This window comes from Perognathus longimembris, chromosome 1 (genome assembly GCF_023159225.1).
Source record: "Perognathus longimembris pacificus isolate PPM17 chromosome 1, ASM2315922v1, whole genome shotgun sequence".
Lineage (NCBI taxonomy): Eukaryota > Metazoa > Chordata > Mammalia > Rodentia > Heteromyidae > Perognathus > Perognathus longimembris.
The window spans coordinates 159,991,537-160,058,803 of NC_063161.1; the positions used below are offsets into that span (position 1 = coordinate 159,991,537).

The following is a 67,267-nucleotide window of genomic DNA, read 5'->3' on the forward strand; positions in this document are numbered from 1 at the left end:
GACCCAGCCCCTCCCCCCCGCCGCTCTTCTGCATTTTTAATTCTCCGATGCTTTTCCAGTCGGGGAAACCTCGACTTCATTCACCCCAAAGGACCGCTGGGTGAGGCCAGCGCTCCCGTGGAAGGCAAGGGACTGAGGTAGAAGAGGGAGGGAGGGAGGGAGGCACTAGGGACTGGCAGGTGGAGCCGTGCACCTGAGGTTTCCGGCCTTCCTCCTCCCCCTCCTCCTCCTCCGCCCTCCCCCTCCCCCTCCCCCTCCTCCCCCTCCCCCTCCCCTCCTCCTCCTCCCCCTCCCCCTCCTCCTCTCCTTTCCCTCGGCCTCCCCCTCCCCCTGCCTCCTCCCCGTCCCCCTCCTCCTCCTCCTCCTCCCCCTCCTCCTCCTCCCCCTCCTCTTCCTCCCCCTCCTCCTCCTCCCCTCCCCCTCCTCCTCCTCCTCCTCTCTCCTCCCCCCTCCTCCTCCCTCCCCCTCCTCTTCCTCCCCCTCCTCTCCTCCTCCTCCTCTTCCTCCTCCTCCTACCCCCTCCTCCTCCTCCTCCTCCTCCCCCTCCTCCTCCTACCCCTCCCCCCTCCTCCTCCTCCCCCTCCTCCTCCCCCCCTCCTCCTCCTCCTCCCCCTCCTCCTCCCCCCCACCTCCTCCCCCTCCCCCTCCTCTTCCTCCCCCTCCTCCTCCTCCTCCCCCTCCTCCCTCTCCCCCTCCTCCTCCTTCTCCTCCTCCTCCTCCTCCTCCTGCCAGGTCCTCCCTGCCAAGACTCTGCAGCAGTCCTCCCGGCCAGCCGTGCCCAGCCCACGGCCCCTAAGTGCAATCCCAGCTCCCTCTATGAAGTCGGTGGGGAGCTGTAAAGCCTTTTTAAAGGGGCAATAAAAGTTTTGGGTTTCAGATCTCTTCCTGGAGAAGAGAATAACAGAGACAGGAAATCTCAGTAGCAGACCAGGCAGAGGCCTCAGACGAAAAACACATCCTCCGTGCTGGGGGGGGGGGGGGGGGCAGGGCAGCGCTCCCCGGCACCCCCGCCGTCCCGCCGTCCGAGGCCGCCGGGCTGTTTTGGTCTACGCCTATTGTAAATGTTTATAAAACCTCTCGAGAGATGCTTGCGGCACCCGACCCTGCCAGAGCCCTGAGGGAGTGTGCCAGGATGGTGTGTGTGTGTGTGTGTGTGTGTGTGCACGCGTGTGTGTGCGTGTGTGTGTGTGCGCGCGGTGTGTGTGGCATGGAGCACTACTATGGTTGGGCCAGGGGCGAGGCGAGCTCCGCTGGTCCCCGCCACTGGTCTGGTCTGCCGCTCACTGGGAGCCGTGGCCACGCTCAGGACTCGGTGTTAGAAATGGCCCAGCACGAGCCCGGTGCTGGCGGCTCACGCCGGCCAGCCTAACCACTCCGGAGGCTGAGACCTGAGGAGCCGGGCTCCCAGCCAGTCCCGACAGAAAACGTCTAGGAGGCGCTGGTCTCCAGTGAACCGCCTGAAAGCCAGGAATGGAGCTGTGGCCCAAGTGGTAGAGCCCTAGCCTTCAGCGCATAACATTCAGGAGCAACGCGTATAGCCCCGAGTTCAAGTCCCAGGACGGATACAAAAACAAGGAACAACCCAGCCGAGAAGAAGCTAGTACCCCCGCCTGCTGCCCGTGTCCTGGCAGCGCAGCCAAAGTCAGAGCCAGGGCTGCCGCCCCTCCGCTTCCGTCCTGCGTTCTCACCATGACGTCCCGAGCCCAGAGGTGCAGAGGACGCCCACCTCTCTCCTTCCTCACAGACGTGGTCCAGTAGGGCGCTGCCAGCCGGGGGCAAAGACAGGAGAGCAGGCAGACAGCGCTCACTTTGAGTCATTTCTGTTGCTTTCTCTGGCCATAGGGCTTGAAACTCAGGGCCCGGGCGCTGTCTGTGAGCTCTTCAGCTCAAGGCTTGTGCTCCATCACTTTGAGCCACAGCGCCGCTTCCTGTTTTCTGGTGCTCAATTGGAGATAAGAGTCTCAAGGACTTTCCGGCCCAGGCTGGTTTTGAACCTCGATCCTCAGATCTCAGCCTCCTGAGTAGCTGGGATGACCGGCGACCGGCTTAAGCGTGTCATTTCTTAGTGTAAGTTTGTCTCCCGAGAGTATGACACAGGGGCCTCCTTGGTTACAAGGGACACAGGCAGGCCTGGGTCTAGGACCTGAGCCACACACAGCCTAGGCATGCGTACCCCAGCAGAAGGAGGGCAGGAGCCCCTGAACCAGCCAACCCCCACTTCCCAAGGCCAGGACAGGTACACCAGAAAGAAAACGTCTTGTAAAGCCATGCCCGAGACCAGCAGCTCCCCCCCCCTCCACTGCACCCCCTTCCCCACATGAACAAGCCCAGATCCCGTCCCTCGCAGTGTCACGTCCGGCACAGAGGAAAGGGACTTCCAGGACCTGGTCATCGGACTTCCTAGTGTGACCTCAGAGCCGACAGCACCGCCATTCAGACCTGTTGGTGTCCGAAGGCCATGGCGGGCCTTTCTTGCTACATTGGGTGGCGGGGGAAGGGGCGGTGGTGGTACTGGGCCTTGAACTCAGGAACTGGGGTGCTGCTTTTGAGCTCTTTGGCTCAAGGCCGGTGCTCTAGCCCTTGAGCTCCACCTCCATTTTTTGGCTTCTTGGTGGTTAATTACAGGTAAAAAAAGTGTCATGGGCTTTCCTACCCAGGTCGGCTTTGAACTTGTGATCCTCAGATCCTGGCCGCCTGAGCGGCTGGGATGACAGACGTGAAGCCACCCATGCCCAGCGTGTGGCTGCTCCTCGAGTGACAGCAAGGGAACAGGACGGCCCTCCCCTTCCCTTCCTGCCAGCAGCCAGAGCCCACGAGGCCCCGGCTCCGTCTCCCTCCGGCAGCCACTCACCCAAGCTGCCAACGCCTCTGGCCCTCCGTGTCCGCGTGGGCACAGCGGGCCCTGGGGTCTGCGTGGGAGGACCAGGCAGCGTCTGAAGCCCTAGCAGCAGGCTCGGGCCGCATGGCCGGGGCCGGAGTGCGTCTCCTAACTGTCCGTGACTTACAGACTTGGCCCTGCGCCCAGACAGCCTCCGTACGCCAGCCGTGGCCCGGTGGAGAGCCCGCCCGCGAGGGCCCTCGCGTCTGGGCGGCGGCACCCCTTCCTGCGGGGAGGACCGGCTGCCTTCCACCTCCCACGAGCCACCGCCGAACGGCTGGGCCTGCTGCGGGGGGCGTGGGCGAGCTGGGCTGGGCACGGGCCATCCTACAGACCGGAGTTTTCCTTTTGTGTCTGCACGAGGGCTTGAACTCGGAGCTTGGGCAGCTGTCCCTTAGCTTTTTCACTCAGGGTCGGTACCCTCACCTCCATTTCTGGCTTTTGGTGGTTTACTGGGGACAAGAGTCTCATGGACTTTCCTGCCCGGGCTGGTTTTGAACCTCGATCCTCAGATCTCAGCCTCCTGAGTCGCTAGGATTGCAGCTACCTGCTTCTTGAGGCCCCCAGCCTCCTCGCCGGCCTGCCTCTCACCTCCTGCCCAGTGTGGGCTCAGCACGCTGCCTTCTGGAAGCTGGGAGGAGCCAGAGTGAACCCTGGCACCCAGGACACACGGAGTCCTGGTGGTGGGTGTGCGTATGGGTGAGGCGTGTACTCCTGACGCGTGCATGCGCAGTGTGTACCTGGGTTTCTGTGGATGCCACCCGAGGCCCCTCCCACCCCAGGGCCCAGGCCGGGGTACCGCGGGGCCCCGTGTCTCTGTCCCTGGCCCCACGACGGCCTTGCTTCTGCTCCCTTCTGGCTGGCCCGAGCACGCCATGCTGTGGCGCTCCGTGTTCTATCCTGATCGTGTCTGTTCGGGTGGGCCCGAGGGGGCCCAGGAATCCGCTGCTAATGCCCTGTCGTGGAAAGACCCGGGGGGCCCGAGAAGAGCTGATGCTTGTGGGGGAGTCTGCATCTGCCGCTAGGACCACGAGGGGTGGGGGGGGGCGGGGGGAGTTCCGGGAGGTCAGCGGCTGTAAGGTCAGCTGAGCAGCCAGCCAGGCGCAGGGGAGGGGTGGGCGGGTCCCTGGTCCCCAGCCCCAGGTGTGGAGCCGACCCCCACCCAGTCCCCGGGCCGCCCAGGAGGTGACGCTAGGACAAATCATGGCTGCCCGGTGGGTGTGGGCGAGCAGATCTTCAGCTGTGACACCCATCTGGAAACGCAAACAGGCCTCCAGACAGGTGTAGGTAACTTCCTGCCCACCGACGGGGCCTGGGCGGGAGGCGCAGGCTTGTGAGGTGACATCTGGGAGCCTCTGCTGTCCCCCCCCCACCCCGGGGTCCCAGTGGCAGACAGGACCTCCCCACTGCACGGCAAAGGCCCAGTGGACGGAGCCTCAGTCCAAGGCTCTGCACCCCCGCCACGTCAGGCCCACGCAGGGCTGCAAGCCAGCACAGAGTGCCAAAACTCGCCTCCCGCGACGGCCCCCGCCAGCAGCGGGCCCAGCTCTGTGCCCGCCCGAGCAGGCCGGGAATCAGCTGGTTATGCAGCTCAGACACTTTTCTTAAGACCAAAGCAATCACTGCTCACAGGTTTGTTTTTAACAATCAGTACATGTCTGACGTTGGGGCAGCTAGTAGGTTGATAAAGTGGGGTGCTTCTTCGGATGGACTCTTGTGACTGAAAAGGCTTGCTCCAGAGCCCAGCTGGGCGGTGGGGTGGAGGGAGGGGTCTGGCGGGCCCCGCTGGCTCCAGCATCCTGAGCCGGGACTCTCGGAGCTGGGCAGGGGACAGAAGCCACACTGCCATTTTTCCCAGGAGGGAACAGATGGAATGGGCCTGTTGTGGGGGGGATAGGGGGGTGCTCTGTGCCTAGTACCTGAAGGAGGGAAGAAAGTGGGAGGGCTGTGGGGAGGGGCAGACACGGCCTTAGGGTTGTGCCGGGCACACCTGACACTCCCGAGGCCCTGGAGGAGAAAGCCATTCCTGCCCGGCCCGGTGCTGGGCATCTGGTAACCCGAGCAACATGGGTTCCTGGGGCGCACACGGTGGAAGATGGCACCATCTCTCCAATCCTGGGGACCTCTGGGGACACAGAGGAGACCAATGTCTCCGGGGTAGCCAGTGGAGATGGACAGGAAGAGAACATGGGAAGGGTCTAAGGCTACCAGGTGGAGGGAGGGAGGGAGGGAGGGGCCTGCCGTCAGACACAAGCGCAGCAGAGGGTGGAGAAGTTCAGCTTGGCCGGGGCCCCTGCATTTCCAGCCTTCTTGTTGACCTTGGGCAGCAGCAGGACAAAGGACATGGCCAGAGCGCAGTGGTAGAAGCTGTGCACGTAGGTGTAGTCCCAGTCCTGTGGGGACAGGCAGTGGGTCTGCGCACCGCCTCCAGCCAGAGCCGCCCCCCGGGAGGCCCCGCCGCAGCCGGGGCCCTGCGGGGGTCACTGTGTCCTCCGGGGTCACTGCAGGCCTCCCAGGAGAGCCCCTGAGAATGCGGCCATCCTACCAGACCCCAGCCCCCTACCGCGCCCAAGGCCCACGCAGGCCACCCGGGAGTCCCTCCCTCCCTCCCTCCCTCCCTCCCTCCCTCCCTCCCTCCTTCAAGGGCTGGGCACCAGCCGGGGACCCTTCTAGGGGTGGACAGTACTGTGTGTTCTTTCACAGTGGGGCCCCTCCACCGTGGTCACAGCTCCCCAATCCCCCCAGCTCGGCAGGGCCATGCTCATGAGGGTTCATGTGTGCCCCCCTGCCCCCCCAACCCCGTACCTCAAAGAAGAAACGCAACATGAGGGCCAAGGCCCCAAAGCAGAGGCCGGGGCCTATCTGCTGGGTGTAGACGCTCTTGTCTGGATACAGACCCTTCTTCTCCTTCATCTTCTGTAGCTATGGAGAGGGATAGACATTTCTAGCACAGCACAGGCTGGCTGGCTGTGGCCCCCATGTAACTCCCCCCCCTCCCCCTCCCCCGTTGGCCATCATCTGGCCTCCTGAACCAGTGGGAGTCCTGACCTGGTGACAGGGCTTTGGGCAACCCCTGGGGTCACCCCCCCAAGGGGGCCTGTATTCCCCTCTTGGCTCTTTGTCCATCTCCCAGACAGTGGGGCGTTGTACCGGGAGCATTGCCTAGAGTCACCCCTAGCCACTCAGACTCAATGGGGCGGCCTGTGGGGCTTGGTGAGCACCCTGACCTACACTGTTCAGACTGCCAGTTAGGAAGCCCTCTCAAGGCTACTAGATCATTCCACCAGCATGTGTGCCCCGATTTCCCAGGTGTGGCTCTGGCAGGTGTTTGAGCTTAGAAAGATGGGGGAGAGGTGAACAGCCTCACCTGGGGACCACTTCATGGCTAGTCACCGGACAAATTCCTGGAACCAGGCCCTGATGGGAACGGGAGACCCACAGTGGTGGGGGTGGGGGGGGTGGGCAAGGCCACTGGGGCGGGTGACTGGGGCCTAGAAGGTCTCGCCCAGTCCAGACAGCCCTGCAGGGCGAGCACTGGCTCCCCCCGAGGGGTGGGGTCCATCCAGGTCACCGTGGGCCTGGCTTCGCCCCGGGAGCCCTTCTTGTCCTCTGGCTCCCCCAGGGCGGTCCCCGCATCCTTCCCCGCCAGCCGGGCAAGCAAGGGAGCAGCCGTCGCGTCTGGAGGTTGGAAGGTGAGCTGGGAGACGGACGGCAGCGACGGCTCCCGGCCTGACGTCTGAGGGAGGGTCTGGCACGGGTGGGCGTTCTAGGGAGCGGGTTCTGCCCTGGCTAATTAAAATCCAGCCAGAGCCGGATCCAGCCAAGAGTGGCCGGGGAAAGACCCCGAGCCCTCGGCCGGGCAGGAGGTGCGCTATCGGAGGGAGTCGGCGTGTTTATGCATTCCACTGGGTTAATGAACGCCTGGACCCAGACGCCCCTGCGGGACAGCGGCTCTGGCCTTGCAGGTCAGCCCGGGGCCAGCTCTCCTTCCCCAAGGCGGAGTGACAAAGAAGCTTCTGGCAAAAGCCAAGCCGGGCTGCTGCTGCCCGGGGGGGGGGGGGGGGCCACGGTGGGCTACCAGCCCTGCACCTCCTGGGTTGCAAAGCCAGCTCTGCCCTCTGTCCGTGGCTTAGCCCTGGATGCGAGTTCGAAACTTGCCATCAGGACTTTGCTTTCCCTCCCCGCCGCCGGGGATGCGCCCCAGCCCCTCTGCCCCTGGCGGCCGGGCTCCTGAGGGTTCGGGCCTGACCGCTTGCTTGCGCCCCCGTGGCCTTGTGGTCTGCCCGCAGTTCAGAGCTACCGTGGAAGTGAAGGGGCCTCTGGAGGGCGCTCTACCGAGGGCGGAGCACAGCACGGGACCATGGGCTCGAGCCCGGGGAGGTGGGGGGTGCCGGCCTTTGCTACCTGTGTTCTTATCTCCTGCCCCTGGGTGGGGGCCCGGGGCATCTCCCGGCCCCTCCCGAATCCGTGTCCCTCTCTCCCCCTGGGGCAGCTCCGTTGGGCTCCAGGCCTTGTCACCAGCAGGGGCAGCAGGCCTGGGGCTGGATGTGGAGGGCGGGGGGTAGGGGTGGGTGCCAGCTGCTCCCACAGGGATGTGGTATTGGAAGTTCTGGTTCGGGCTGCCTCACCCCCCACCCTCCTCCCTCCTTATAACCAAGCCCAGGACGCCCCTTCCGGGAAGTCCCCCCGGATTGCTCCCGGCTGCTTCCCAAGCGGGGCCTTTCTGTGTTCAGCCTGACTGCTTAGGAGGACGGGGTGAAGCACCCAGAGGCCCCCTGGGCGCGGGGGGGGGTCAGGGTCGGGGGAAGGTCCCGGGCTCTCGGGGGGCACACGGTACGCACCCACTTCACGGCGATGATGAGGACGGCCGTGCCGATGGGGCCCGAGTAGACGCCGTAGCCCTGGCGGTCGTGGTAGGTCCTGACCGCGATGGTGAGCACGCCAAACATGACCAGCGTGGACCTCTGGGGTTCGTCAAAGTCGGCCAGCGCTGGGGGCGGGGGAGAGGCTCGGGTGGGCGCCCTGGGCCAGCGGCCTCCTCCCTCCTGGCTGCAGCCCCGCCTGGGCTCCCTTAGGCGGGGCAGCTTGCTGGGGGGGGGGGGGGTCGCGGCCCTGCAGCCCTCGTCGGTGATGGACTAGGCCGGCCTGCGGGGCCCCAGGCGGCCCTCGGGCGGGGGAGACGAAGCCCACACCAACCAATACCCCCCTGAGCTGATGAACGCCCCCAGGACCTAAAACGCCTGGCCTGGCTGACGATTCCCGAAGCCTGAGCCCGGCTGGGGGGGGGGTGGGCGGAGAGGGAAAGGGGGGCTCTCGGGGCCGGGGGGGGCACGGCCGGTGTCACTCACCCATCAGGGAGACCCACATGCTCAGCGCCGTCCCATAGACGCTGAAGTACTCCAAGATGTCATGGCGGAGAAAGCAGAGTATGGAGAGGCCCGGCCCGCTGCAGGCGTGGTAGAACTGCGGGGAAACCCGCACGCGGTCAGTAGGCAGACGGGACAGGTGCTGCCCCGGGAGGACAAGGGCTGGGCCGGAGCCCGGCCGCTCATGACCCGGGAGCCTCCCTCCCATTGGAGGGTGAGGCTCCCGCCTCGGGCGAGGGAGCGCTGCCACCTCTGCCCCTCGGGGCCTGGCAAGGGCTGAGCTGCTCAAGGGCTTAGGCCCCGAGTGTGCAGGGACGCAGCGGACATCACTCGGGGGCAGATCTGATCTTCGCTGTCCTGACTGAGAGTCGAGGCTTGCTGGCTTCTGGCTTTTTGAAGAGGCCTTTTCCCCCAACCAGCGACTGGCAGTTGTCTCCTAGCTGCCTAAGGGAATAGCTGTGTGTGTGTGTGTGTGTGTGTGTGTGTGTGTACGTGACCATGCGCCTGGGGCTTGAACTCAGAGCCTGGGCACTGTCCCTTAGGTTTTCTTCTTCACTCAAGGCTGGTGCTCTACCACTTGTACCAGAGCATCATGTCCAGCTTTTTGGTGGTTACCTGGAGACAAGAGTCTCACAGACGTGGATTGCACTTCCACCGTGATTCTCAGATCTCAGCCTCCTGAGTAGAGACGAATACAGGCGTGAGCCACCAGCTCCCGGCTTGACTAGTGACTCTGAAAGCAAAATGCTTCTACCGACTGTATTCTGAGCAGCCTTGCAGAGAGCAGCTCTCTCCATTTGCATTCATGTTAAGTCCTATTTAATTACATGACATAATTATTTTTGACAAGCCTGGCTGGCATAAACAAGCTTGGGAACTGGCACAATGGGGTCCCGGTGAGACCAGCCCGGCAGGAGGCAGCCGGTGGACTGGAATGGGGCCTGTGTCCCCAGGCCAAAGGCCTGGTTGATTTAGAGCTACTGCCGATGGCGTTGTCCACGGGCTAACATTAAGGTCATCTTGGAAGCATTAATAGCAATGCAGTGGTCCTCTTCTCTGTCCCCGTCAGTCAGTCACCTAGAGATGGAGACTGCTGGGTTTTGAAATGACATCGGCAGGGGCTGGGAATGTGGCTTGCCTTGCCTGCATGAAGCCCTGGGTTCGATTCCTCAGCACCACATAGACAGAAAAGTCAGAAGTGGTGCGGCGGCTCAAGTGGCAGAGTGCTAGCCTTGAGCAAAAGAAGCCAGGGACAGTGCTCAGGCCCTGAGTTCAAGCGCCAGGACTGGCAAAAAAACAACAAAAAAACAGATATTTGAAATGACACTGGCAGAGAAGAGGGTAGAGGAGAGTAACGAGGTGCTATTTAGCACAAGGCAAGAAGAGCTTCAGGTGAGGCTTGATCAAGGTAATTAAATGGAGAAGGGAGGAGATGTTCGCGTCTGTCCTCTTGCCTTCCTGGCTCCTTCCAGAACCACACGGTGCCCCTTCCCCCATCATCTTTCTCTCCCTACCCTTTGCACACAGCTGCTTTGTGGGGTGAAGGCGGGCTCACAATGGCGCTCTGGGAAATGCCCGGGCCCTGACCCCCAGCGATGGTCCTCCCTGTCCAGGCCGTGAGGCCGGCTCTAGGTGCTGAGCGTTCCTGTGTGGGGCCCAGGGAGGGGAGCCAGACACCCCCCACCCTTGGGTCACCCTGATTTGGGAGTCTGTGCGATTGTGGCCGTCTGAGCAGTGCCTGCCTGGGGTCGGGGGGGGGGCAGGGCAGCGATCGGGGCCTCCAGGACCTCTCTCCCCCCACCCCCCCCCTTACTTCACGCCTGACCCGGCCTGGCCTCGCTGCACAGCCTGCTTGGGGCTCCCACGAGAGGCCGGCTCTGCGGGCCCCGTGGCCAGTAGGCAGAACAATGGCTCTGCGGGCCCTTTAAGGGGTCTGTGGTACAGTGCGTGGCATGGTGACCCACAGACGACGGCCACTGTCAGGGAGCTGGGGGGGGGGGGAGGAGACAGCGGCACGGTGCCCCCACAGACCAGGGAGGCCCCGGTTGGGAGACGAGAACGCTGGGGTGGGGTAGATACGGCCCGAGGACCTTGGTGGCAGCTGCCCCTGCCACTCTGAGGCCGGCCACAGGAACAGCTGCGGCCCAGCCCGGCTGGGGCAGGGCAGGGCAGGGAGATCCCGGCCTCGCTCTTGGCCCCGAGGCCTTGGCAGGGACGGAAGCCTGTGTCTCGTCCCCTCCATCCCACGGGAGGCCCGGTGCCGCAGGAGGCGCCTCAGGCTGAGAGGCTGAGCCCGCAGCCCCCCGCGTGCGGCTCACCCACGGTCATCGGGGGTCGCGGGTCACGGGGCCTGGGGGCATCTGGCTCCTCAAGGCCCCCAGGCCCGGGCGGCCCACGGCACCCCACAGCCCCCGAGAACATGTGGCTATGCATGCGTCGAGGTTGGATGGGAAGTTAGGGAAGACAGAGGGAGAGGGAGGGAGAGGGAGGGAGCCTTAGAGAGAGCCCAGTAGCAGGGGAGTCCCAGGGAGCCCGAGGCAGGAAGGAGGGCCCTAAGAGAGACGGGAGGTGGGTGGACGGGAGGGTAGACAGCAGACATGACTCGTTAGGTAGACGATATGTAGACGCATGATAGGCCGATGGCGGATGAGAGCTGCTGTTAAGGAGACGGTGGATGATTAGGTAGACGATAGGCAGACACAAGCTGGACGACTGGCTAGACAGAGAGACCCACAAGGGGCCGGGGGGGGGGGGGGGGGGAACCTGGAGAAGAAAGACCCAGGGACTGAGGGCCAGGGGGAACTCCGTGGGGATAGAGTTTCTGAAACGAGAGAGAGAGAGAGAGAGAGAGAGAGAGAGAGAACCCAACACAGAAAACCAGTGAGGGGATGTGAGGAGAGAGTGGGGGGGGGGAGGGGCGGAGGGGCGGAGGCCCCGAGCTGGGCGGCCAGCCCTCCACTGAAACACAGAGGAATCACCCGTGACAGTTACCTGGAAACAGCAGGGAGCAGGGGAGCAGGGGAGAAGGAGCCTGGAGCCCATCAGCCAGACAGAAATAGAAGGAGAAAGAAGGATCCAGAGAGAGAGAGAGCAGGCTGGGGGGGGGGTGGGGGGGGGAGAGGGAGCCGGCAGCAGGGAGGGAGCCAGCCCTTCTCTCTGGGGACAGCTGACAGCTCAGAATTCTGGAATCCGCCTCACCTGGGCCTTTCCCCTTGCCTGCCCGCCCCCATCCCCCTCCCCCCCCACCCCAGTGGGGCAGACTGGGGGAGCCGGGCCTAGCGAGGCGTTAGCTGGGCCAGCCACCCCCCCCCCATGGGGCTGCGTGGCTCCGGGGGGCCATCCCTGAACACATGCTGGCAGAGAAGGAAACTGAGGCAAAGACAGAAAGGGGGCACCCCCCCTGGGAAGCCCAGTCTCTAGATCCTCATGCTGTGGCTCTTTCTTATACTTCCAAATCACCTCTCCCCCGCTCCCCCCGCCCCGCCCCGCCCAGCACCCAGGACCCCCCCCCCCCCCCGGGAGGGGCTCCCTCCGCCCCCAGACTCACCGCCACGAAGAACATGGTGAAGGCGTAGACCATGCCCTCCATGTGGAAGCGCCTGCGGGCGGCGATGCTGGCGGCGGGCAGCAGGGCCAGGCTGCTGAGGGTGGGCAGGAGCAGCTTGGCCACGAGGATCCCCATGGGCAGGCGGAGGAGTGGGGCGCGGGGGGGGGGCCCCCGGGTCGCCAGGGCCAGGCGCACGGCTGGAAAGTGCCCACTGCGCGGCCCAGCGGGCTCCCCGGGGTGCAGCCGCGTGGCGTCCACGGGGAAGGCTTGAGTGCCGGGCGGGCGGGCGTGCGCGGGGCGACACTTGGAGGGCTCGACAGCTGGCGGGTCACGTGCTCAGCCCCGGCCCCCGGTGGCCCAAGGTGGTTGTGTTTTCTCCGTCTCTGGGGCAGCTGCCCGTGTGCAGATCCGCCCCCCCCCCCCCCCCCACCGCGTGTCCAGCCATCTCTCTCTCCGGCCTCTCCCTCGCGGAGCAGGCGGCGGGGGGGGGGGGGGCGCTGCGCGAGGGGCGACCCCACGGGTGGAAGGAAGGAGGGGAGAGAACGGGGAGTCGGTGCGATCGCGCGGAGGACCTTGGAGATGAGCTTCGGGCTCACGTGCCCGGCTCGCTGCCTGTTACTTATTTGTATTTATTTATTTGGTGATTCGGGGGGCCTTATACTCGCTAGGCAAGTGTTTTCCTCTTGGAGCCATGCCCCTGGCCTCCTGTCTGTCTGTCTGTCTGTCTGTCTCGTTGGCTTTTGCTCTAACTTGCTTACTTTAGAGCCCCAAGTGTTTGCCCCAGGCTGGCCCCACACTGTGATCTTACCCCTGCCGGCCTCCGGGTAGCTGGAATTACAGGCTTAGGCTTCCATTCCTGACTGTTTGTGTTTGACTTTGAAATAGAGTCTCACTCGCTTGTTCCCCAAGCTGGCCCTGGTTCCTGATCTTCTTCCCTCCATCTTCCTGGCAGCTGGGGTTATAGGCATCTGCCACCATGCCTGGCACTGCCAGCTAAGCTTATCCCGATGGCATAATTTGAGTAAAGCAGACAGCTTTGAGGGGGGGGTTCTGTCAGGTACATACACAGAGGCAGCCCCCAGAGCCATCTCACTCTTAGCATCCAGAACGTTCCCTGGCTTCTTGGCTGGGGAGCCCTCCAGAAGCAGCGGCCAAAGCGGCCACGGTGGTGACTCGGGCCCTAGGCAGGACTTTGTTCTGGAACTGGACGACGGACCATGTGGCGGGCGTGTGCTCGTCGGGTCTGGTTGCTCTTACCTCACCTACGCAATGCCTGTGAGCTCCGCCCGTGGCGTCCCGTGGCTGGTTCCACGGTGCTTTATGTTCCTGTGTGTCCATCTTCCTGAGAACTGAATCCGGAGCCGGGCAGCAGGCTCAGAGACCAGTGCTGAATCCCTTGCAGGAGAGGCGGCCAGGGCGGCTGGGCCTGGCCCGCTCCGCGAGGCCTGCCGGCCTCCGTCCTTCCGTCTGCTCCCAGATCCCTGCCTCGAAGCCCCTTTCTGGCTGGAGGTTGGCCTGAGCCCATCCTGCTGTTGGCCATGAGAGATGCCGCTGGCGACATCTGCTCCCCTCGTCCCTCCGCGTAGGACCTCGGGCGAAGCCTCGGTATCCCAGAGACCACAGGCCAGACGTGGCCCAGACCCGCGCCTGGTCCCCACGACAGGCTTCCCCCCGCCACACCCCCCCCTCCGCCGCTCCGTGAGCACCTTGCTCCCACGCGGTGCTGGAGGGGAAGGCCGTGTGATTGACAGCACCCCCCCCCCGCCCCCCGTCCACGTCCCATGGGCACAGGCCACCCTGGGGCACGAACACACTCCCGTGGGCTTGCTGGGGCTGTTATTCCCTGCACGGCTAGGGCTGGGGTGTGGGGGGGGGGGGTCTGGCTGACGCATTCTCGCCCCCCCCCCCAGCCGCTGGGTCCAAGCCTGGAACTTTCTGTGGCTCACGACCAACTACTGGCTGAATGAATGACTTTGTGAAAAGAATGAATGAAAACCCGAGGAAGCGGCTTTCAGCCTGGCCTCTCAGGAGCGCAGTTCCCTCTCCAAATGAGAAAACCAGCCCGCGCCGCGCCGCCCATGCCGGGGCCGACTGGGAGTTGCGCAAACCCCGCGGGCTCCTCCGGTGGAGGCCCTGACCGTCCTGGCTGGAGCCTCCCCGGCCTCTCAGCCCTGCCCCCCCCCCCCCAGCAGGGGTGGGGACGGACGGGTGGAGAAGAGATGTCAGGTGCGGGGACAGGCAGTGCGCTCTTCAGAGCCGCAAACCCCTCGCAGGGGCAGGAAAGCATCCCACAGTTGGTAGTGTGCGCACGTGCGTGTGTGCGTGCGCGTGTGTGTGTGTGTGTGCGTGGAGGGGGCGGGTGCGGCTGTGAACCACAGAGCGAGGCCGGGAGCCTGGAGAAGGCAGGGGGCAGGGCACGGCTGCACATGTGTTACAGTGATTAGGGAGGAAGGAGGCCGGGGCGGGGCCGTCCCCACGTGGGGAGGCCGGCGGCTGGGCCTGGGGTCACCGGGGAGCCCCTGCACCGGGGCTGTGCCGTGGGGGCGGCGGTGGCGGAGCGCAGCACGGGGTGGGGGCCACGGTGCGTGGCTCCCCTCCCAGTCTGGCCACCCGGACACAGACCAGCTGACCGGGGAGAAGGTGTCCAGCTCAGAACAGGACTGAAATGACCCGAGGCTCTCCCCGGGGAGCCATTGCCCGGGGCCTGCCCGGGAGCGGGGAGGAGGAGTGGGGAAGGCAAGCGTTGTCTCTGGGGGTGTCACTGCTCATGGAGGTGTGGGGATGGGGTTCAGAGCCGGGCCAGGCCAAGAGCCGACTCCACCTGGGCCGGCAGAGATGTGAGCTGGCTTCTTGGGTCCCTCTCGGTCCCCAACGTCCCTACCTGCCAGCCTTCCAACGCTCCAGCCTAACCAAGCCCACAGTGGGTGTCTCTCCCCCTCCCCCCCTTCCTCCTGTCCCGCCGCTCTGGCCTCTGTGGACCCTGCCCTTGGTAGCTTTGTTCTTCCAAGACTCCAGCAACATGGTGACACTTCTCCCAGCCCCCCCCCCCCCCGTCACAGTGTGTGTGTGTGTGTGTGTGTGTGTGTGTGTGTGTGTGTGTTGAAACCCCTTATGCACACGGATGTCTGTTAGGTACGTGGATGTGCTGACCATGTATCAAAGACTTCTGTGTCCCATTGGGCCCTCTCCGAGGTTGGTGGGGTACAAGTGTCTGCCCGCCCCCCGTTGTACAGAGGAAGAGATGGAGGCCCAGAGACGAGCAGGGACTCACTCAAGGTCATCTAAGTGTCCTTGGCTCTCTGGTCCCGTGAGCCCCTCCCTGGCTCCCAGCTCTTGGGAGGACTCCAAGGCTCCCAGGCAGTACCCTTCCCCTGCCAGCAGGTGGCGCTGCTCCGATGGGCCCTGGCGGGGGGGTGGGGTGGGGTGGATTCTGGGGCCACCGAGTGAGGAGGGGGCTGCCTCGCTTGCCCCCGCTCCTCACACACCCCTCAGTCACAGGAGTGGCAGTTTTATAGAGGTGCCGAAATGCCTGGAATGCCACTCGGCTCCCGCCCCTCCCCGCCCCCCCAGGACAGCTGTCTGTCTGCCCAGCCGGGATGGCCGGGCCAGCTGCCGTATTTATGTCCTCCAGATTGTGCACACTGGGTCATCTCGGAGCACGGAGGAGGCTCCCAGGCCCCGCCTCTCCCGTGGGCTCCACGAACAGCCCCCCTGCACCTGCGGACGCCCCCGACTCCTTCCTTGGCGGGGGGGGGGGGGGGGCCCATGCCTGGTGGGGCCACTTAGGCCGCCGCTTGAGTGCATATCTGCATCTGGGATTGTGCTCAGGAGCCGGGCGTTGCCTTCCGCCGCCGGCCGGAAATTGGCGGCTGGAGATCCCGCGTCGCCCCAGGTCTGAACACCTGCCAGGTGGGCCAGGCTGAGCTCTCCTACCTGGCACCAGGACCTCAGCATGCCCTTAGGTCCCCTGAGCCTCTGTTTCCTTATCTGACCCCTCCACCCCCCACAGTGGAGCCCTAGCACCACGCAGGGTGTTGGGCTCATGGTGCTGTGTCATCGGTCTGCCCACCAGAGGCTCCCCGCCCTCTGAGAGGTGACTGGACCGCCCCTGGGCCCGGATGCCAGAGCAGGGCTGGGACTTGAACTGGGCATTCCTTGTATTACACCATCCCCGTCACCTGTGCCGGCACCGGTGCCTGAGGCCCCCGGGGGACCGGGCAGCACTCATCGGCCGTGGGGGAGGGGCCTCCTTCCTGGGAGGGGACGTGGAATGTCTCCCTTTGGATCCCTTGGCCTCCCCATCGCTTTGGATCTGGGAGCTCTGAGAGGCCGGGAGCTGGGGGGGTGGGGGTGGAGGGGGAACGGAAGCCTGGCTGGCTCAGAGAACCCCGCGAGGGGTCACACACACCCGTGGAGGTCGTGACCCCACAGGCTGTGTCTTCCGGTGTCCAGCCCACAGCCGGTGCTGTCCCCCCAGGCCGAGAGGAGAGGCCGGGGGAGTCGCGGGGGGCGCGGTGGGGGGGGACCTGGTGCCCTCCCCGAGCCAAGCGCTCTGGCACTAGCAGATGTAGGAGCCAGAGGTGCAGGGTGTGCAAGGCCCGGTGGCTGGCCGGGGGTGGGGGGGGGATGGGGGGGGGAGCGTGGAGGGTCAGAGGCCCCCGGAGCAACTGCGTCTGTGAGGCGGACTGTGAGCAGGCAGGGGTGCTTCGGTGTGAGCCCGTGTGTGTGCGCGTACATGCACACACGGGTGTCCATGTCTGTACACACTCGTGTGTGTGTGTGTGCACGCGTGCGCAGGCCCAGCGCTGCTAGGCTGGCTGTGATGTGGCTGTACTTTGGCACGCTGACTCCAGGGGGCAGCGTGGGCCTGGGTTAGGATCAGGGTGAGGGACGCCCAGGTCTGAGGGGGAGAGGCCAGAGGGCTCCAAGGGGCACTGGCCATCTACACCTGTAGGACCTCAGCGGGGCCCTCCAAGTCTCCAGACCTCAGTTTCCCCATCTGTAAGACAGAGATGGCAAAGGGGCTGGGGTCTGGGCTGCTAAGCTGCGCCCCACACCAGGAGTTGACTTCATTGTTCTCAGGGCTTGCTCTCTCCTGACAGTAGTCAGATTTGCAACAAACAAGCTTGCAACAAACTTACAACCTCCCCTAGGTCCCATGGCCGCTCCTAGCTGTTGAAGAGGCGTGGAGGGAGTTTGCACCTAGGAGGGAGAGAGATGAGGACCGGGGAGGGGGGGCACCGCCTTCGGGCCCCCAGAGCAGGCCTGTGGCGTCTTCAGCATGAAGACCGGGCCTGGAGGAAGCGGCTCGATGGCCGCCCCAGCTTCAGCTCTCCGCTTTGGGGGTGCCTCTGTCCTCCAGGATCGGGGGCTCCCGTAGAGCCTGGTGTGCTAGACAGAGCAGGTAGCCGGGCCCGCCAAGTCTGCCAGGCTTTCCTCGTGGGGCTTAAAACCATCGCTGGTCCCTGCACCCCTCGGTGTGTTGGCTCAGCGGAAAGAGCCCCGGAGCCCGGGCCTGCTTGCCAAGGGCTGCCCAGCTGGCACGGGGCCCGGCCATTGCCGGGGCAGAACATCTGCCGCGTTCTCCGCGCCTCTCCTCACAACCCTGGCGGTTCCGGCCGTCTGGTGGGCAGGCCGCGGCACACCTGTCCCCTCCGGGAGCGGTTGGCAGTGGCCTTGCTGGTCTCACAACTGTTCAGGCCTCTGCTCGTGGGGGCAGCCACTCCACGCCCGGCTGGGTGGCCCGGGCTCCTGCGTCCCTCTGGGAACAGCCTGACGCCACTCGTGCCGCCCGGGACCCGTTCACAGGGGTAGCACGGAGGCCTGGGGGGCAGCGATGGGGCAGGCAGGCCAAGGGCCGGGCGGTGCTGTCCCCAGCCTCCCCCCCCCCCCCCCACCGGGCAAGCGCCTGCTCCATCTGTCCGCACATGGGACCCAGGCCGGCCCACCTCCCTCTGGCTGCGCTGCTTTCGGGCGGCGAGGCAGCAGCCAGCAGGCAGCTGGGCCGGCCTGGCGGGGCTCCAGAGGCGCAGAGCGGGTTAAAGTGTGCGCCAGGCCGGGCCCCGCGGCTGGCGGGCGGGGGGGGGGGGGGGAGCGGCCCGGTGGGAAGTGTGAGTTCCTCCCCGTCTGCCTGACAGCTATAAAAGCAGCTGTGGCCACAAAGCCACTGCTGGGCTGGGCTGCACACCCTCTGCCCGCCCTCCGGGAGCCCCCCCTCCCTCCTCCCCTCCCTCGGATGCTTTGAAGTAGGGGAGGAAGGGCGGCCAGGGAGGCGGGACAGCGGAGGCCTGAGCCCACACGCCCCTGCACCGCGCCGGCCCGCCGCCCGCGCCCCGCACACCTGGCGTCGGCCCGCAGCGGCCCTGCACGGAGCCCCTCTCTCTGGGAGGTCAACCTTCTGACCTCAGGACAGGTAGGCCCCGCCCCTGCGCCCCTTCTCCGCCCCCCCCCCGGGGGGCTGGATGTACACGCAGCCCCGAAGGGAGTCAGGGCAGGAAGTCTCCCAGCATCCCTGGGAAACTTGTTCACAGAGGAGCTGGCTGAGGGTGGGATGGTGGGGGGGCAGGTGGGGGGGGTGCTCCAGACCAGCAGGGCACCGTGCGTGGTGTGTTGGCCCCCCGGAGCCGCCTCGTGTACCGTAAGCCCCTTCTCCCGGCCGTGGGTGAGCTCTGGACCCCGGGGAGAGCTGGGTCCCCCGCGATCGGCCCTGGCTGGAAGCCAGCCGTGTCGGAAAGCCTCAGCTGGAGCCGAGGGCGAGTCCGCTCGCTCCGCACCTGTCTTCAGCCAGCGGGGCGGTGCCGGGCACCCTGGAAGCCGGTGGGCGTGCGGGGCTCCGGCGGGTGTGGGTCTGGGGGGCCGGCGGGGGCCTGCGGAGGGGCGGCCCGCCGGGCAGCTGTGGGATGAAGGTCTTCAAGGCCGGGTCCTGGCTCCAGGGCGCAGGGCAGGCGCGGCGGGGTGGTACTGAGACCTTAGTTCCCGGTTTCCTGCAAGTGTTTGACCAACACTGGGGGGGGGGGGTGTGTACAGACAGCGAGCGAGGCAGCTCTGCGGTCGGTCTTAGGGAGGGTACAGGAGGGCCCGGGAGCTGGGGTCTCTGGGCGTGCGCCCCGAGAAGTAGTGAGGGGTGGGGATGGGTTCCTGCGGCAGCGCTGGCATCGAGGGGTTGCTGGGCCGTCTTGCTGTGTGGCTGGGGACCAGTCGGCTCCCCTGTATGGGTTCTGGGCTGGATGGTTTCTGAGACACTGGGAAATGATGTTCACTTGCTAAGCCCTGGACTGACGATGTTAGCTTGGACTTTCCTTTCAGGACAGGCCAAGGGTCGGTGAGCTAGGACCTTGATTCGCTCTGCTTTGACCCTGGCAGGTTTGGGGCTAGAAATGACAAGTGGCCATGGCCCATTTACACACGGGCACAAGTGTGTCTCCTCCACCTTCCCCAGTTCCATCTTCCCTCAGGATGGAGGAGTTCAGTCACCTGGGTTAGGCCTCACTTCAATGCCAGATTGCTGGACGCTCCTTGTCTTTCTACGACGAGGCTTCGTTCCCCTTGCCCCTGCTGCCCCTGGTCTCCACAGCCATTCCCTAGACAGCTGGAGTATTCAGAGGCACCGCACAGCAGAAGCCCCCAGCGAAGGGTGGCCCAGATTTAACACACACCCCACCTCTCCGTGCCTAAGCCCGGGCAGGCATTGCTAATGGCTCACTGAACACTTACTCATCCCAGATGATGGATGGCTCCCTCTCCCTCCCAGCAGGGCCTGCCGGGCAGCTACCACCATAGGTCACGGACAACCTCACACCTAAGCACGCTGGGCGAACCTGGAGGGCGTCCCCCAAACGAAGGCCGGTGCTGACAGCTTCCTAGGATGGACAGCAGACAACGGCCTTCCCGCTGGGCCTGGTCCTTGCTGGCCGTGGCGGTGGTGGCTGGGGGTGCGGCCTCCGCTGAAGCCGTGGTGAGTGGAGTGAGAGCCCCCCCACCCCCTCCGTCAGGTGGGCTGACCTTGGAGGGGGTCGTGTGGCTCCGAACCGATCGGATGCCCGGGTCAGGCCACTCAGACCCCCGGCCAGCAGCAGGACGGTGGCCAAAGGGGCTGGGCGCCTTCCTTCCCCAGCAGAGGCCTGGCAGGTGGGACGCTCCTGCACAGGGGTGGGGCTGGCGGGGACCCAGGTTGCACAGGAGAAAGCGAGGTGGGGGTCTCAGAAGGTCGTCAAGACCCCTGGATGTGCAGATTTCAAATGCCGGGGGCCCCTGCCGCCTGGCACTCAAGAGAATCCCCTCAGATCACCCCAAAGCTGTGAACTCGGGCTCCCGAGCGGCCCAGCCGGCAGGTCCCCCCCCCCCGCCCCCCCGGGGCTACGCCTTCCTGTCCAGCTGCCCGAGAGCCCCTCCAGCCCGGGGACAGGTCGGTCCTCCAGGGTGCTCTGCTCCAGCCCTCTGCTAACCGTCGGTGGGGGGGGGGGGGCGGTGTTTCTCACTCAGGACAACAACCCCACGACCAACAGCCTGGAGGGGGGTGTGGACGCCACCGCCTCCTGGTGGGGGGAGTGGACCAAGTGGACGGCGTGCTCCCGTAGCTGCGGGAGTGGGGGTGACGTCACAGGAGAGGCACTGTCTGCAGCAGAGGTGCGTGGCGGGCGGGCGGGCGGGCGGGCGGGTGGCTTCCCGCATTGGGGGAGGGTCTCCCATTTGATGCCGCGTCTGGCCCCTGGCCTCTGTCAGAGGTGGGGCTGCTGGTGGAGCTCACGGCCGGCGGGATCTGCCTCTAGGGCATCCCTGACTCGCTCAGGTTGGAGTGAAACTGAGCGGTCGAGGTCAGACCCGGGCTCGGGGCATCTCCCGCCGGCAGGGTCTGGGTTACAGTCTTGTCGCTGCGACTTCCAGCCTTGGGCGCGGTGAGCATCGACGGGCCGCCGCACCCATGGCATTGGAGGGCTTGTGTCTGGGACCGGGGAGTTCTTTCCTGGGCCCAGGCTGGGTGTTTGACACTGCTGCATGCTCCCGTTAGGAGAACGTCGGTCCTGGGTGCGGGCAACAGGACCTGTACGGGCACGCCCAAGCGCTACCAGCTCTGCAGGGTGCAGGTGAGGCTTCGGACGGCATCCCGACCCGGCCTGCCACCCGCCCTGGACCCAACCCCAAGACCTTCAGTGTGGACTTCAGTCCTGGACCTGCCCCTTCAGGGAGAGCCGGGGTTTGCCAGGCTGGCCACTGCGGTCCCGTCCTCTTTGACTGGGCCAGGCGGGCAGGGTGGACTCACTTCTGCTCCTAGGAACAAGGGCGGCTTCGAGGACCGGGATCCCTGGCTGCAGCCCCTCCCCACCCCCCCAGCCGGGGCATTTGCACCCCGGACGCTCACGGGCAGAGGGTGCGGTGGCCAGGCCCCCCGAGGCGGCTGGGCCGCGTCCTGTGGCCAGGCGCTCTGCGGTGCCGGCCTGCTTTCCGTAGCGAGCGTCAGTGCTGTGCGCCAGGGAGGCGGCGTGGTGGGGGAGACGCTGACTCTCCGGGGCTGCCCTCGCCGAGGCCCAAATCAGGATGACCCCAAATGCCTGTCCAAGGGCGCGGGGTCGTCTCACGTCGGCTCACCTCGCCTGGGCCCGGAGGTGATCGTGCCAGGAGCCTGTCCTTGCACCTTTGTGGGGTGTGCACCCAGGCCAGCAGTCACAGTTTGTCCTAGCATCTTCTAGAACACTCCCCCCGTGGGACAGCGCCGCTAGGGTCCCGTGGAAGGCCCGTGGGCTCTTCCCTCCCCGATTCAGCCTCCCTCCCGGCAATCACCCGAGCTGGCCGCGTTGCGGGGACCAGAGAGGGCAGAGCCGCGGGGGCCCCGTCCCGTCCTCCCTCTGCCAGCGGGGGAGGGGGCAGCAGCGGTGGAGAGGGTGGCGGCACCGGCAGTGCTAAAGGGTGACCCGCGAGGGCACTAGCGGTCACTCAGGGCCTCCTCTCCCCTTCCTCCCGTCCCTCCGCAGGATTGTCCGCCAGATGGGAGGAGCTTTCGAGAGGAACAGTGCGCGTCCTTCAACTCCCGGGTGTATGACGGGCGGACGTACCAGTGGAAGCCCCTGTACCCTGGTACCCGGGGCCCCGGGGCCTGCCCCTGGGAGGGGCAGTGGGTGTGTGTGGGGCTTTCCAACCCCCAGGACCAAACCCTATGCTGGACAGACAGATGAGGACGCCGAGGCCCGGTGGCAGAGCTGGGGGTGGACCGGAGGTGTCCGGAGGAGGTCCTGGGGGCCGCCCCTCCCCCACGGCCCACGCCATCCCCGGGGGCCGGCCGGGGGGGGGTGGTGGGCTGCCCCCAGGCCCAGCCTCTGGGATCGAGACTGCCACTCAGGCTTGGACAGGAACCAGACTAGACAAGCCCACGTGGGGGCTGGTCCCGGTTCCGGTCCCGGGTGGGGGCGGGGGGAGGGGAAGAAGAACTTGTTCGGGCCACAATATGGAAGGATTTGCCCCTCCGGCTCCCAGGGCACGTGCCGGCACCCCGGTGGCGGCCGGGCCGGCTCAGGCCGCCCGCAGAGGGGAGCCCCGTGCGGGCCCGGAGCAGACGCTGCTCACGGGGCCACAGAGACCGGAGCTCACGGGGTCTGACCCGAGCCAGACGGCCGGCCCCCGGGACCTGGGACCCCGGTCTCCTCGTGGGTGCGACGGGGAGGTCCGCCTCCCCGGGGAAGGCGCCCCCCCCCACCCTGAGGAAGCCCCCCCCCACTCCGCCCCAGATGACTACGTGCACATCTCCAGCAAGCCCTGCGACCTGCACTGCACGACGGTGGACGGCCAGCGGCAGCTCATGGTCCCCGCCCACGACGGCACGTCCTGCAAGCTCGCGGACCTGCGGGGGCTTTGCGTGTCTGGAAAATGTGAGGTTGTTAAACATTGTAGCAAACGTACGTCCGTTCCCCTTGCGCCGCCCGCCCACCCGCCCGCCCGCCCGCCCGGGCCCCGGCGCCCCGCCTGAGCGTCTCCCCTCGCTTCCCGCAGCCCATCGGCTGTGACGGGGTGCTCTTCTCCACGCACACGCCGGACAAGTGCGGCGTCTGCCAGGGCGACGGGAGCAGCTGCACCCACGTGACCGGCAGCTACCGCAAGGGCAACGCCCATCTGGGTAAGGGGCCGGCGCCTCCCCCCTCCCGGGCCCTCCCGACGGCGTCTTCCCTTCTGGGCCGGGAGCCCGGTGAGGTCCCCTTCCCTGGGCACCTCTGCCCACCCGTGGGCACTTACTTAGCGTGGAGGTCACATCTTGCCTTGGAGGTAGGCGGCAGGGAGCTGCGAACGCCATACTTAAAGAAAAGACAAGCCAGGCGCCGGCGGCTCGCGCCTGTCATCCTAGCTCCTCGGGAGGCTGAGATCTGAGGGTCACGGTTCCAAGCCAGCCTGGGCAGGAAGGTCCATGAGTCTGCAATCAACTACCAAAAAGCCGGAAGTGGAGGTCTGGCTGAAGTGGTAGAGCGTTAGCCTTGAGCAAAAGAACTCGAGGACAGTGCCCAGGCCCTGAGTTCAAGCCCCGCAACTGTCAGGGAAGGGGAGGGCGGGGGGCCTGGGACCCAGTCTTGGAGCTAATAAGACTTGATTCAGGCTGAATTCTGGGGCCTAAATCCTAAATCCCCAAGACTGCCCTGTCCTGTGGATTGAGCCCATCTCTCTTCAAAGCTGTGTTTCTTGGCCCCATATTTGTGTCCAGCTCTGGCGTGGCCCCCGTGGTGTCTGAGCGTCTCTGTGTGTGACGGGCCTTCATACTTTGCTCTTTTTAAAAGATTGTTACTGTAAAGGTGATGGACAGAGGGGTCACGGCTTCCCGAGTCCGGTAATGAGTACATTTCTGTTGGGACAATGCCATCCGCCCTCATGCTCTTGGAAGGCTGTCGTTCAGACCGCTTAGTACGCCGCCGAGCATTTCCGAGTCTCCAGAAATGTGTGCGGGATGGAACTGGGCTGTCGTGACCTCCAGGTTGTGGGAAGGGAGAAGCCTCTTGAGAACCGCCCTGCCGATGAGGAAACTGAGGCCAGGAGTGGCGATTGCCGACTCCAGGTCCTCCAGTAAGGCGAGGTGAGCCCGGGGGGGGGGGGTGCGCTCAGGCGGCCGAGGACATCGCCCAGCCCTCCATGAGGAGTGTTCGAGACGACATGGGCTTCGGGAGGTCCTGCGTGGGACGGGAGGGGGGCCCCGGGGATGTGGGGCTCAGGGAGGGGCACGCTGGACTGAGGGTGAGGGCTGGGGAGAAGGGACCACTGACCAGGGCAGCTGGGCAGGGGGCAAATGATGTGCCATGTTCAGAGCTCTTTCTTGGGAGGGGCACAGCAGAGCTGTTGCTGTCTGCCCGTCACCAGCTCCCTCCCTCCCACACGCCTTCCTGGTGGAATCGGCACGGGGACAGGGAGCCGGCGGCCAGGACTGGGCCTCTTTCAAGGGCCCAGTGCCCAGGGCCCAGAGCTGTCCCCCAGGGGAGCTCCCCACAGGGGGGGCTGGGCCTCATAGGAAAGCCGTCCCAGCTGATTCTGCTGGGGGCTTTCTGGGCCAGCACTGAGCCAAGGCCGGCTTGTGTTAACTCACTGGTGTCTGGTGCTTTTTTTCCCCTACAAGCAGGGACTCGTATCTGGGGCCAGCTACAGAGGCAGGCTGAGGGGCAAAGCGATCTGAGGTGTCCCAGACACGAGGACTGAGCTGGGTTTGAACCTAGGCCCCAGCCTGGCTTGGGGGTCAATGTCCTAGCAACCGAGTCACACTCCTGCCCAGAGAGCCTGGGGCCACGCCACTCTCCGAGGGGACAGTGCCCGAGCAGCTTGGGAGTTAGTTGCTTGCTCTCTTAAAATTGAAAATGCATGGTATTTAGGAGAAAGCCATGGCGTCTCAATGCTCTCCTCGCAAGGGTTTCATCTCGATGTGGTGCGATCATGAGCCTCGTGCCCGCTCTGTGCCCAGGGGTGCCATCTTGGTGGTTTACCGCTCACCGCCCCAGGAGGGTCACGGGGTACAGCCCCTCACTCCGGGGCTGTCCTCTCCCCATAACACTTCTCCCTCCCCCCAGGTCCTTGTTCGGGGGACTCCCCATGTTGCCTCCCGGCTTGCCTGGGGGGGCGGCTGACCGCTCTGGGCCCGTGGACAGTGCCCGCGCGGGCCCCGGCACGTTGGCAGGGCCTGTGGGGTTGCCAGGTCCTGGGCGCCGTTCTCCGGGTTTCTGCCCCCCCGGTCTGTGGATGCCTCGTGCCGTGGCAATCAGCAGGCTGTTGGGATAAGATGGTGACTGGCAGTAATGGCGTGGCCTGCGGGAGCTGGTATGGTCTCTCTGTCCAGATGAGGACATGGAGACCCAAGGCTCAATCGCAACAGCCTCTGCCCTTCAGGCAGAGTCAAGGTCCCTGCGGTTCCCGGCGTCCCTCAGGGAGGGCTAGGGAAGGCAGGCATGATGGGGGGAGCCCCCTCGGAGGGACGGCCGGGGGCTCCAGGACAGCTCCGGGTGTGGAAGGGCCATCCTGGGGGCTCCTGGCGCCGGGGGACGGTGGTGTCCCCGTGTCCCCTCAGAGGTGACTCAGAGATGACGCGCCCCCTGAGAGGCGGAGCTGCCCGCGGGGCCTCCCCTCCCGGGAGATGACGCTCACCCGCACCGCCTCGCTGTGCCCCCAGGTTACTCCCTGGTGACCCACATCCCCGCTGGTGCCCGGGACATCCAGATTGTAGAGAGGAGGAAGTCGGCCGACGTGCTGGGTGCGTAAGTGGGGCTGGGGACGGGGGCAGCGCTCCCGGTGGGTGGGTGGGTGTGGGGGGGCGGGCGGGGGCCCCTGCCCTCCCTGGCTTGTGCTGCAGCCTTGGAGCAGCCCTGTCCTCACGCGGCTGGAATGAAGGAACGAGCTCCCCGTCGCTAGGGAGAGGGCTCTGGCAGAAATGGGGAGGTGGAGCGTGCGGGGGGTGGGGGGGAGAGGGCGAGGAGTGAGAAGGAGGAGCCGGCAGCCCAAGGTCACGTGCGGGGGGAGCAGCACCCCGGGGAGCCAGGCCCAGTGGTCCCATCCTGGGGACACCATTCAGAGGCGTCTCTAAAGCCAAGCCCTGGCCTGCGTGCCATGCGTGGTGTCCACAGCCCTGTCCCCGCTTCCGTTCCCCCCCCCACACCTGTGGGGGGGCTGTGGCAGGCAGGTGCTGGCCTAGGGCGGCTCTGAGGTTGGCCCTGCCCTCGGCTGCGCCAGGCAGAGCCGCCCCTCATCTCGACAGGGCACCCCCAGTCTGCCTGCCTATCCCCCCCCCCTTCAGGTGTCTGCGTCTGCGCGAGCGCCAGGCTGGGGAGCGGCCCCCCCCCACCCCCCGGGGATGCTGGAAAGGGGGAGGATGGTGCAGGAAAGCACTCAGGTTGGAGCTCAGCCCTGGGCTCTCAGCCTCGACCCCCAAGGGCCAGCGCACGGCTGGCCACGGGCCCGCCACCCCGGGGCCTGCCGAGGGCCGAGCGAGGTGGGGAGCCGGGCCGCCGGCCAGGCCGGTTGCTCCGACGCTCGCTGGCTGGGGCCGGGGGAAGCCAGGAAACACTGTGTTCTCAGAGCTGGCTGCAAAGCTCTCGTTCTCGAAGCAGACTTGCGGGGCGCGCTGGGAAGGCCGCGGGGAGCAAGGCCCTTGCTGTCGGGAAGCGGGTCTGGGATGTGGCACACACACGGGGGGGGAGGGGGGCTGCACCCCCAGGGACGGGCAGGCCCAGGCCCCGGACGTCGTGATACGGTCCCGGACGTGGTCACGTGGAGGGGATTTTCCAAGCAGACGTGTCCTGCTTGTTGCGTCTGTCTGATAATGAATTAATTGCCCCGGCTCCTTCGTTTGTAGAGTATCAGGAACTTTGGAAGCTGAATGGGCCCCCCCTTCCTCCCCCCCCTCGGCGGCCCAGTTCCTGGAACGGGCTCTAAGGACACTGGAAGACAGAGTGTCCTCAGTGCCGAGCCCGCCTCCTCCCTTCTGTCACCAGGCCGGGGGGGGGGGAGGGGGTGGGGGGGTGCTCCAGAGCGCCACGGAGGACCAGCTTCCAGGACAATTGCTGGTTGGCAGCAGATGGGCTGCCGCGGCGCAGGGCCATGGTCTCGGCGCATCCCTTCCTCTCCCGAGCCTCTGGCAGTGTCTCCCTGGCCCACACCTGCCGCAGGAGGCGGGTGACAGAAAGCGTCCAGGACACTCGCTTGCCTGACCGGGCTCCCCGTAGGATGGGTTGAGGGGCGACAGGCAGCCCTGTCACGCCGGCGAGGCCTAAGGCGCCATGGAAAGGAGAGAGCTGGCCGGCTCCAGTGGCTCACGCCTGTCACCCTAGCTACCCAGGAGGCTGAGGTCTGAGGATCGGGGTTTGAGGCCAGCTTGGGCAGGCAAATCCGAGAAACTCTTACCTCCGCTTAACCAACAACAAAACCAAAGTAGGGCTGTGGCTCGAGTGGTAGAGCACCAGCCTCGAGCTCAAGTGGGAGCACAAAGCTCTGATTCAAACCCCAGTACAGAAAGGGCTCAGTGGACAGCGTCCCAGGCCACGGTACCCCTGGCTGGGGTGTCACAGTCCTCACACCCGAGTGGAGGGCCCCGGGGCAGCGCCGGCTCTGGGGTCCACAGTGGGGCTGCGCCGCCCCGCTGGCCGCCCCTCCTGGCCCACACCGGCCCCTTGGCCACGGTGCTGGCTCTTTACCCTGAGCCCCGCAGAGGCAGCCAGAAAAGCAGGGCCAGGCCTTTCTGCCAGCGACTCCAGCCATCTAGACTGGCCGGTCGTTGTTTATTTTAGGCTGATAGGAGCGTGCGTTTGTGTCTCCTCAGCCTTCCCTGGCCGGGGCCCCAGGCTGGCCCCAGGAACAGTGTCTATCGGAGCCTCTGTGACACGGAGCTTCCTGTCTTCAGGCCATGTGGGCAGGCGGGGGGGGGGGGGGGGGGGCGCAGGCGGGGCTGGCTGCTCTCCGTCCGGAGCGTGGGCTCCTCCCTGCCCCGCGGGTCTCCCTCGGCCCGGCCCTCGCAACCAGGCGGCTCTACCTTCGCAGCTCTTGCAGATGAAGCTGGATTCTACTTCTTCAACGGCAACTACAAGGTGGACGGCCCCAAGAACTTCCACATCGCCGGCACGGTGGTCAAGTACCGGCGGCCCATGGACGTGTACGAGACGGGCATCGAGTACATCGTGGCCCAGGGGCCCACCACCCAGGGCCTGAACGTCATGGTGGGTGTGTGCGGGTTCGCAGCCCGGGGAGCGGAGGGAGGGGCCCCCGTCACCTCCCAGGTCACCCCGGCTCCCTCAGTCACGCACGCCAGTCATTCATTGGTTCCCCGTGGGTGCGCTCACGATTTCATTCATTCATTCATTCATTCATTCATTCGCTCGCCTGCTCACTCACTTGTACATTCATTTCCCCTCTATCATCCAGCACTGCTGGAGCCACACCTCCTTCCCCCCATGGATTGATCGGCCTTTGGGGGTGGGGGTGGGGGACTCTGGGTCAGCCTGGGGATGCTCTAGGGAGCTAAGCAAAAGGTAGACTTACTTCTCATTCAAACTTGGGGGGCTTATGCCCCTCCCTCCAGTTCTGCACCTCCCTTACGACGGTGTGCTGCTTACGCTGAGTCCCCAAGGCTGAGGACGGGGGGGGGAGAGGTAGCACCCCCTCCCCCCAGCTCTCCGGGATGCCTCCTCAGGGTTTCTCCCAGGCAGGAAGAGTTGGGCTCCCAGGCACAGCCCACCCCCCCCACCCCCAAAACATGCTCAGTGTCCCAGCCCCGAGGACGCGAGGACACAAGGAGCGCTGGGCTCTTCCAGGCCCGCCTGCTCCCAGGAGGCCGAGGGAGGGAAGGGACCTCCTTGCACGGCGGCGGGTGCGAAGCGGCGTGCGGTTCCATGCCGGCTCTGCCTCTGCCAGAGCCGCTTGTCCACTCCTCCGGAGGCCCCAGACACTCACGGGCTGGATATCTGTGCCCGTCTGGCCTTGCCCGCCTGGGGGCGGACGCCGGAGGTCCGGGTGGCCAGGAAGCAGGCTCTGGGGTGGCACGCGTGTGTCGGCAGCCTCGGTTGGGGGGGAAGACTCCCCAATCCCACGCCCTGACCAGTCACCCCACTGCCCTCCTCCGTGGCTCCATCCAAACCGCACAGGGGCCGAGGCACGGTGCGCGCGCGCGCGCCGCTGGGACGAGAGAAGCAGGGCGGAGCCTCCGCGCCAGGCGTTTCCCAAGCCGGAGGAGCGGGGGGTACGCGGCTCGCACACAGGCCCCGGGTGTCACGTCACGTCCAAGCGGATGGGTGGCCGCACTCACCTTCCACGGCCACCGGCCGTGCTGGGGGTGAGGAGGGGCGTGCCCTTCGCTACAGCGTGGTGCACTGCGGTGTCACGTGGCCCCGACCCATCTCGGAGTCACATCCGGCCATCTTTCTTCCTCCTCGCTCGGTCCCTACAGCACCCACCCCCTCCCCCTCCACGCCCCCCGCCATTACTCTAAGGCCCCTGTCCTGTGTTTAGGGAAGCCCCGTGCAGGAGTCTTGGGTGATGGCCGTTTGGGTCACTTGCCCGTGCTCCTTTCTTGTGCTTTCTGGCGTTGATTGTGTCTGATCCTGGACATAGCCTGGCCTTCCCGACGTTGTAACTACAAGGAGCTGGCAGAACCCACGGCGTTGCGTTCAGGCCTGGCTGCAGGGGTTACCTGCTGGCCTGTGGTTAACGACATCTCTCTTCAGTGGGCCGGGAGTGCTTTTCCAAATGATGTCTACTTGCTTGCTGCAGATGGCTTGGCCCGGCGCCGGGGCTCAGGGACGATGCTGTGGGCTTGGAGTAATTTCATGTGAGACCTCCCGCTTCTCGCCGGTACAGATACACCCGTCCCGATGAGCTCTTCCAGCTCCCACGGCCCAAAGGGCTGGCTGTGTAGACCACACCCTGGGTCGATACAGAGCCCTCTCTGCTCAAGACCCACTCAAAGCTGTATGCGTGGCAGTACTGGGGCTTGAACTCAGGACCAAGGGTCTGTTCCTTAGCTTTTTCTCTCAAGGTTGGTATTCTACCACTTGAGCCACACCTCCATTTCTGGGGTTATTTTTTGTGGTGGTTGTTATTTTTCGGCTGGTTAATTGGAGATGGGAGTCTCCTGGACTTTTCTACTTGGGCCGACTTCAATCATGATCCTCAGAACTCGGCCTCCTGAGTGGCTCCGGTTACAGGTGTGACCCGCGGGCATCTGGCTAACGCTGGCCACGGTGGGTGTCGCCGGGTCTGCAGATCGGTTGGATGTTCCTGGAGAGGCCAGCCCCGCGTTCTCGCTCACGGTGTAGGCTATGAGCGAGCCTTTCCTCTCTGAGGGGGCCTCCCGACATTCCCCAGACTGGACCCTGGTGCTTTCCTATCCAGCTTGGGGTGGCGACTCACGCGGGGTCAGGTCTCTGGTCCTCCGAAGTACGGGGCCCCCACTGTGACACGGCGCCGTCGGTGTAAACCAGGGCAGCCTCTGTAGCACGCACGGCCCAGCTCCTGGAGCCCGGCCTGTCCGTCTGCAGTGTGGCCGGGACAGGAAGTCAGTGTAGACTTGGGTTGGGATGCACACAGACCGTCATGTCTCTGGGTGGATCGGGGCTGCCCTGGGCCTTCTCCCTCAGAGGGAGGCAAAGATCCTATTTGTCAGGTCAAAGGCTCAGCCCCAGGTGCTGCGATCTGCTCCAGGAAAAGCACCAAAGCTGTCCCCTGCTCCTCTGGGCCTGCCGTGCTCAGCTGGCCTCTGGCGACGGAGCCGCCGCCGTTCTCTTTATCACTGGGGGGGGGGGGTTTGAGATGCTCCCCCCCTCTCCCCCCAATCCTTCAGGTGACAAGCATGGCACTGCCGTCTGCCGTCCCCCAGGATGGGACACGGAGACTCACTCTCCTGGCCTGATCAGCGGCTGCCATTCGCCCTGTCGCGGGGGGGGGGGGGGCTGTGTGGCCGCTGGGCAGTGTGTGTGTACAACAGGGCCCTCCCCACGGCCCCGGCGGTGAGGACGCCCGGCACGGACTCTAAGTGATGCCAGTGTCACGTGGATGTCACACACACACCGGGGAGAGAGTGTCCTCTGGGTTTCCTGGCAGAGAGGGGTCTCTGGGTGAATAGTCCAGCCTTTGGGCCGCTCTGCCCACGCCTGCCCAGGCCAACGGAACCCGTGTCCCTCGCTCAGTGTCAGCTCCAGCCCTCTGCCCCCCCCAGCTCCCCTGGGGGCCGGTCACCATGCTCTTCCAGAGTAAGCGAGTGTCCCCTGTGCTCTGTCCGGATCCTGTGGGGGCAGTTCGGGTGTAGTCCCTTCTCCAGAAGCTTCCGGATGGGGTGAGGATCTGATTTGATCCAAGCTGTTGGTCTAGTGTCCGGGAGAGGCGGCCAGAGCCCTAGGGGTGTCTGCAGGTGGGGAGAAGTTCCCTGCCTCGTTTCGGCCACCCCTAACGGGAAAGAACGACCCCTTCCCAGGCCCAGAAGATTCAGGGCAATCTGGGAGCTCACGTTTTTCCCAGTGTCTTGACTTGAACTCCTACACCCCGAGTTCTCCCGGCCCAACTCTGTCCTGGGCCTAGGAGGCCCAGCAGGGATAAGAAGTCAGCCTCCTCTGTTTTCTTCCTTCCGCGTTTCTGTCCTCCAGCTGTAAGGGGTGAGTGTTTCCTCATGGCCCACCCTGCTGGCCTTCTGGCTCAGCTCTGAAGCAGTGATTTGGTGGGGATGCCCCCCCGCACCCCGCTCCGCCATCTTTCTCTAGTGCGTTGGCTTCTGTGGCGCTTTGCAGCTCAGCTCCCGCGTTTTCTCAGCCATCCCCGACTCCCCTGAGGTCCTGGCTTCAGGAGCATTTCTCCCACTCGTGTCCTGGCTGGGCACTCACTGGTCAGCTTCCTGGAGATGTTTTTGGGGCCCGTAAACAGCTGCTCGCGTTCCCAAGCCCGTTTTGTTTGCTTATATCAGTACTGAGGCTTGGATTCAGGGCCTGGGCACTGTCCCTGAGCTTCTTTTTTTTTTTTGTACAAGGTTGGTGTTCTTCCACTTGAGCCATACTTCTGTTTTTGGCTTTTTGGTAGTTGACTGGAGGTAAGAGTCGCAGGGACTTTCCTGCTTAGGTTGGCTTTGAACCGTGATCCTCAGATCTCAGCCTCGTAAGTAGCTGGGATGACGGGCGTGAGCCGTGGGTCCCCAGCTCTGGGCCCCTTCTGGAATCTCCTGAGGACTTCTCGTAGGCGCAGGACCAGGCTTCTGGGGGCCGGGGGGCGGGGGCGGGGGCGCCTTGACCCGTCCATAGGCGCTCTGCGGCCAGCTGGTCCCCCGGTGTGCCCGGGTCCCACTTCCCCTCCTCCGCAGGTGTGGAACCAGAACGGCAAGAGCCCCTCCATCACCTTCGAGTACACGCTGCTGCAGCCCCCCCACGCGCGCCGCCGGCCGCCCGTCTACTACAGCTTCTCCGAGCCCGCCTCCGAGAGCACCGAGGAGAGCCAGGAGCTGGACGGCGCCCCGCTGCTGGGCTTCGTGCGGCACAACGGCTCGCGGTACGGCCAGGCCTCCGTGGGGCGGCTGAACCTGGACAGCCGGCTCTTCGGACCCCAGGGCCCCAAGGTGGAGCCGGGCCCGGCCCGGGGCCAGGAGACCAACGAGGTGTGCGAGCCGGCCGGCGGCGGAGCCTGCGAGGGGCCCCCCAGGAGCAAGGGCTTTCGAGGTGACTGAGAGCGACGAGGGGGCGGGGGGGGTGACTTGAGGGGCTTTCAGTCCCCTTGGAAGTTGGCAGGAGAGGCCAAGGTGGGCCGGGTGCTGGCTGAGATGTTCACGTGAGCCTTTGCGTCGGTGGGAGGCTCGTTCTAGAATCACGCACGCAGATCACCTCGGGCGCCTTGGCATACCCGAGCCCATGGTGGTTGTTTTTTTTTTTTAAATGTCTTCTTTCTTCTTGCCTGAGCCAATTTACAGGCTATGTGACAGTTGTTCGGCTCTATCGTGTAGGGACTAAGAACGAGAAAAACGTCCACGTCTTCTGGACAGAGGCAAAGGTGTTTCCAAATATTAGCGATCCTGAAATCACTGGATCGGAGGAGGCAGAGCTGACTGTCAACGGCTCTCAGAGCCTGACGGAGGAGCCCCCTCCATCCTGGAGACCTGACTCCAGCCCGGCTTCCCCATGGTGCCCTGGGGGAGCACCGGGCCTGCTGGGCCCAGAACTGGGGGCGCCGGGACGGCCGAAAACCCAGCTCTCTCCCCTCCTCTACCTGGGGTTTTCACACAGACCGCTCCTTGGTGTGTGTATGTGCATGGGTGCGTGCGTGCGCGCGTGTGCGTGTGCTTGTGCGTGTGCGTGCATGTCTCCTCTCACGTAGGGAGCACTTTAAGTCTGGAATGATTTAATTTCAGGATCCATCACTAATCATGCCTTACAGGAGCCTCTTTCCAAACAAGTCACACATACTCTGACACTCTAGGTAACGGGGACTTGCAGTGCATGCGTGCGTGCGTGCGTGCGTGCGAGGAGGCGCTTCTCCGTTCCCCTCGCCTTTCCCTCCCAGGGAGGCCAGTGTCTCTTCGTCTTCTCGCTTCGTGATTGGTGTATTAGGTGGAGGACTCCCAGAGGAGGCAAACGCCCGTGGCCGTCGCCACTTGGGGTCGAGCCGTGTGTCTCTCTCTGCAGACCACAACGCCACCGGGGCAGCTCTCTCAGGGGACAAAGATGACGGAGAGGTAGATGCCCGTGTCACCTCCCAGGAGTCTCTCTCGGCCAATGCCATCTCCGCCCAGCTCTCCGGCCCGGGGTCTGACTCGAAGGAGTTCGCCCTCAACGAGACCGTCAACAGCATTTTTGCCCAGGGCGCCCCCAGGAGCCCTCTGGCCGAGAGCCTCTCCGTGGATTACGAGGAGAGCGAGGGGGCTGCCGCGTACTTCCTCAATGGATCCCATCTGGAGCTGAGCAGCGACAGGGTCACCAACGGCTCGTCGGAGGCTCCGTTCCCCAACGGCAGCGCCAGCCTCCCTGCCGTGGCTGGGAACAGGACTCACAAGGCCAGGTAGGAGAGCCTTTCCCCTGCCCCGGGCGGGACTGGCTCACTACAGGGGAGGGAGCCCCAGGCCAGTGAGGGCCCCCCACCCCCCCGGCCGCCCTGTGACTAGGCCAGGGCGGGCCGCAGCGTCTTTCCTGCACGTCGGGTCCGTGGGCCGAGGGAGTCCGTCAGCTGCGGCTTCCGGTCATGGTTCTGGTTGGTTCGGGAGACGGCCGGCTGACGGTTCTGGGCGCGCCTCGTGACCCAGGCCTGGGCTTCCCATCTTCTGTGCATGGGTCATGGAATAGTCACTCTCGGCTTTAGGCTACTGAGGTCTTGGGGACAGAGAACGAGGCTAACCGGCACCTCAAGTTCACCGCGTGGAAGGATTGGGGGTCCTGGGACTCTCAGCCTGAACAGTCATTGAATGCATGGCTGTGACGGCACCTGGTGACCCTCCCCCCCCCCCCCCCGTGACTCCTCAAACATGGGCCACCAGCCTGTGCCCCAGCCAGAGGGAAGGGCAGGAGCCCAGAGCTCCAGGGCTTCATCGCCGCAGGGGGCTCGGGGTCAGGAACAGCTGGGATGGGTCTGTGGAAGTTCGGCAGGGCCCCGCCCCAGCTGGAGGACGCCTGGACGGTCAGGGGTAGGCCAGGAGAGGATAGAGGACCACACCCACTGGGCCAGGGGTTCTGGGGGGCAGCGGACCCTACCCTGCTGGGTCAGTACTGTAGGATGATTCCTGGGGGGTAATGCCCCAGGCGGAAGGGGGCTCCCCTCCAGGCTCCACTGGGTTTGAGTTGGGCAGTCATTGACCTCATGGCTGTCATTCCCCCCCAGAACTGCAGGTGGACAGTTGGGCCAAGCTTGGTAGCTTCTGGTTGGGGCGGGGGGGTTCAGGCGAGGAAAGCCGGCTAGCCTCTGTTTTGTTTCTGTGAAGCCCTTTGACCTTGAGCACTGGTGAATCCTAGCCAGGGCAAGGAGCGTGTGAGTGCTTGGGGGTGCGGGCGACTGGGGGTCCCTTCTGAGGCAATGGCGTTTGGGCCTCGTTACCCACCCCTGAGGCCCAAGAGTGGCCCAAGGAGGCAGGAAGCCCAGGTTCATCTCCAACTGCCCTCCGGAGCCCAGGTCCCAGAGAGCTGGGCGCACCCCGGGCATGGCTAGCGAGGTCCGGAGGGGGTTCTTCCCGTCCCTCGGGATGGCTGCCCACTCTCACCGTAGCACGCGCGGAGCTCGTGAGGGCTGAAGCCTCTGCCGGGGAGACCTGGGGTCCGTCCCAGGCTCTGCTGTGCGCGCGCGCGTGTGTGTGTGCGTGTGTGTGTGTGTGTGTGTAAGCGTGCGTGAGTGTGCTGAGCTCCAGAAAGAACACGGGGGGGGGGGGGAGACTTTCTAGGACCTGTAACCCGGACAGCAAAGGCACCAAGTATCCGGTGTGCTGCATGGGTTTGGGGGGGGGGGCGACACTGAACATGGGTTCAGTGTACGGCATGGGGTCCGCGGGTGGCTGCACTCACGGTACAGTGGAAAGGCAGTTCACCCAGTGGGAGCCGGACCCATCTCCATCCTTCCGCGGGCCTCAGTTTCCCCGCTGTCAGCAGCAGGGCTGGTCAGAGGCCTGCCCGTCAGCTCAGACACACCGGTGTTCAAATCCTCTAGCCCACCTTCGGAAGCGTCTCTCCTGCCCGGCAGCCCCGTGGTCCCTGCCCCTCTCCCAGCCCCCCAGGACCAACCGGATGCCTAGGTGGTGTTGATCAAGCCGTTGGTCAACACCCAGAAGGGGCCTGAGTCCCTGAGTCGGGAGAAGCAGCTAGGCTGCCATCAAAGGGTGCTGCCGGTGGGAACCCAAAGATGGTCTGGGGAGATAAAGGGTTGAGGGGGGGCCTCGGGGGGGAAGCGACCAGGCCAAAATAGCCCCGTCGCGGCCGGTTGTCCAAACACAGGAAGTCGCGTCTGCTCGGGGGAGCGGGCGGAATCAAAGGGGCGGCCCGGAGCGGAAGGGTTATTTTCATCTTCTCAGAAACGCGGCCCGCAGACAATCAAGGGAGGGGCCGTCACCGGGCTGGACTTTGGGGACAAGCGTCTGAGACACAGAGGCGCAGGGCCCTTTCAGAAGCCGTGGGGTGGGGGGGGGGTGGGAGGGGGTGGTGGGGGGGAGGGGGGGAGGAAAACATTTCTGGCTCATGTATAAACAAACGTGGTCACTGCGGAGCGTCGGTAGCCCGGGGGATTTCGGGAGTCCAGCACTGGGCAAGACCCCAGGGGCAGCGGCCCCGGCGGCGGAGGGGGGGACGGAGGGAGGGATGGAGGGGCACGGGTGTGGGGGGGTGCCCGGGGTGTTTTGCCTACTGGAGCTCCTTCCAAGAAGGGAACCTGTTAGGCTCTGTACTGTTGTGTAAATAGAAGCAGGACTTTATTCCAGAGTAACATATGCTTCGGCCCACGCTCCACACGTACCGGCGCGAGTGCGTGTGTGTGTGTGTGTGTGTGTGCGTGTGTGTGCACGCACACACGGGAGCACAAGCGTGCCTGCACTCAGCCTCTCCAGAAATAAAATCCACAGGGTTATTTTGAACCCAGTGGCTCTCCTGAGTCAGGGATGAGTCACCCAGCCTGCCGGCCCTGGGGGTGTGTAATTAGATAAAGATGGCGGGTGGAGGGCACGGGTGGGCTCTATCCTTCTGTTTTTGTTCTTGGGGTGTGGGTGGTAGATGGGGGGGGGGTGGACCCAGTCAGCAAGGCTCAGTGCTTTCTGGATCAAGCGTGAAGGACCTGTTTGTAGGGTTCTTCCTGCCCTGGGCCCCACTGGGACGCTGTGTGTTTCCGAGATGACCGACAATTCCCATCTGAAAGTCTCCGTTTGTCCCTGGGAAGCAGGGAGAGGCTTCCCTTCCCCGAGCCAAGAGGACTCCGAGTCTGAAGTCCCCAGGAAGAGGGGACCCAGCCCTCTCCCTCTCCCCCCTCCCCCAGCCCCCCTCTTCCTCCCTCTTTTCTGCCACCCCCTTGGTTCCTCCACAGAAGGAACCAGAAAGTACTTTAGAATGGAGCACCCTACCAGGCGTGCAGGACCCGAGGCCTGGGGCCTGAGGACAGGGACTGGCCCAGGTTAACGTTCCGAGAAGGGGACGGGTAGAGGCGCCATCCTCTTTGGCCGGCCCTGGGGCTTCCCAGGGGCTGGGTGGTGTGGATGGCCGAGTGTCGGGGGAAGGCCCGGCCTGTGGGGGCTGCTGTCGCCTGGGCCGGCGCTCCTCCCCCCGCGTCTTCAGCTCTGGTGGGGGCAGGGTCCCCGCGGGCTGTGGTTTGTCTTAGAGCAGACGCGCCGGGCAGGCCCGAGGGAGCGGCCCCTTAGCTTCTCCCCTTCCCCACGGAGTCCCGAGCGCTGCTGCGTGGTGGGTGCCTAGCTGGACCCCAAGGTGCCTCTTGTCGCCCCGTGAGCGGGTGTAGACCGGGCTGACCTGAGCGTCCCCACGGGCTGAGGCTGTCTGCAGCTCACAGGGTTAGTTCCACTCATTGGAGGCTGGGTGTCCCCCCCCCCCCCCCCGTTCAATCAGAATCCCAGCTGAAGGAGGCAGGAGGGAAGGCTTCTGGAAGAGTCTCAGCCGCTGAGCGCCTTTGAGGTTCGGGGACTAGGAAGGACGAGCCCCTGGGTGTGGAGACTCTGGAGGCCCGCCGCCCCCTCCCCTCCCTGACCCTCCCCTCATGCCCCCCCCCCACACCTCCCTTTTCAGGACCAGGCCCAAGGCGCGCAAGCAAGGCGTCAGTCCGGCCGACATGTACCGGTGGAAACTCTCGTCCCAGGAGCCCTGCAGCGCCACCTGCACCACAGGTACGGTTCTGGGGGCCCACGGGGGCTCCTGCCTAGCATCCCAGGGCCTCGGGAGGCTGAGGTCCGAGCATGCAAAGCCGACCCGGGCAGACATAGCTGAGAGATTATTTCCAAGTCACCAGCAAGGCAGCCAGACATGAGAAGGACAAGCAAGAGTGTGAGGAGGCCCTGCCTTGAGGCTCCGGGGCATCTGTCGGGGTCCTAGCCCACCCGGGGGGCTTCCTTCCTTCCTGGGAGTTTCACTGCAGCACCACGCAAGCCCAGCGGTCGCCCCGACCCGGCTTCTTCCCGGCCGGCCTCTGGGCGGTTTGGCCAGAGCCCCGGGGAGGCTGGGGTGGACGCGCTCTGGACTCCTCCCGCCGTCCTGGCGCCCCCGTGGGTGCTGGGACTGTGGAAACGGTCTGAGAGCATCTTCTGGACGTCACTGGCTGGGGGAATGGTGTCACTTGAGGCACCTCCCCGGGGGGGGCGGTGCCTGGGGGGCGCGGAGCCCCATGGACATGCCCAGGGTGGACGAGATGACGTCTCCACGCCATCGCTTCCTGGAGTGTGGACAGCGACCGGGAGAGGGCTCTGGCTCTCTGGGGCCCGGTCTTCAGAGCAGGGCAGCTGGCAGGGCCCTGGGCGGCTTCCCACGCTGGGCTCCAGGCCCACTCTAGTTCAAGAGGAGAGAGCGCGTGGCTAAGGAGATTCTAGAAGCTTAGTTCCCCAGACCTACTGAAGAGGCGTCCAGAAAGTGGACGTTCAGGTTCTCACATCCTCTTTGGAGGGTTCTGGAAGGCGGTGAGCAAGGGAGGCCTGAGGCGTCTGGTTCCCTCACCGAGGGAGCTTGAATCGCAGCGTCTGAACCCCCACTTCCTGAGGAAGAGGCGAGTCACCGGGCCCCAGGGGAGCATGGACAGGCCCCAGCTTGGTACACGCACCTCCCTGGGCCCCAGAGCTGGTGTCTGTGGGGCCTGGAACATTCCAGGTAGACCTAGCCAGGAAACCACCGCCCCCTCAGAGCCGGCAGAAGACTGGTGCTGTCGGGAGAGGAGCTGGGCATGGCAGCCGGGCTTCTCCTTCATAGAAAGGAAGCCCCGTGGGAGGCTGGCACCCAGCTCGGCTGATCCGTCCAGGCCCCGGCTTGGAGAGGCAGCAGCCATGGGTGCTCAGACACCCCGAAGATAGAGACAGCGATCCCCTTGGGGGCACTGGCATCCCCAAGAAACCAGCCTCTTCTTCTCCTTGTCCTTGTCCTCCTGCTCCCTCCTTCTCCTTCTCCTCCCTTTCTCCTCCTCCTCCGCTCTCTCTCTCACACACACCACCAATATCACCACCATCACCACCACCACCACCACCACCACCACCATCACCACCATCACCACCACCACCACCACCACCACCATCACCACCACCATCACCATCATCACCACCACCATCACCACACCATCACCACCACCACCACCACCACCACCATCACCATCGCCATCACCATCATCATCATCACCACACACCACCACCACCACCACCACCATCATCACCATCACCATCATCATCATCACCACCATCACCATCACCATCATCATCATCACCACACACCACCACCACCACCACCACCATCATCACCATCACCATCATCATCATCACCACCATCACCATCACCATCATCATCATCACCACACACCACCACCACCACCACCACCATCATCACCATCACCATCATCATCATCACCACACACCACCACCACCATCACCATTACCATCATCATCACCACCACCACTACCACTACCATCACCACCATCACCACCATTACCACCACCACTACCATAATCACCACCACTACCACTACCATCACCACCATCACCACCATTACCACCACCACTACCATAATCACCACCACTACCATCATCATCACCATCACCACCACCATCACCACCACCACCATAATCACACACCACACACCACCATTACCACCACCACCACCACCACCACCATCACCATCACCACCGTCACCATCACCACCATCACCGCCATCACCACCATTACCACCACCACCACCCAGCACCAACAGCCCCTTGTGGTTTCTCTCATGTCAACAACCCTTCTGAATCCCCCTGGCTCTTTGGGGAGTGTGCCCATCAGACACCCGGATGTAGGTAGGAAGCCAAGGAAGTCAGGAGACAGGGTGTAGTCCAGGAATCTACGTGGTTAGGTGGAGGCTAGCCCTTTGCCTTCTGTCCCCCTTATGGGATTTCTAGAGTCCTGGGGAGCCCAGGAAGATGGACACACCCTGCCCTGATGAACGGTAGAGCTAGGGGATGTTAGCTGACATGGGGAGGCTGGGAGCTCCTCTGTGGTGGAGGGGGGCTGTTGGAGGTGTACCAGGACACCTGGCTCTGTTTGCGCTTTACCTCTTTAAAGACTGATTCCAGTTTCTGTTGAGCCCAGGGCTGGTGACAGGTGAATCGGGTGGCAGGCCTGGGCTGGATGGGGGATGGAGGAGAGGTCAGATCCAGGGACTGGCAGGGAGAGAGGCCTATAGCACTACCCCACCACGGGCCAAACTGGCACCTCCACCCTCCCGAGCGAGAGAGAGAGCAGGGCTCGGAGAGGCCTTGCTGCGATTCACCCCAGCTCAGGAGGCTGGCCCGCCGGCCTCCAGGCGTCTCTGCTAACCACCAGGCTCACAGCCTCTTCCCTGAACCCAGGGGTCATGTCCGCATATGCCATGTGTGTCCGATACGACGGCGTTGAGGTGGAGGACAGCTACTGCGATGCCCTGACCCGCCCTGAGCCCGTCCACGAGTTCTGTGTCGGGAGGGAGTGCCAGCCAAGGTACCGGCCCCTGATCACCCAGCGGGTGGGGGTGGGGGAGAATGGAGGGGGGGGTCCGTGCATGCGCGTGTGTGTATGGACAGGGGGCAGTGCCCATAGCTTTCTGTCATGGATTTAGAAGCCCCCCGAATTACTCTATATCACCCCCAAGATTGACTTGGTACAACTAGGGCCTTTATAAGCTAACAGGATTAGTCCTGAACTTACAGGACTGGCTGTCTCTCAGACGTCTGCCGAACCCCATCTTTCTAGACCCCAGGCCTCTTGCCTCCCCAGACCCTAGCAGTGGCCATCGGGCCAAAGCCGTGCTGTCAGCCTCCCTGCGGGCAGCTACAAGCTGGCTTCTTCTTGTGGGCTGTGTCGCAGGCCATCTGCTCTCTTCTGGGATGGGCGGAACATCCTTCCCCTGGGCTAGTTTGCCCCCCCCACCCCCCGCACCCCGCAGGCCTTGGCCTTCTCATTCTAAGCCCGTCTTCCCAGAGGAGTGGGGGGCGGGTCTCCTGTGTCAACCTGCCCAGCCTGGCCCAGGCGCAGGGCTGGGGTCTTCCCGGCTCCCTGGTGGCCCACAGAACCGGACCTGAGCCTTTGGTTCGGTTCTACCGCGGCCCCGGAGGAATCCCAGTCCTGGTGGGGGGGACATAGCCGCCCGTGTGTGACCCCGCAGGGCGCGGCAGGGCTCGGGAGGCTGGTGTGTGTGCCCGAAGGGCTATGGCAGGTGCGGTGGGATGAGGCAAGAGGCCTAGAGGTGGCTTGGGCTCTGGGGTGGAGACGCCCTGGGGTGATGACAGCCGGGGCGGGAGCGGAGGGGCCCGCCGGGGGTCTCTGAGCGCGCCGCCCGCCCCGAGCAGGTGGGAGACGAGCAGCTGGAGCGAGTGCTCGCGCACCTGCGGCGAGGGCTACCAGGTGCGCATCGTGCGCTGCTGGAAGATGCTGTCCCCCGGCTTCGACAGCTCCGTGTACAGCGACCTGTGCGAGGCCGCCGAGGCCGTGCGGCCCGAGGAGCGCAAGACCTGCCGCAACCCGGCCTGCGGGCCCCAGTGGGAGATGTCCGAGTGGTCCGAGGTGAGTGCGGGGGGCAGGGACAGGGGGCGCCTCCGCCACCCCGGGGGTGCGCGCGGGGACCCCACCGCACGCCCGCCCTCACCCCCGCTTCCTTCCAGTGCACGGCCAAGTGCGGGGAGCGCAGCGTGGTGACCAGGGACATCCGCTGCTCGGAGAAGGAGGCGCTGTGCGACCCCAGCACCAGGCCCGTCGGGGAGAGGAACTGCACCGGGCCCCCCTGCGACCGCCAGTGGACCGTGTCGGACTGGGGGCCGGTGAGGGCGGGGCCGCGGGGCGCGGGGCGGGGCCGCGGGGCGTGGGGCGGGGCCGCGGGGCGTGGGGCGGGGCCGCGGGGCGGGGCCTCGGGGCGGGGGGCGGGGCCTCGGGGCGGGGGGCAGGGTGCGGTGGCGCTGGGGGGGGCGTGGGGCGGGGCCGCGGGCGTGGGGCGGGGCGGTGGGGCGGGGCCGCGGGGCGTGGGGCGGGGCCGCGGGTGGGGGCGGGGCCTCGGGGCGCAGGGCAGGGGGCGGGTCCGCGGGGCGGGGCGCGGGGCAGGGGGGCGGGGCGCGGGGCAGAGGCCCCTGAGGGACCATGGGCTCTGCCTTGCTGGGTCTTAGTTTTCCCAAAGGTGTGAGGGAGGGAGTTGCGCTTCTCTCCTGCTGTGATGAGACATCAACGCCCCCTCCCCCATCCAAACACGGTCTCTTCCCCTTCCTCTTCCCCTTCCCCTCCTCCCCCTCCCCCTCCCCCTTCCCCTCCCCCTTCCTCGACTTCGCAGCCTCTGGGTCTTCCTTGTGTCTTTTGTCCCTGTCCTGTCCCTCGCTTTTTCCTCTGTCTCTATGCCTGCTTCTCTCTCTCTCTCTCTCTCGCTCTCTCTCTCGCTCTCTCTCTGTCACTGTCTTTCCTTGTCTCTGCCTCTCTGTGTCTCTGTCCCTCTTTCTGAGTCTGTCCTTATCTCTGCCAGATCTCTCTTTCCGTCTCTGTGTCTGGCTTTGTCTCGGCCTCTCTCTGTCTCTGTGTCTCTGTGTCTGGCTTTGTCTCTGTCTCGCTCCTTGTCTTGTTTGTCTCCGTGTCTCCTCTTGCTCCTTGTCTGTCTCTGTGTCTCCTTGTCTGTCTCTGTGTCTCACTCCTTGTTTGTCTCTGTCTCCGTGTCTGGCTTTGTCTCTGTGTCTCGCTCCTTGTTTGTCTCTGTGTCTCTGTGTCTGGCTTTGTCTCTGTGTCTCCTCTTGCTCCTTATTTGTCTCTGTCTCTCTGTGTCTGGCTCTGTCTGTGTGTCTCGCTCCTTGTCTTGTTTGTCTCTGTGTCTCTGTGTCTCCTCTTGCTCCTTATTTGTCTCTGTGTCTCGCTCCCCGTCTGTCTCCGTCTCTCTTTGTCTTGGTCTCTCTGGCGGCTCCTTGTTTGTCTCTATCTGCTCCGCCGCTGGCTGAGGTCACTTCCACCGGGGGGTGGGGGTGGGGGGCGGGGGGGCGTGTGTGACCTTTGGAGCTGTGCTTTTCTCTGTGTGTGTTTTGCATTGGGCATGTTATTTCTGTAATTAGAACAGAAAATGTTATTTAAAAAGTGGTTACTATGGCAACCGCTTCCCCATGCTGCCCGGGGAGCTGCTGTTGCTCTCTCCTGGGGATGACGTGGATGGGGGGGGGTGTGTGCGTGTGAAGGGGGTCCCCCTAACTCTGCGCCCCCCTCCCCCAGTGCAGTGGAAGCTGCGGCCAGGGCCGCACCATCAGACACGTGTACTGTAAGACCAGCGACGGGCGTGTGGTGCCCGAGTCGCAGTGCCAGGCGGAGACGAAGCCGCTGGCCATCCACCCCTGCGGGGACCGGAACTGCCCGGCGCACTGGCTGGCACAGGACTGGGAGCGGGTGAGTGAGTGTCCGGGACGGAGCGTGAGCGGCACCCGAGTGAGAGCCAGGCCGAGGGCAGCTCTGCACCGGGCACGGCAAGGAACCCGTTCCAAGCGACGCGGCACGGTCCACTCAACGCACCTTGAAATGCACAAACCCAAACAGGCAGAAAAGTCCCTGGCCACCCCCTAACTCTAACAGGCGCTGAGCTGCCCGGGGCGCGGCCTGCAGAGCTGGCGATGTCTCCCCCGGGCACAGGACTCAGCACCCGGGACCGTGGATGCCGGGGCCTTGGTTCCCGGCCCGGCCCGTGGGACGGGCCAGTTATCATGAACAAGGTGTTTTCATCACGCTCACCAGCACTGACCCGCTTCGGGTGAAAACGAATTGCTCCCAAACATTTGTTTCAGGCACATTGCTGTTAACCAGGTCACCCTCGGCCAAATTGCCATTCGCCAATTTGTTTCAAAACAGATGGCTTGGGCGACGTTGCTGCTGATCGGCGCTGTTCCAGGCCAAACGCCTGTGGAATCAGCCAGTTCTCAGCCCATGGCCAATGGATCTGTTGCTTTTCACCCCAGTGCTATTGGCCACACTGTTATCCCTCGAAGTGACAGCGCCAGGCTGGGGCGGGGTGGGGGGTGGTGGGCAGAGTCCTTCCGGCCTGTAGCACCTCCTGACGCCCATCTGCCCCCCCTCCCCAGTGCAACACCACCTGCGGGCGGGGTGTGAAGAAGCGGCTGGTTCTCTGCATGGAGGTAGCCAACGGGAAACCCCAGACCCGCAATGGTCCCGAGTGCGGGCTGGCCAGAAAGCCCCCCGAGGAGAGCACCTGCTTCGAGAGGCCCTGCTTCAAGTGGTATACCAGCCCCTGGTCAGAGGTGAGCTTCCGCAGCCCCCCTCCCAGGCTGCCTCTAGCTAGGCCTGAGATCGGCCCCCACCCCCGCCCCTCCCCTCCCCCCCGGCCCTAGACAGAATGCCGGAGCGGATGCTCTGCCACTTGAACACCCAAAGAGTGCTTTGGTTAGGTTTTTCTTTGGGCTTCTTTTTTTTTTTTTTTGGCCAGTCCTGGGCCTTGGACTGTCCCTGGCTTCTTCCCACTCAAGGCTAGCACTCTGCCACTTGAGCCACAGCGCCGCTTCTGGCCGTTTTCTGTATATGTGGTGCTGGGGAATCGAACCTAGGGCCTCGTGTATCCGAGGCAGGCACTCTTGCCACTAGGCTATATCCCCAGCCCCTTCTTTGGGCTTCTTGATATGCTTACATCTTGATGCTACTGTACTGCAGGCCTCAGATTGCCCGTTAAAGGGAAGACAGAGGGGCCCTGGGGCTGGGGGGGGGGGGCGGGGAGGAGGGGCCTGGGACTGGGCATTGCAGGTTAGTGGTGGGGCGGGGGCCTTGGATCAGGACAAAGGGCACTGTAGCAGCTCCTCAGCGCAAGCTTGGCCCCTGCTCTGTTCTGTGGGCGCCTTGGCCCCAGGACCTCCGGGCTCGGGACCCTGGCGTACGCAGTGCGTGGGATTCGAGGCGCGGAGGCTTCGCCTCTTTGCAGACAAGAGCCGGGCCTGAGTGGACAGCGTGGGCCCAGCACCCGCCCGCATGAGGCCACTTTCTTCTCCCCCGTACCCCAAGAAGGGACTGGGTTCCCATTTCTCAAAGAACGCACTGAAGTTCAGGGCACATCCCACCGTCCGGGGGGCTGTAGGGACTGGGGGTGTATTGAACCTGGGAGCCTCAAGGAGACCTGGAGAGGTCCAAGACAAGCCCCCAAAGCCCAGTGCAGGGAGCCTCAAGGGTGAGAAGCCTCAATTCACAGGCCGGGTGCCAGGTGTCGGGCCCCAGCTGCTCCCTGGCCACTGAAGCAGAGCCATTGCGCCTGCCTTGCCGCCCTGCCCTCCATCTCCCCCCGCCCCCCTCCCCCGGGAGACCGCTGCTGAGCTCCGGGGCTTTGCAGCCCCCAGGCCTCCCGGCCCGGAGGGGCAGTGGTGTCTGACCACTCACGGAGTCTGGAGAGCAGGGGTCCCTCGGCCAGGTGGTGACCCCGGGGTCGAGCTTCCGAGGACGTGGGTGTCCACACCAGTCATCCACCACTTAGGGACAGTAGAGCCAGTGTCAGAGGGGCCCTGGTGCCCAGCCCCTTCGGGCCCCTGGTCTTGGCCACTGGGGCGGGTGGGTGTCCAGACCCCAAACCTGAAAGCTCAAGGTGAGGGTGCAGACGTGAGACTGGGCCCCAGGAACACTGACCCGCACCCCCCCCCCTTGAGGGGCCACCTGCTCCATGGGCTTAGCCCTGGTCCCAGATGGCCCCAGGGGGGGGCACTCGAGTTGGGGAGCCGCCACCTGGGGGGCCTTGGCAGGAGGGGCGTGGGGTCCCTGGGGTGGGCGGCTGTCCCTGGGCTCCTCTGGACCGCTCCGCAGGCCTAGACCTGAGACGGCTGGAATCGGAGCATGTGTTGGGCAAGGAGGGGGAACCTCCCTCCCTAAGCGGCTGGGGAAACTGAGGCAGGGCTGGTCTGGTCATGATGGGCCAGCCTCTTCTGGCTGGCGGGCCGGGTCCTCTCTCCCTCCCTCCCTCCCTGGTCACTTCTGCTCAGCCTCAGCCACCAGCGGTAGGTGGTGACCTGGGCTGTGGTCCGTGGGACTCCGCGCCCAGCGTCCCGGGTGGGGCGGGGTGGGGAAGGGCAAGCGCTAGAGGGTGAGCCCCCCCTCCCCTCCTCCCTCCCGCACGTGGGGGCTTCGCTCTGCAGCGGCGTGTCTTCCCCTCTCACCCCAGTGCACCAAGACGTGCGGGGTGGGCGTGCGGATGCGTGACGTGAAGTGCTACCAGGGCACCGACATCGTCCGCGGCTGCGACCCGCTGGTGAAGCCCGTCGGCCGGCAGGCCTGCGACCTGCAGCCCTGCCCCACGGAACCGCCAGGTGAGGGGTGGGGGGGGGGGCAGGCACGGAGGCTCCCGGGGCCTGGCTGCTCCCAGCTGGGAGGGAGACCCCGCAGACGCCGGGAGCCCCCGGAGAGCTCTGCTCGGGCCCGGACGCTGGCCGCCTCCGACGGGAAGGCAACTCGAGGGGCGGGGGCGGGACCTAGGGGGCCTCCGTCTAAGAGCGTGGTGCTGGACCCCGGAGCAGGGGCTGGGCAGGGTCTGTGGTTTCCTGCCCAGCAGATCAACAAGGCTCTGAGGGGCGTGCGTGTGTGCGTGCGTGTGCGTGTGTGTGTGTGCGTGTGTGCGTGTGATAAGCACGCAGAGGTGGGCGAGTTCTACTGTGTCTACTGAGCCATAACGTCTGTGGGCCTGGAGCTGTGCCGGCCTGGGGGAGGGGTGCAGGGCTCCCTTCAATCCTAGTCCCTAGCCAGGCGCTAGCGGCTCACACCTACAACCCCGGCCTCACAGAAAGCTGAGCTCTGGGGATGGGGTTCAAAGCCAGCCTGGGCAGGAAAGTCCATGAGACTCTGAACCTCCAACTGGAGCTGTTGCTCAAGTGGCAGAGTGCGAGCCTTGGACACAAAAGCCCTGGGACTGGTACAAAATAAACACCCCTGGGGCCTCACCTCTCTGAGTACACGTAGAGAATCACTTGACAAGGCCTGGGACTTCCTGGGGAAGGAGGGGGTGCGGGGACTGGGAACGGGGGGGGGGGGGGGCGGCGGAGAGCCAGAGCTGGAGACCTGGGGCAGGTGGGGGAGGGGGCTGGTGGGGGAGGGAGCGGGTGGGGGAGGGGCAGGTGGGGACAGGGAGCCCAGGTGAGGGACAGGGGGGGCAGGTGGGGGACGGGGCAGGTGGGGGAGGGGACAGGTGGGGGAGGGGGCAGGCGGGGGAATGGGAGCTGGTGGAGCCTGTGGCTCTTGCACCTGAAACGAGGCCCTGGGATCCGCCTGTCCACAGGTGCCAGCTGCTGGGGCTGCCCTGGGCGGAGGAAGCTCCTGATGTTTGGGGGGGGTCTCTGGGGTGACCTCGTTGATCTGCACCTCATCCCCCTCCGCACCGCGTCCCTTCCACAGATGACAGCTGCCAGGACCAGCCGGGCACCAACTGTGCCCTGGCCATCAAGGTGAACCTCTGCAGCCACTGGTACTACAGCAAGGCCTGCTGCCGCTCCTGCCGACCCCCCCACTCCTAGGCCCGGGACGGGGCCCCTCTTTGGACATCCTACAGGGCCCCCCCACCCCCGGCTGTGAAGATGTGACACTGAGCCTCGGCGGACGGGACGGGAGGGGACTTTGCATTCGGTGCATCTCGGCTCTGCCCTGCGGGGGGGGGGGGGGCAGAGTCCGCCAGCCCCTCCCCCGGTGAAGCCACCCTACCGCACGAGGCTGGACTTAGGGCCAGGCGGCCCCTGGGCTCTGCCCCCCGCCACCCCGGGAACCCACAGTCCAAGCTCTTCTCGGGGCGGCCAGGCCCTCCCCAGGTGACATGCCGATGGGCTGGCAAGAGGGGGAATCTCGTTCTCTTGACTCCCCTGGGGCTGGGGTGGGAGGGGACCCAGGCTGGGGGGGGGGGCCTGTGGTATTAGAGCATTCCTTCCTTCCTGGGGGATTCTCTCTTCCAGCTGCACTGCCCCCCGCCCCCCATTAGCGCTCGTGTGCCGGGAGAGGCCGTGCACTTTACGCCCAGGAAGAGCCCCCCTCCCCCCCCCCCCCGTCACGGTGTCCTTGGTCATGGACGGTGGGGCGTCCCCGTGACGCTCCCCGGTGTATTTTAATAAAGTGGTCGTATTTATGGCGGCGCTGTGGGACCTCCGTTGCTCCTGGCGGACGGCTTGGAGACCCGGGGGGGTGGGCCAGGCTGGCAGACCCTGGGCTCCGCGGTGGGCTTGACGGGGGAGGGGACCTCGGGGGAGGGGCTCTGGGACCTGGGGGTGGCGCTGGAGTGGGTCTGGGGTCGCACACGGGTCCTTGAGGAGACGCCACAGAAGCTGAGCCTGAGCTGAGGAGAGGCGCGGCGGGGGCACGGGGGGGGGGGGGTGCAGGGGCGAGGCGGGGCCTGCGGGCCTCAGGAAGGACCGCCTGAGTCTGTGGGTGAGGGGCAGGGGGCCTCAGGGTGCTGGCTCACACGGGGCCTTCCCGAGGACACAGTCCTTCCCCCTCCTGCAATTCCAGTCCTGCTCCACGCTGAGATCCGGAGCGGAGCCCTAGTTCAGGACCCTGCCTGCATGGCTTGGGGGTTTGGGGAAACTGAGGCAGAAAGCTAGGCTTGCTGTGGGATCCCCTGACCAGAGAACCCTCTAGACAGACCCCCAGACCCCCACGAGCTGGCTCAGAGCTGCCCCTGCCCCTGGGCCCGGGGCAGACTAAAGACACCGAGCAGGGGTGTAGGAGACGAGTTTATTGCCCTCTGCTTTCCTCGGGGAGCCGGCGACTCCCTGCAAGCCCCAGGTAGGTGCTGAGTGAGCCAGGAGAGACGGGTGCTTGTTTCAAATAAACCTATAATGTACACAGAGGGGACGGAGGCCAGCAAGGAGGAAGTTGGGGGACAGCCCAGGGGTGGCCCCTCTGCCCGCCCCCCACCCCGGTTTGAGGCATCAGACATCATGGGATGGGTTGAAGAAAGGCGGAGGGAGGTGTGGGCTGGGGGTCAATTCGATCAGCATGTGCAAACGGAGGCGGAAGGAGCCGGGAAGACGAGGGGGAAAATCGCAAATGCCCAAGCCGGCAGGTCTCCACCAAGTCCAGCCCGGGCCTCCGGTAACTCCCTGGAACTTTCTGGTAAAAGCAAGAAGTGTTCTGCCCCACTCCTGGGGCTGGCTGGTCTTTAGGAAGGCGTTTTCACTGTAGAGCTTGCCCCACCCAGCCCAGCCTAGGGGAGATGGAACCCCAAGACAAAAGGACACCCTTGGAGTGACACCCCCCAGGACAGAGAGAGCTGCCTGCTGGGAGTGGGGGTCTACACCCCGCGCGGCTAGTGCCCTGGCTGTGGGCACCGCCCCGGAGTGGCCTGTGGGCATCATTTCCCTAACCGGTGGGGAGGTTGGAGGGGGTGGCAGTTCCTGGGGTGACCCCGGGAACCACACACAGCTGAGGTGCCCCACGGAGCGGCGAGCTCTGCCCAGCCGGGCCTTCAGGGCGCGGGGCAGGGCCTGGGCCTCTTCTCCTCAAGTGCGTAGCAGGTGGACCAGGGCGAGCTGGGCGCTGCCTTCCTGGGAACCAAGGTCCCCACGGAGAACCAGAGCTCAACAGGCTCTGTCTCTCTGGTCTCTGTCTGTCTCTCTGTGTCTCTGTTTCTGTCTCTATCACACAAGACGGGGGGACCAAGACCCAGGTGTGAGGAGGCCTCCCCAAGTCTCATGGTGAGTTTGGGGGCCCTTGAGCCCCTGGGCCACGGTGCTGCCCGCCTTGCGCGCCCCAGCTGCCTGTCCAAGTTGCTTCTGCTTGTTGGCAGCTGTGTGTGGGTGGAGGTCAGCACTGCCCCTTCCAGAGCAGGGGTCCCGCTCCGTGCCTCTGCCCTCTCCCAAGAGCCCCCCACGCCCCAACATCTGGCTAGAGGGCTCAGCTCTGCGCAGCAGACAGCTCAGTGTTGAGTACGTGTGTGTGCGTGCGTGTGTGTGTGTGTGTGTGTGAGAGAGAGAGAGAGAGAGGAGGGAGGGAGGGAGGGAAGGTCTGGGCCTCCTGGGAGGCCGCCCCTCCCCCTCCCGTGACCAGGTGACCAGGAAGCCCGAGGCCCAGGGAGAGAGTGACAGGCCACAGTCACCCATCAGAGACAGCCAGGCCAGGAAACGGGAGCTGGCCTCCATCCCTGAGCCCGGCGCCGCCCGCCCGGGCCACACCTGGGGTCACCCAGCCCTCTGGAGAGCACCCACCCACCATGCTGCCCGCCCCGGGGACCAGGCTGGGGGGAAGGGCCCGGCGGAGGCCTGGGTCGCTGCCCCATGGCTAACCCCCCCGCCCCCCCCGCCCCCCTCCCGCCCCCCCTCCCGCCCCCGCCGCAGGCCCGGCCGACGCCCTCACACGTCGGTGCTGACGCTGCGGCTCCGGGAGAAGGCCTCCCGCATGGCGGAGAGGCGGTGGGGGTTGAGGGCCTGCAGCCCCCCGAAGCCCCCGGGGGGCAGCTCCACGTCCTCCTGGCTGATGCTCCTGTAGGCCACCCGGCCCCCGCCGTTGCGCATGCCCTCCGCCTCGTCCTCGGGCTCCTGCAGGAAGAAGCTGGGCGGCTCGTAGTGGGAGCAGCTGCGGCAGAGCGCGCGGGCCTGCGGGGACTTGTGGCCGGGGGCGGGGGCCGCCGCCGCGGGGTAGAGCGCGGGCCCGTTGGTCAGCACCAGGTTGCGGTTGGAGTGCAGGGGGGGCAGGTGCGAGTGGACGGCGAAGTCGGGCTCCTCCTCGTCCTCCTCGGGCTCCTCCTTCTTGCAGCAGTAGTACTGTGGGCAGAGAGCGGGGTTCACTGCGCCGCTCACCCCCAACACCGGAGAGAGGCGGCCCGCTACAACCGGGCAGGTGGGGAAACTGAGGCACGGCGGGGCAAGGTGGCCCGAGAGCCGCGTGGCTGGCTGGCGCTGCGCCCGTCCCCCTCTCGGGAGCACCGGGGGCCAGGGTCACCCCGAGGCACACGTGGGGGAAGGGGCGGGGGGTGGGTGGCCCAGGCGCCCAGCCGGTCCCCACCCTAGGCCTTCCCGGGGGCTCCCGCCCTCCGCAGAGCCGCCCTCGGCTCCCACCAGCCCCTCCTGGCCCCCGGCGGGCGGGCGGGCGGGCGGGGCGGGGTGGGGGGCGGGTACCTGGAGCCGACAGTAGCACAGAACCGCGATGATGCAGAGCAGAATCACAGTCGCCAAGATGCCGCCAGTGATGACCACGGTCCCGGCTGTCATCCGCCCGCCTCTACATCAGCCGCCGCCCGCAGCAGACACCACCGCGCTAAAGCCTCGAGCTCCACCGAGGGCGGCGGGCGGGCCGGGGACCCGGCGGGCGGGCGGGCGGGAGAGAGCCGGGGCCTGCCCGGCCTCGTGCGTCCCCAGCCTCGGCTTCCTAACCTGGACAAGGCAGAGGTGAAGAACGGGCTTTTGCAAATGCACCCTCCAGCCGAGGCGGGGCCCCCTTCCGGGCTGGGCCCCACGCGCGCCCTGACGGCTCAACCGCGCGGTGAATCTGGGTTTTGTCACCTGTTTTCCTGCTATCTTAACCTCATTGCCCACCTCAGGAAATGTTTCTCCAAACAGGGTTTCTGACTGTAGTCCACTGTTGAACACAGCCAGTCCCCTTTCGCTTAAGGAATATGTGGCAAACACATATATAAGATAGATTTCCTGGTCTCTCCGTTTTTGTTTTTTTGTTTTTGCCAGTCCTGGGCTTGAACTCGGGGCCTGAGCACTGTCCCTGGCTTCTTTTTGCTCAAGGCTAGCACTCTGCCACCTGAGCCACAGCGCCACTTCTGGCTTTTTCTATATATGTGGTGCTGGGGAATCGAACCCAGGGCTTCATGTATACAAGGTAAGCACTCTTGCCACTAGGCCACATTCCCAGCCCTGGTCTCTCCATTTTTACAAGTCTACACTTGCCCCTCCGGAACGTTTCCATCTCACAAACCTGAAGAAAAATTCCCTTCAGGATGCTTAGATTTACAAAGGCTATTTTCTCCTTCTTTCCTTCCTTCCTTCCTTCCTTCCTTCCTTCCTTCCTTCCTTCCTTCCTTCCTTCCTCCCTCCCCCCCTCCCCTCTCCCTTCCTCCCTCCACCCCTCCCTCTTTCCCTCCCTCCTTCTTTCCTTCCTTCCAGCTTTATTATGGTGCTTGAACTCAGGGCCAAGGGGCTGTCCCTTAACTTTTTCACTCAAGGCTACTACTTGAGCCACAGCACCACTTGGGCTTTTTGGATGGCTAATTAGAGCTAAGAGTCTCACAGACTCTCCTGCCCGGGCTGGCTTTGAACCTTGCTCCTTAGATCTCAGCCTCCTGTGTACCTAGGAGTACCGACAGGAGCCGCCAGTGCCAGACTGTACAAGCTATCTCAAGTGCTGGCACGGGGAAGAGTTAGAGATTCACTGACACGGCAGAGCCTCCCAGTTGCCTTTTCCAGTGTGAATCCTGTGGGCATTTTTGTTGTTATTTATTTATTTTTGCACCAGTAATGGGGCTGGAACTCAGGCCTCACCCCCCCCCCCCACCTTGGCTTTTCCCAATCAAGGCCACAGCTTCATTTCCAGCTTTTGGGTGGTTATTTGGAGATAAGAATCTCATGGAGGGGCTGAGGATATGGCCTTGTGGCAAGCGTGCTTGCCTCGTATACACGAGGCCCTGGGTTCAATTCCCCAGCACCACATATACAGAAAATGGCCAGAAGTGGCGCTGTGGCTCGAGTGGCAGAGTGCTAGCCTTGAGCAAAAAGAAGCCAGGGACAGTGCTCAGGCCCTGAGTCTAAGCCCCAGGACTGGCAAAAAAAAAAAAAAAAAGAATCTCATGGACTTTCCTGCCCAGGCTGGCTTCAAACTGTGATTTTTCTTCCCACCTCAGCCTTTTGAGTAGCTACAGGCATGAGCCACAGGGGCCAGGCCCAACCTGTTGTTCTTAACAGTTTATAGACCGCGGCTAAATCTCAGTCTCATTGGATGAGCCTAGATAAAGCAAAGGCAGGTGTGTTCAGAGACTCTCTCCCTCCCCCCCCCCGCCCTTCCTGGGCGGCCGGTCCCCTCGGTGCGGTGGCAGGCCTTGCCCCCGCCCTCAGGTCCCATGGGGTGGGGGATCCCCAGCTCGCCGGGCCGGGCCCCACAGACGGCTGTGTGCGCAGGGTGCCAACTGCCCCGCTCCCTGCTGGACACGGACGTGCCCCACACCTCCGTGGTGTGCACGTTTCCGCAGTGCTTGGCAAACTCTACCGGCGTCTCTCCGGGAAGGCGGGTCCACCGTCTGTCCTCTTCTGGGGAACACGCGGGAACGACGGACAGACTCAAGGTCTCCGCGGGGGCGGGGGCGGGCCGCTTTGGGAGTCCACAGGCAAGCACGGTGGTGGAAAAGCCGGGCTGCCGTCGGGGGGGGGGGGGGAGGGCGGGGGCGGGGGGCGGACACTGCCGGAGGGGCTCGCACACGCCCCACGGAGCCAGAGATGAAGCTGGAACCGGAACCCAGGTCCTCAACAGACGGCAGAGGAGTCCAGACGCAGACACACAGGACACATGGGCGGCCCCACAGACAGACCAGCAGCACTGAGACAGTGGGGGTGCAGCCCGGGGGGGCCCTGTGCCCCCTGGGCGTTCTGCCTGGCAGCCTCAGCCCGCCTCGGCCTCGGCCCCGCAGGGCGGCTGGCCCGGCAGGGCTGCGGGGCAGGGTCTGGAGGGCGGAGGGGCGGGAGGCGGGGGGCATCTGGCTGTCCAGACTCTGAGCTCTTGCCCCTCCTTGGGTGGGGGGGCGATAAGGCCGCTGTCTCGAGGCCCGTGGGGCCCCCCCAGCATGGTCCCGGCTGCGGGATCCCGCCTGAGACCCCCGGGGCCGTCCCGACGGGAAGAGCACAGACTCCCGCTCGGAGGGGAGCACGGAGGGGAGCACCGCAAGACCAGCAAGCGCAGCGGGCGTCTCCTTGGCGTGAGCACCCCGCGCCCCCAGCTCGCGGTCTGGGGGTGCCTCCCCCCGGCCCCTCCTCTCTGTGTCCTGCCCCTGAGTGGCTGCCTTGGGGGCCGCGTCTGCCGCCCTTGGCTGCAGGCTGTGGAGGACTCGTGGGGGGGGGGGGCCGCGCCCTCGGGGCCTGGGGGGCAGGGCCGGTCTCCGAGGGTCACCAGCCCGCACGGAGGCTCAGTGGCCGGCGCGCTGGCGTTGTTGAGGTAACAGACGCAGGGGTCAGCGGGACCGGGGGGCAGGCAGGGCACACGGGAGCAGAGGGTCCGACAGGAGTCCCCGGGGCGCCAGGGTCCTGGGGTGGGGGGGGAGGTGCCGTCCTCAGTGGGTTTCCGGTTCACACCCACGGTGGGTCCTTCTGGTTCCAGTGCAGTGGTGAAACTCACGAAGCTCAGCGGCAGAACGAGGAGGAGGCCCGAGGGAGGGAGGGGAGGGAGGGAGAGAGGGAGGGAGGGAGGGAGGGAGGGAGGGAGGGAGGGAGGGAGGGGGGAGGGAGGCCTGGGGGAACAGCTTGTGGCCCTTAGAGGCTGAATTCACCCCCCACCCCAATGCTTCAGCCTGGCGCTGACCATGGCCGGGCCCCACTGGACCACTGTGTGTTCAGTCAAGGGCACCTGCCCCCCCAGCTGCTGGGCTGGGCCCTGGGGGGAGACCGAGCTGGCGGGAGGCACGGCGGGGGCGGGAGGACCCCTCCGGGAGTGTGTCTGGACGGGACGCACGCCCGCCCGCCCCGCCCAGCTCCGCCTTCGTTAAGGCGTCCTCCTGTGTAAAGCAAGGGGAGCCCAGGGTCCTGAGGGGCAGCGTGCTATGACTCTGTGCCTTGTGCTGGGTCCTGCGTCGGGTCCCCGGGCACCCCAGGTCTCCCTGCCGGGCCCTCGGGCTCCTCTCCGGCAGCGGGACGGGCCCGTGGCCTGGGGCTGTCAGCAAGCGCCGCTCCTACACCCCGGCCGTCCAGCTGGAGCGGCTCAGCCTGGCCGCGCAGACCCACGCCCTCCGGGGACAGCGACACTCGCCAGGGCCCGGCCCCGCACAGACGCACACGCCGCTGGCGACGCCGGTGCAAGGGCCTGACATCACCCACCGCCAGCTCCAGACGGCCCTGTGGCCACGGGGCCTCCCCAGCCCCGCCCCGGCTTCCTGCCTCCCTGCTGGCTCTTGCTCCGTCCTCAGATCGGTCCCATCAAAGCCTGGTCGGCACCCCCCCCCGCCCCTCGCCCCCCAGGAAGCCCTCCTGAATGCTAGCACACACCACAGAGCCTTTCAGTGCAGGCGATGGGGGGGGATCCCCTCACCCCCCCCCCAATCCAGGGCTAGGACTCACCCAGCTGCAGCAGACTGCCAGTCCCCAGGGGCCTTGGGCCCTGCCCCAGATGCCCAGCAGATGAGGGACTGTCTAGAAGTACATTTCTGGGTGTCCCCGTGTCAGGCTTCTCACTGGGGTCGGTTCCCTTTGTAATAGGGGTGTGCCGGGCTCAAGGCTTGCCTTGCTGCCCAGCCCTGCAAGAGGCCTGGGTGGTTCCCATGGACACCCAAATTGGGGAGTCCTAATGGGTGCCGGTGGCTCACACCTGTCATTCTCACTACTCAGGAGGGTGAGATCTGAGAATCTCAGTTCAAAGCCAGGCCAGGCAAGAATGCCTGTCAGACTCTTCTTCTTATCTCCAATTAACTACCACCCCCTCCCCCCCCAAAGAAAGCCAGCTGTGGAGCTGTGGCTCAAATGGTAGAGTTCTAGCTTTGAGCAAAAAAAGCTCAGGGTCAGTGCCCAGAGAAATAGATAATAGATAGATAGATAGATAGATAGATAGATAGATAGATAGATAGATAGATAGATAGATGATAGATAGATAGATAGATGATAGATAGATAGATGGATAGATGAAGATAGATGGATAGATGATAGATAGATAGATGGATAGATGATAGATAGATAGATAGATAAATGATAGATAGATAGATAGATGATAGATAGATAGATAGATAGATAGATAGATAGATAGATGGATGATAGATAGAGAGTTCTGAACACACAAAGCACCCACCAGTAAACCAAGATAGCCTTACAAAGTGCTACTGACACTTTGGCCCATGGCCACCTGGGACAGGAGGCCCTCGTTCTAAGAACGGGAGGCTTGGGGTACAGAAGGGAGGAGGTTGGGGCCAGGGGCTTCTCAGAGGACCAGTCCTGGAGGGAGGGCCACCTCCACAGGCGAGGGGACAGCCCAGGACACGAGTCCGCCAGGCAGGTTGGGACAACCCGGAGCCGCCGCCCAAGCAGCGGCTCCCAAACCCCACGGCCAGCCGGTGCCAGTGGTGAGACTCCCCCGGGACTGCTCACCTGCCCCTGGGACTGCTCACCTGCCCCTGGGACTGCTCATCTGCCCCCGGGGACTGCTCACCTGCCCCCCGGGACCATACACGGGCCTAAGCTTTACAGACAGCGCTGCTTCCTATCCTTGCCATTGGCTCAAGGGCAGACTGCGAGAAGGGGACCCTCTGTGTGTCTGGGGTGTGGGGGGGGGGACAGCCCCTTCCCCTGGCCATGTCTGGTCTGGGCAGCCAGCCCGGAGCTCAGCCGCTCACAAGCCCTCACTGTCTCCTGGGGCCAGGCAGGAAACACCTGGCAGCAGAACCAGACACCGCCTCCACCTGCCACCCCCCTCCTGCGCCCCCATCCCTGGCAGGACCCCCCTGCACCGCTGCCATCTGGACCACACGTCCTGTGCCAGTGCAGCTTCGGCCCCCCTCGCGGTGCCTAATTGCCTCGGTGTCTGGAGACCCGAGCTCCAAGTCTACTTACTCAACACGCTGCCCTCGCCCTTGCCAGGGCCTTACACGGAGCAGGACGCCCAGAGAGGCCGGGCGGGGGTGGGGGGGTGGGGGTGGGGGTGGGGAGCTCTGTCTGCTCACCTGAGGTGCCCAGGGCTCCTGCAGGTGCTGGAAAGAAGCCAGCTCTGTGCTGGCCAGGCTCACTGGCACACCGCTCTAGCAACTTCAACACCACTGGGCACCAGAGTTGGGACCTTATAAACACACACACACACCACACACACACACACACACACACACACACACACACACACACACAGAGGCCGAGGGGGGCCCTGGCACCTGCTGGTTTAACCAACAGCTTTTCCAACCCCGTGAAGCGGGTGCCAATCTTTTCCACATGGGGAAACTGAGGCTGGGCCAGGCAGGGTTGGCTCAGTGCATTGCTAGGCTGGGCCCCCGGGCTTGCCGTCTGTCTCTCGGGGCGCATGGGCCTCTTTCCTCACGCACATGTCTGGCTGGCTGTACAGTGCTCAGCTACCTGGAAGCCCAGGGACCCGGCTCCGTGAGCGAGTGGAGAGCCGCCGCGGAGTTCCTGTCTAGACCTCCTCCTTCCTCATTTCACGCTCGGCGGGCTCCCAGATTCCTGCACTCGGTAATAAATAGACAGGAAAGAGCTCCGCGGCACACAGCTGCCCTGGTGGGTCTCGGAGAAGAGCTATTATCCAGAGCCATCGGGGGTGGCATGGCAGGAGCGGGGCTGGACGCGAGCAGCTCCCCACCGGGCCTGCAGTGTCTCCCCCAAACATCAGCCCCTCGCAGCCCCCCAAGCCCAGCCCTGTCAGGGCCGGAGGGCCACAAGGCCCAGAGTGCTGGAGACCCCAGAACATGCCCTGCAAGGGGAGGTTAGCAGGTCTGGGCCCGGGGTCGGGTGGGGTGAAGTGGGAGGCAGCAGTGTGCTGGAAACACGTGGAGAGCCTGAGCTTGCCAATCTGGTGGCCTGGCCTCCCCGAGGGGCCCCCCAGAAGAGCACAGTGACCCAGACATCTCGCTGGCTGTTCCCAGGCCATTGCAGATGTGTGGAAGCTCTTCCCGGACGCCAGCGAAGGAGCCCTGGGGTCCGGCCCAGAGTGCTGAGCCTCAGCCAGGGGGCCCAGCCCAGGGGAGGCCACAGGCAACGCGAGCCCGTGGAGGACTGAAGCCTAGACTGACCCCCGTTTCCACGCTGCCTTTGGTTGGGGGAGGGTGTGATAGGGAGTGAACGGGTGGGGGGTCTCCTTCTTTTCTCTGGCCCAATGAGAAGACTAGACTAGACCTTCCTGTGCCAGGTAGCCAGGAGAACACCTGCCGTGACGATCTCATCCAGCCCAGCGTGGATGGTCACCCTTGGGTGGGGCAGAGAGGAAGGAGGGGACGCGGCCCGGGCCGTGCAGGAGACAGGGCTCCACGCCCCTCTTTGCAAGGAGAAATGGCAGCAGGACCCACATTTTCTAGGGAGCAAACAGGCCAGGAGGCTGAAAGCACAGAGCTAGCAGACCCCCCCCCCTCTGTGTGTCACCCAGGACATTCCTGGAGTTCAAAGCCACCCTGCCTGGAGTCTGTGCGTGGAGGCCCCACTCAAGATCGGCTGAAGCTGGCCTGAGGCCAGATGGCTGCAAGTCAGAGTGGTTCCAGGGCCAGAGCTGTGCCTGGCCTCGCCCGGGGGACTTGGAGCTGGGGAGGGAGAGTCCAGGGCCTCCCCCGGGGGGCTTGGAGCTGGGGAGGGAGAGTCCAGGGCCTCGCCCGGGGGGCTGGAGCTGGGGAGGGAGAGTCCAGGGCCTCGCCCGGGGGGCTTGGAGCTGGGGAGGGAGAGTCGAGGGCCTCCTCCTCCTGGGGGGCTTGGAGCTGGGGAGGGAGAGTCCAGGGCCTCCTCCTCCTGGGGGGCTTGGAGCTGGGGAGGGAGCCTGAAGGCTGTGGATTTGGAGGAGAGGAACCGGACAGACCTGTAAGCTCCGTCCACCTCCAGTGCAGAGGGAGAGCTGCTCAGAGGAGGCCGCAGCTCCCAGACCTCGGGGACCTGCGTGGCCACGCGCCGCGGGGGTGTGGCAGGGTCTGGCTGCCTCCCTGGGGAGGTCTTGGGTCCCTTTCACCCTGAGAGTCAGCGGCCTCAAAGCCTCCTGGTCCTTCCCAGGCCGCTCCGAGAAGCCCAGGCGCCAAGGACGGGCAATGGGATGGAGGAGCGGGAAGGGGAGATGGGAATATGAGTCGGTGGGGGTGGGGGGGACCCTGAGGCTCTCCTGCAGCCTCCCAAGGCCACCAGACCAGGAGAAAATGTGAGGAGCATCCCCCCATGAGGAGGGGGAGGAGGGGCGGGCGGGAGGGGGGCGGGGAGGGGTCACAGAGGTCGGTCATGGCTCCCGGAAGCCCCCAGACATCTTGTCCCGCCTGCTCGTGCTCTTGAACGCGCATGCACACCTGCGAAGGAGCCCAGGGCGCGTGCTCGTCTCCGCCGCCCTAGGGTCCAATTCAGCGGAGACAGCCGCTGTGCTCAGACACCCCTCGGGCCAAGTCACTGAGTCTCCTGAGCTGGGGCCCCGCGTTGCTCCTCTGGACCTCCCGAACCCCGCCCGAGCCCTGAACAGGTCACCCCTTCACTCCCACACCCCGAATGGTGGGAGGACAGCAGAGGCTGAGCCCCAGGCGAGCGAGACTCGGCAGGCTCCCTCTCGCTGTCCTCGGTCCTCCGCCACCAGGGGCCGGTGCGGCCGCGCACAGTAGGTGCCGCCTCCGTCAGAGGGCCGCCCCTGGGTGGGGAGGGGCCCTCCCCCTCCGTCCCCACCCTCCCCCGCCTGTCCTCCGCAGGGAGGGGGGGCAGGTGGCACAGCAGGCGGGAGCCGCAGGGGTGCGGAGCAGCCACGGCGTTCTAGAGCTTTGGGGGGCTTCGGCCTCCGCCGGCGGGCGGCGTGTCGGGGCGCGGGGTGGGCGAGGAGCCCGGGTGCACCTCCGGCGGCCCCGCGGCGGAAACGGGGCTAAGGTGACAGCGTGCCCGGGTCAGGCTTCCGGAGCCCGTGCCGGCGGCGAGGCCGGGGGAGGGGCGGGGGTTGTTTTGAATGTTCAATTCTGTCTTCCAGAACGGAGCACAGCTCCCTATCCTGGAATTCAGCGGGGGTGTGGGGGGGGGAAGGCCAGGCACTGAACCCCAAGAACCGCCACCCCTCACAGACGCGCCACATGACCCTGGAGTGCCTGGCCCCGGGCCCGACCAGGCGGCGTGATCACGGCAGGGAGAAGGCCCGGCCCGGCCCCGCCACCCGCACCTCCCAAGCATGTGGACGGAGCCCCGAAAGCGTGGCCGACGGGGCCACCCTGAGTCCTCCCGGACCCGAGGCCGGTGGAGATGGTGCAGGGCCAGAGCCCGATCCTCAGCCACGCTGGCTAAGGGTGAGGGGGGGGGCGGTGCATCTGAGTGAGGGGGGACGGAGCCTCCATCCTGGAGCCCGGCAGCCGCCACCTTGGCCTGAGGGGTCAGAGCCGTGGCATCCAGGTCCAAGGCGGGATCTGAGCCCGCGTGCCCTCGGGCCGGGTGTCTGCTGGGCCTCCTGGGGGACCCGCCTGAGTGGCTCACCCCAGCCCACGGTGGTGCCGCCCGCTGAGCGGGTGGGGGTCCCCCGTGTGCCACGCGCTGGGGAGAACCGGGAGGCCAAACCATGAAGGGCGAGCACGAGGCGGGGGGGGGGGGGGGGGGCGGGGCTCCCTGCACGCGGCCGCCAGCGGAGCCCAGAGAGGCTGCGACTCCTGTGGCCCCTGCCGGCCCTCACAGCCCTGACTGAGAGCCACGGCGGGGCCCAGGGGACACCCCCCCCAGCCCCCCAGCCAGCAGCGTGGCCCAGACGGGGACCCAGCCCGGTCCTCCCTGAGGCCCAGGCCATGCACCAGGTGTGGTGTATGTGGTGTGGTGTGTGTGTGCCGGTGTGTGTGTGTATACCGGGTGTGGTGTGTGTGTGCCGGGTGTGTGTGTGGCGGGTGTGTGTGTGCCGGGTGTGGTGTGTGTGTGCGGGGTGTGTGTGTGCCGGGTGTGGTGTGTGTGTGCGGGGTGTGTGTGTACCGGGTGTGGTGTGTGTACCGGGTGTGGTGTGTGTGTGCGGGTGTGTGTGTACCGGGTGTGGTGTGTGTGTGCCGGGTGTGTATGTACCGGGTGTGGTGTGTGTGTGCCGGGTGTGTGTGTGGCGGGTGTGTGTGTACCAGGTGTGGTGTGTGTGTGGCGGGTGTGTATGTATGTACCAGGTATGTAGGGGGGGTAACCAGACATGAACACGGGGCATGGCGCCTGTGTGCCGGCGTCAGTGATCGGGACGCGGGGGTCCCTCGGATGTCACCCGCAGTCCTGTGGCGCCATGGGGACCTTCTTCCTGCCCCGCCCAGCTCTCCGGCCTGCAGAGACTCTGCCCAGGGCGAGGCCCGGCCAGCCCCACCCCAAAGCGGGCGCGCCTCCCCGTCTCCCGGAGGGCTCCACCCCCGCGCTCGCTCCGCTGGGTGGAGGGGGGGCTGACTCTGGCCCGAGGAGGCTGAGGAAGTGCGTCCTCGCCGCCCCGCCACACAGGGGTGCGGGGGACTTGGAGAGCGCCCGGGCTGAACCCCAGCCAGCCAGCAGAGCCCCGCAGCGCCCCTGCGTCAGGCTCTCCGCCCAGCCCTGACCCTGACCCCCTCGGCGTCGGGCTGGGCCGGCTCTGGGGGTGCGCAGGGCCCGCAGACAGCGCGTGCTCTGACCCCTGAAGGCAGGGACGGGGCTGGCCCCCGAAGCCGGAGGCTCCTCGGTGCACCTGACTCGCGCTCTTCGCACCCGAGTCTCAGCCTGAGCCGCTTCCTCCATCAGCCTCACCGTGGGGCTCGGGCCTGAGCGAGGGGCTTTAGGAGCGCCCCTGGGGTGGGCCGCGCTAGCCTGGGGCGAGGGAGGGGTGAGGTGCCCCCAGGCCCTGGGGAGCTCCCTGCAGGGGGGGGTGGGGTCAGCTCTGGGAATGGCCGTGCACAGCCCCTCTGCTGTCAGTCAAGCCTCGGAATTGGGCCCCTGTTGGGCAGCCTGCAAGAACGCCCTGAGGGATGGGGTCTCAGGAAGGAACTGAGGCTGGTGGAGGCAAGGACCCGACGCCCAACACGGGAGGGAAGGCCCAGGAGACCCTGACTTCAGCTCCTCATCTGCTGTGTGCCGCTGGGAAAGCCCTGCCGCCCAGCCTGCCTCGATTTCCCCTTCTGCAATGCTGGCCGGCCACCAATGCCCGCCTTCATAGCGCTGTGGCCTGGGGGCTTGGGAGCATAGGGGAGGCTCCGCAGGAACAGCCACGTGAGTGGAGAGGGGGCCAGGGCCGAGGGCCAGCAAGTGGGAGGACAGGCTTCGGGGAAGCCAGCCCCACCCAGGCTGGCGTGACGCCCCAGGGAGGAGCAGTGCCCCATGGGAGCACATGTCTCCACGGGCACCGCTCGCCCTGCTGGAGAATCAGCCCCTCCCGTGGCCTTGCTCAGAGCCACACTGGAGCCGGCTGGGCATTCTCGGCTGGGGAAAGGCCCCAGAAGGCCCCCGGGCCCCCAGAAAACTGTCCCGATCGCCAGCCCCCTTCCTGTGTGTCAGGCTCCGAGGTCCTACCTCGTCCGACCCCCAGCCTGGATGCACAGTCCAGGGCCAGTCTCCGTGGATCGTCCACGGTCTGGTGGGGCTGATGGCCACGGTGGTGCCCCACTGACCTCGCCTTTGAATGTCCCTTGGGGAGGGAGGGCTGTTTTGGCCACGCCCACTCCAGGTCAGCCAGGTGGGGCCCACGACAGAGGTCTGAGACCACAGTGCTGCCTCCTCCTCCTGAGTAGCTGGGACCACAGGCTCAATGGGCGTGGCACTGCCCGGCTCGTGGGGCTGCTGGGCTGCACTTCCAGCAGTGCCACCTGCTCTCGGTCCCCGGGTCACACTCAGAGAACAAAGGGCAGGAGCCTTCAAGTCACCGGTGCAAGTCCCCTGCAGATTTCACCTGGAGGCTGAGCCATACCATCTCCTCTGCTGTTCCAGGGGTCCGGACCCAAGGCTCCCTTCCCCATTTGCCTCTCTCCCTTCCACCCAGACTGCATGCTGAGAACACTCCTACTAGACGCCCCTCAGCCTGCCTGGCTTCCCCCAGCCCTAATCACTTCACTGCCATGCACTAGAGAATAGGAATGATCTAGAACGAGGCTTCGTTTTGTTCAGGGTGTTGTCTCTGGTGACTCCACCTGAGCGAGGGCCTGCAGGATAGAGTCAGCAGAGCAAGCTGACGTGGAGAGACCCCCGCAGTGTATGTTGCACTAGCTAAGAGGAGACATGGGGCTCCGGGGAGAGGATGGGCAGGGTAGAGCACACACAGGGCTTGGTGGGATTGACACAATAGGAGGATGACCGGAGAGGAGTCCAAGTGGCCTGGCAGTCCTGGCTGTGAATGCCCGGCTGGGATCTGGGCTCTGCACCAGCCGGGTAAGTTTCTCAGGCTGTGTGCCTCCTCTGGTCCACCGACAGGAGGCACGTGCAGCCCAGCCATCTTCAGGAAGCTGACTGTCATTATGAAAGCAGGTACGACACTACAGAAGCTTGGCCACCGTGGAGTCAGAGGAACAGATTGACCTCCAGCCTGAACAACTGCCTGTCAGGACCAAACTCTGAAATGCTGCCGCTTGAGGTGTTGGGATCGGGCGATGGGGAAAGACGGCCCTCAAGGGATGTGGAAGAAACAAGAATGTCCTCCAGGCACCCAGCACCCTGCATGGCTACTCTTCTCCTTACTTGACAGAGGGAACCAAGAAGCATCCAGGGTGTCCCTCAGTTAAGGAGGAGACAGAGCTGGGACCCAAGGTGGCCAAAGCAGTAGAGACCAGTGGGTGCTCGGCTCTCATGGCATGTGGGCGAGTGACTTAGACCAGAGAGAGAACTGCTCAGAGATGGCCTGGAAGACAGAGCTTGAAGCTCACCAAGTCCAGGAAGGCTCTTGTCCTGCAGTGCAGGGAGGCATCGTAACTCATGGCACCGAGGAGGGAACTCGGAGGGCTTTGAGTGAGGGCTGCTCAGCTCTTGCCTGGAGCTCAGGAGCAAGACCTAAAAGGATCTGGTTGTCCCCCCGTGACTTGGCCACGTCCACAGCAGAGCTCACACTCAGAGACTGGAAAGCAAGAATGCCTCACTCTCACAATGACTGGCACCCAGTGAAAACCACCCAGCATGCAGAGGAGCAGAGAAACACAAAAACAAGGCAACAAAACAAAACAAAATACCCGGTCATGGAGTCAGAAGCAAAGCTGGTGATGGAACGAGGGGACAGGGTGTTCAACAGTTACTAACTGTGGTCCGTACACTCAAGACACCAGGGAATTCCGATCACAAATGGTATTGGTTGTTCTGTTTAAAAGCACAAGAAAGGGGGCTGGGGATATAGCCTAGTGGCAAGAGTGCCTGCCTCGGATACACGAGGCCCTAGGTTCGATTCCCCAGCACCACATATACAGAAAACGGCCAGAAGCGGCGCTGTGGCTCAAGTGGCGAAGTGCTAGCCTTGAGCGGGAAGAAGCCAGGGACAGTGCTCAGGCCCTGAGTCCAAGGCCCAGGACTGGCCAAAAAAAAAAAAAAAAAAAAGCACAAGAAAGCAAAACACATACCAGACTTCTGGAGATGAGAAATAACCATGTCTGAGATGAAAACTACCCAAAACGAAGAATAGAGGGGGAACCCCAAATAAATAAGTAGATAATAAACAGAGCCTCAGGAGATGTGGCCTAATACATATCTACTTGTAACCCCCAGAAAAGGAATCAGCAGAATTATTGACTGGAAAATTTCCAAATCAGATGATAGCTATAAACCCCCAGATCCAAAAATGCTTGACAAAACCACACATAAGAGAAATACAAAGGAAACAGCAGCCTGGGACATGATCCTCCAGTTTCTTTTTCTTTCTTTTTTTTCCCCAGTCCTGGGGTTTGAACTCAGGGCCTGAGCACTGTGCCTGGCTTCTTTTGCTCAAGGCTAGCACTCTGCCACTTGAGCCACAGCACCACTTCTGGCTTTTTCTGTTTATGTGGTGCTGAGGAATCGAACCCAGGGCTTCATATATACAAGGCAAGCACTCTACCACTAGGCCACACTCCCAGCCCCTTGTCCAGTTAAGCCAGTGACACAGAGAAAATCTAAACACAGATGGGAAAGACCAGCTGACAAGACTGACTGCAGACTTCTCACTGAAACAGTGGTAGCTTGGAGACAGTGGAACCCTGCCTATCTGAACACAGAGGCCGCCAACCTGGGACCTTCTGCACATCAGAGAAAACAAACCTTCCCGAGATGAAGAGCAGGTTAGAGGTGGCATTGGTGCAGCCTCCCTTCCTAGACCAGGAGGCCATGCAGAGCAGGGCCTGGCGCTTGGCTCCTTGTCAGGGCACAGCAGCTTGGACCTGTCACTGGTGGATTCTTCTTTTCTCCCTGCTGGGCTGACCTGGGCAGGGAATCACTCAAGTGCGCCAGTCTGGGCCTCCCGCTGGGCCTTCCGTACCCTCAGAGCCCAGGCCCACGGGCTCTCCAGTGGGAGGTGCCTGTCCTGAGGGCATTGTGGGGCATCTGGCTTGTTTTAGGGAAGACTCAGCAACCCTGCCAGGGTCCTCCTCCTTGAAGATGCCACCCCGGAACGTGGGCACTCCGTGCCTGGTATGGTGTGGGTTCCCTGTGCACAGTGGGCTTGCCTCTTGTGCTTCAGCCTCGCCTGTCGTGCAGGAGTGTGAAGGCAGAAGAGAATCCCTCTAGTGAAGAGTAAGGACTTTTGTGCTCCAGGTCACAGGCAGTTTCCCTGGCTGCAAGGGCACGGGGGTGGAGATGGGGGGGCTGTGTGCAGCCGTGGGGGGCGGGGCTCTCCTCGCTCCTAGGGCTGCACGTGGTCCTGGAGGAGGGAGGGAGAGAGGGAGGAGGGGCAGCACTGGACGGAGAGTCCAACGGCTGCTCAGACATGGTCTTGGGTGCTCTACGTTTGCAGCTGGCTTTTCCGGTACAGCATCTTCCAGAGGGAGTGAAGGCCTGAGAACCCAGTCAAATCATGATCTGACTTCACAGGTTGGGTGCTGGGGGCAGGCACCGGAGTCACCAGGCAACAGTGGAGGAGTGACCTGAGCACCCAGACCCCAGGTCTTTCTTGTGCCATCTTGCTGCTCATCTCAGACAGAGCCCGGAGGCCTGAGGTGCTGTCCCAACAGAGCAAGCCTGGAGAAGACCGGGGCTGTCACTCCTCCCCTGAGGAGTGCCCAGGAGCACCTAGGCCTACTCTCCCGGTCCCCCTGAGTGGCCCCAGGACCCCCGGATTTGCAGAGGCTCCCTGCTGCTCTCTCCTCTCCTGCTTGGCTCCCTCCACCGCCCTCCTCCCGTCCATCCATCCATCCCTCTGGCCTCTCAGCTCGTCTCCTGCAGAGTCCTGCCTGCCTCCTCGCCTGTGCCTCTGGGTCCACCCTCCAGCTCCCTCTGCTGGCGCTGGCTCTTGCTCGGGGTCTCAGCTCACACAGGGCTTTCCTGCCCACCCCCTCCTCTGGATGCCCATCCCAGCAGCACAGGCAACAGGAGCCCCCCCCCCGGACCCCACTGCCAGCCCGCACCAGACCCTGCCTGCGGGGGGTGGGGGGAGAGGAGGCAGACCCGGCACCTCCCGACCGCCTTCCTCCCGTGCTTCTCCCAACCTTCCCTTCTCCCGGCGTCAGCTCCCTTCTCTCCCTGGCGACTCTCTGCACCCCCTGTGGGCGGCAGGCGCAGGCCTCGGATCTCCTCCACCGAGAACAGTGGAGGAGCTGAAGATCGGCCCCGTCCTGGAGAGCGGTGCCCAGGGCACTGAGTGCCCGCGGCATGCCCCTGCTGCCCTCCATCTGCCCAGGTCAGGAGCGGGGAAGGGACCGAGCATGGCCGGCTCTACGCCCTCCTACACACCGCTCCTCCAGACCCGGGGAAACCAAGACAGAGCAGGCAGCAGGTCCGAGCCATGAGGTTTGACCCTGGAAGGTCTGGGCATGACATCCCAGGAGGGGGCCTCGGGGCCCAGCCCCTCCTAAGAGCTGACCCTGGAAAGGGTTCTCCCCCCCTTCCTCACCCCACTGACCTCGGCCTTAGCCACCTGACTTGGCGTAGGGAGGAGGCCCGGAAGTGTCTGCAGCCCTGGGCTAGGGGAAGGACGCCAGGAAGCAGGCCTTCCGAGGTCAGCCCCGTGCACTGTGCCCACCTGCCACGCTCGCTGCGGAACGTGGGGCACCGTGTTACACCGTGAAGCTGAAGACTGGAAGCAGCCTCTCCGGCAGGGGAGGGAACCTTCCAGAAGCCCAGGCTGGACGTGTGTAGGATGGGCAGGTAGACAGGGTCCTGGAAGGGGTGTCGCTCCTTCCTGACCCCGTGACCTGCAGAGGAGGGCGGGGGTGCCTGGGTGTCCTGTGTGCACGTGCGCGGGTGCGTGTGCACGTGCGTGTGTCTGGGTGTGACTGTGTATCTGTGTTATGTCACTGATGTAAGTGTAGACAGGGCAGGGAACGGGGAGAGAGCGGCCTGGGCACCCCCGCCCCTCCCCCGGCTGGCCTGCCTAGCGGCCAGAGAAGGAGCGAGGGCTGCTGCTAGCGGCCCCTTGCCTTGGCGATTCTCTGGATCGTGTGGCTGCTCACGGTCCTCTGGATCGTGGCTCCTCAGCCGCGATGGCGGCCCAGGATCCCCACACAGAAAAAATA

At 64.8% G+C, this 67,267-nt stretch overlaps 3 protein-coding genes across 3 annotated transcripts; 1 reads left to right on the top strand and 2 right to left on the bottom strand.

Moving 5' to 3' along the window:
* Nucleotides 1–4,497: 4,497 nt before the first annotated feature.
* Mymk (myomaker, myoblast fusion factor) lies at nucleotides 4,498–12,043 on the bottom strand. Its single transcript, XM_048352907.1, has 5 exons — nucleotides 11,792–12,043; nucleotides 8,227–8,341; nucleotides 7,720–7,868; nucleotides 5,684–5,800; nucleotides 4,498–5,271 (listed from the first exon to the last, which is right to left on the bottom strand). The coding sequence occupies exons 1-5, from the start codon at nucleotides 11,924–11,926 to the stop codon at nucleotides 5,122–5,124; spliced, it is 666 nt and encodes a 221-aa protein (XP_048208864.1). The 5' UTR covers nucleotides 11,927–12,043; the 3' UTR covers nucleotides 4,498–5,121.
* Nucleotides 12,044–18,138: 6,095 nt separating this feature from the next.
* Nucleotides 18,139–47,472, top strand: Adamtsl2 (ADAMTS like 2). Its single transcript, XM_048345762.1, is given in 20 exon segments — nucleotides 18,139–18,203; nucleotides 19,545–19,745; nucleotides 20,273–20,377; nucleotides 20,379–20,416; nucleotides 20,799–20,874; nucleotides 21,760–21,862; nucleotides 22,510–22,655; nucleotides 22,772–22,895; nucleotides 25,413–25,493; nucleotides 27,773–27,948; nucleotides 32,070–32,421; nucleotides 33,382–33,754; nucleotides 37,453–37,550; nucleotides 40,242–40,368; nucleotides 41,217–41,430; nucleotides 41,529–41,684; nucleotides 43,099–43,269; nucleotides 43,956–44,132; nucleotides 46,025–46,169; nucleotides 47,248–47,472. Coding segments are annotated over 19 exon segments (2,871 nt in total). The 5' UTR covers nucleotides 18,139–18,203; nucleotides 19,545–19,655; the 3' UTR covers nucleotides 47,367–47,472.
* Nucleotides 47,473–50,186: 2,714 nt separating this feature from the next.
* On the bottom strand, nucleotides 50,187–51,068 carry Fam163b (family with sequence similarity 163 member B). Its single transcript, XM_048345780.1, has 2 exons — nucleotides 50,952–51,068; nucleotides 50,187–50,597 (listed from the first exon to the last, which is right to left on the bottom strand). Exons 1-2 carry the CDS (start codon nucleotides 51,042–51,044, stop codon nucleotides 50,187–50,189), a joined length of 504 nt encoding a protein of 167 aa, XP_048201737.1. The 5' UTR covers nucleotides 51,045–51,068.
* Nucleotides 51,069–67,267: the final 16,199 nt, after the last annotated feature.

Coding starts and splice junctions, on each gene's coding strand:
- Mymk (XM_048352907.1), bottom strand. CDS start 11,926: ATGGGGATCCTCGTGGCCAAGCTGCTCCTGCCCACCCTCAGCAGCCTG. Junction 7,869..8,226: donor CATGTGGGTCTCCCTGATGG/GTGAGTGACACC, acceptor CCCCGCCCCCAG/CGCTGGCCGACTTTGACGAA. Junction 5,272..5,683: donor TGTTGCGTTTCTTCTTTGAG/GTACGGGGTTGG, acceptor CTGTCCCCACAG/GACTGGGACTACACCTACGT.
- Fam163b (XM_048345780.1), bottom strand. CDS start 51,044: ATGACAGCCGGGACCGTGGTCATCACTGGCGGCATCTTGGCGACTGTG. Junction 50,598..50,951: donor TGTGCTACTGTCGGCTCCAG/GTACCCGCCCCC, acceptor CTCTGCCCACAG/TACTACTGCTGCAAGAAGGA.